The sequence below is a fragment of the Amblyomma americanum genome, chromosome 8 (genome assembly GCF_052857255.1).
Source record: "Amblyomma americanum isolate KBUSLIRL-KWMA chromosome 8, ASM5285725v1, whole genome shotgun sequence".
Taxonomy (NCBI): Eukaryota; Metazoa; Arthropoda; class Arachnida; order Ixodida; family Ixodidae; genus Amblyomma; species Amblyomma americanum.
The window spans coordinates 17,386,174-17,458,262 of NC_135504.1; the positions used below are offsets into that span (position 1 = coordinate 17,386,174).

Sequence of the window (72,089 nt, forward strand, 5' to 3'; positions counted from 1 at the left end):
GACTCCGAATAAGGATTTATAAATACTGGTGTCTAATAAGAATATAATCATCATAAGACCACAACTCTTCCTCATATACATAAATTGTATATTCTTTTGTTCCTCATGCAGAGGACGCAGTTATATATGCCGATGATACCAATGTGTTTCTACGGGACCAGACCTTGAAGCTCTGCAGCATACGGCAAACTTCTGCCTGAAAGAACTCTTTCGGTGGCTTAACTGAAATGAGTTAGCTCTAAATGTGAGCAAAACTAAGTACGTAATATTCAGGGCCAGAACCGAAAGCACTGATAAAAACTTCCGTGTGATTTTTGAATAGAGAAAGAATAAGCTTTTTTTTTCAAGTTTTAAACCTTCCCAGGTAGGCGCTTATTCGAAGAGCTCCATGGTCTTCTTCCCCAGCCATGCCCTGTCGATGAGCTTAAGATGCATGTCTTGTTCCGGAAAGTTCTATGAAATTTCCGGGCATAATTTTTGAAGAGCACCTCTTTGGGACCCTACATAGAGGTTATGTTTGCACAAAAGTTTCTCATTCCACAGCCGTAAAATTACAGTTAAAAGTTAAGTTGTGGTTAGAAAACAACTTTACTTCTTCCTTGTGAAATTAAATTTACATTAATGCCTTTTGATGTGAGAGATCACCGCAGTTACTAACTATAATAAACTGTACACGCTACAGGAAAGAGCCATCGGAGCTGTAGGAAGCGGACTGTTCACCGATATGCGCGTGAACTTTTATAAACTAGAATCTATTAGCAACCGAACAAATATAAACTAAAAGAAGTTGGTAGTATACTAATTAGTCTCTATAATTAGAGGAAACATGATATTGAGGAAAAATATTTGATAACTAAAGCAGTTTGTAACCTCTACTACCAGAATTATGAAATTTACAAACCTCGTACAAACAGCGGCTTTCGGAAAAGATAGTAAGAAATAATGCTAACATTACATATTTATCCTGAGTTGCACTAATATTGCCAATTCATAGCAAAAATCATTTAATAACATGACTCATGACTCGATGGAGAGAATATCCTCTCCTACTGTTCGCTGTTTGTAATATATTACTTCTTCGTGCCTTTTTTCTACGCTCTAATCAGGACCGGCTTGAAGAGCTTGAAGCTCAGTGCTGCTGGGTAATTCCCAATTGCTGAAAGACTAATATTTACCAAATGTAGCCCTGTCATCGTGCGCTTAGTTTCAAAACGTTGGAACCCGCCATAAGTCGGATGCAAAGTTAATTACTCTCTAATGATCCATACAGGGTCCCCTCCACACTAATAAACACCTGACGTGGATGGGCGTGAACCGAGAGAACAAACAATCAAATTAAAGCAGGCGCACCGAGCATCCGACGACTCGGGGCGCCTCGCGAATGAAGGGTTGAATGAACTTTGAATGTACCGACGGTCCCTCCCCACCATAATTTGCCGCTTGTTCGTTGCGAAAACTCATTCAAGGTGTCCGTCAAGTAGGGTTTCTCTGGATTTAATCACATGGATAGAACGACGCAACAGACGTGACGTCGCGCTTTGAAGAATGGCGTGCGGTACGCCAGAAGAGCTTGGTCGGTCGGTGACGTCAGGGCGGTGGGTTAAGGAGGAGTCGTAGTATAGGTGGGATGAGGACGTAAGGCCCGAACATCTAACTCACTTTAATGAGATTAGTGCGCCGAAACCTCATTTTCCTCTCACTCTGGGGTGCTCAGTCCCTCTGTGTGCATCGCTCTGAATGCAGCCCCTCCACTTCTAATCCATCCACTCAGCCCATGCTGCCTTCGCCGAAATTTGGCGAGCAATTGTGCGTTGGTGATTATATCCTCAAACGTAAGAACGAAACAAGGAGATACTAATGAGGGAATTCAAAATAATCGTCCATCATCCCACGTTTCTTTTGCGTTGGCACATTTTTTTTTTCCTTTTTCAGGTAGTGTCTGCGTCATTTTACGGATTTAATACATTCGTGTCTTTGTTAGTTGCCTTCCAGAATAATGAAATAAAAACAGAGTAATTGACATACTAATGTTATAGGGACTAAGAAAGACTCAAAGGCTGCAGCGGATTTCTTAGCGTCTTGGGGCACTTGGGTTTCAGCGTAAAGTTACGTTTCAATCGCCCAAGCAGTCCGGACCCCGTAGAGTATCTGTTACGGGTCCAATTGGACTTATTTTTGGAAATGTGGGGGAGAGTTTGAAGGATTCTTCACTCCCGCCACCGGTTGGCCCAGTATTGCACTGCCTCCGGAATCGGCCTTGTCTTTAGCGCGTCTTAACTATCCTGTCTTTCTATCCCATCTTTCAACTCTCCTACTATCTTCACGTGGTAGCGAGTGTGGCAGGCCTGCGCAGATTCATTTTCTTTCTTCCTGGCAACAACTTCTCGCTCTCTTACGTTTCAATCCCGACTTGTGTAAAAAAATGCATTTTTCACGCCGACTGGTACTTTTATGAATTTATGAACTTCAACTATCCTAAGCACAGGTGAAGGTGTGCCAATAACCCTTTTCGAATAATCCGTCATAAACGCGAGCTTGACTGCCTGCTCTCTTCGAGCTCGTAGTCTTGTTTGCATGCAAATGTATCTAATGCCGCAGCTAACACGAGTAAAGTTACGATAAGGCCTGGTTGGTATCCTATAATTGCTGTAAACTGCGCCTAAAAGGTACAGAGGACGAATCTAGACTTTAAAACAGCAACATGACGTTAGCATACCAATTGAATTCTTTGCAGTGCTACCTTCGCTGTAAAAGTTTTCCGGCATACGCGTAGTGTTTGTCGCCAAAAAGCGTCCGCGATCACATGACCGTAACACATTTTTGCAATGGACAGCGCTAACTTTGACATTAAAGCTTTGGGCACAGACACAACGAACAAAAACAGCGCTTACTTTCAACTATTGAAAGTTAGTTCTCATTCTCTTCGTTGTCTCTCTGTTCCAAGTCGTTCAGTCAAAGCGCTGTTCATAACAAAAAAGCTCTCCCAATTAGCCCTAATTATCGGTTTATTGTTATTTAACTCACGCTCAGTTCGGAGCGCCTCGCGCTAACTTCGTTGTCGTCAGGTCGGACACGTAGTCGCAACAAGGCAACACCAGATGTCGTGAAACCACAATGCAGACGACATCCTTCGATGACTGCATGAAGCGGCTTCCGGCGCACCTGCGCAGAAGCGACCTCAGCAGTTACGATGAAGTCGCCAGGGACGGTGTGGCACATCACTGGCAATGCGGGAGGGCTGTGGATGCAACGGAGCGGGAACGTCGTACTCTGAACTCTGCGAGCATGTGAGAGCCATGAGCCACAATTGTACGGCGGGCAGAACTGTAAGAGAATGCTTTTGAGACCCTGACCGCCAATGCGTTGAATGACAAGTCCGTTCTAATACTGGTTGTGATGAACAACCAACTAGCTCATAATGTGTTCTTCAGGAACATGAGACACCGTGTATATATTTGTGTATTACCTATAACACAGTGTCGTTGTTTTGTAGCGATAGCTACATTACGGTAGCATTTCGAGCCTTCAGCGTGGCGGTGGCACGTGACGGTGGCGGCGCAGCCATGGCGTGGCGGCGCCGCCACCGCCATGTGGTCACGTGGTTGGTCGCGTGACCGGCCACGTGGTGCGGAGCAGCTGCTGCTGCCGCGGTGCGGCGCGCCGGCGAAACCGAGCTGCAACTGCTGCGCTCATGCGCCGTGCCAAGTGGGACGAAGATGTAGTAGGAACGACCAGCGAGACGGAGGGCGAAACACCTTGAAAGAAGAAAAAGCATACATGACGACGAAACAAGTATGAAAAAGGACGACCAACACTTATGCGACGCTAAATAGGCACAGGAGGAAAGAAGCAACACACATTGTCACCAACATAGCGCGTCACAGGCAGCGCCAACCGACGGTTGAAATTACTCAGTGGAGGCAAGCAAAGGAGAATCTTGAGGCAGTGCGTTCCATTCAGTAATCGTGTTAGGAAAAAAATGATTACTTCTAGGCATTCGTGCGGGCAAAAATGGGTTCAGTGTAGTGTTTATGCTTATTACAAGATTTGTTAGATGACGGTTTAGTTATGTAATCCGGGGGTCTATGCCCACTTTTGAAAAATACAAACGACCAAGAAATTTAATTCGAGCCATTTTTCTTCGTTCTCTTAAGCATTCAAGCTTTGCTTCATGAAACATAGCAGAAGGAGAGTCCCGGCGTTTGTAACGGTTGTATATAAAACGCGCGGCTAGCCGCTAAATTTTTTCAATTTTTTCTGTATCTACCGTTGTGTGAAGGTCCCACACAATACTAGCGTGCTCCAACGAAGGTCTTACTAGCGCGTTGTACGCCTTGCTTCTCAGTTCACTTGACCATCTTCCTAATTTGTGTTTTCAGAAGCCTAATTTTTTACGAGCTGAAGAGCATATGTTATCAATGTGTGCCGTCCATTTAAGCCTGTTTGTAATTTTGACTTCTAAATACTTATATTTCACTACTGGTTAATCATATTGCCGCCCAGGTTAAATGAAAATGAAAATTAGTAACACACATATGCACAGTTTTTTTCAATGTTAATCATCATATCCCATTTATCACACCATTCTGCTAGTAATTTTAGATTGGCGTTCAGCTCGAGTTAATTCGTAACAGAATTTATGGTTTTAAAAATAACATAATCATCTGCAAATAGTTTAACTGATGCAGATGACCTGACAGAGTCAAGAAGTGTATAGACTGTCTATAGAGCATTTTTATAAGGGAATCAATGAATGAATGCTACTATCTAAACATGACTCTCCTGGCAGATCTTAATGCGGTTTAAAACTTTTTGTCGTATTTCTAGAATCAAATATTTCTTCTACAGCGCAAACTAGCACACCTCTAAAAGCCTAAGCTCACTCCCTTGACTCTTACCTCTCGCTTTGTGTAGGGCGCTCAGCCATTTGTTCGAGGCTGCGTGTTTACACAATTTCTGTGCGCCGCTCGGTCAGTGCACTGTGCAGGAGACCACCCCCCATGCAATCGCTGCTTTCCCTCCGACAGCGCAAACGCGTGTCAGACGGGGGTGCTTCTAGCACCGGAAGAATCTCCGCTCCATCTTGAGAATTCGAACCGAACGCCTAGAGGCGCCACTAAATGGCGCGAGAGGCAATTTCGCGCCATAAATCACGCGCGTTTTCCTTTGCTCCTGCTCAGCCGATACTCTCGCGTTTCCGCCCGGTCAGTTTCACGTCGCCGCCACTGAATTATCTGCGGAGTTCTTGGTTTAATTTCTTCTCACCGTTAACGTACTATTGGCGTCAAACGAAATGCGAACAGTGGGGCGTGTAATAATAATAATAATAATAATAATAATAATAATAATTGGTTTTGGGGGAAAGAAAATGACACAGTATCTGTCTCATATACCTTTGGACACCTGAACCGCGCCGTAAGGGAAGGGATAAAGGAGGAAGTGAAAGGAAGAAAGGGGTGCCGTAGTGGAGGGCTCCGGAATAATTTAGACCACCTGCTGATCTTTAACGTGCACTGACATCGCACCCAAAGCTTCATTTTACGCCGTCTGCCTGTCGCCAACAGAGCTCATCCGCTCTCATTCGGTTTGCGATAGTCTTGCTTTCCCGCTTTGCCACTGGAGCGTCACATTCACTATTTCAACCGGTCTGAACTTGCGCATCGCGGTTTCGTTGGCGGAACCGGCTGTGGCTCGCGTGTGTGAAGCGAGCGTTCGTAGCTCCCTGGCCTACAGCACTTTGATTTTGCTTGCGTCATCGTCCTGTAATCAGCGTATGGTTGCGAAGCGAACAGTTGCGGTCGGTGTCCGACGCAAAAGTTCCTGAGTCGCTTGTTTCTGATAGCTTTATCGCCACCAGATAAGCTCACATACAGTGGATAGGAATATTCATGCATAAGCGTACGGGCCTAAACGCGAGCGCGAATCGTTTCTCTTTACTTTCACGGCGTGCAGGAACTCATGAAAACTGGTCGCCCAGGGTATGCAATTGCCAGAATTTTCCATGCAATCTGTGGTGCGGGACGGCTTGGAAACATGCCTCGTGGTCACAGACAGCGGGTTACCAACAGCTGGCCGCTGGTGCAGGCACACCAAACATTACGGCTAGTGTGGTAAACGACACTTTTCAACTGTGCCAGCACGTCAATCAGTAGACATCGTCTGCATAGGGATGTTCTGCGAAGCTGTTATACTGTCGCAGAAGCCAGCGGCCTGCGAAGCAAATAGAAAAGCATGGCTTGTGTTGGCACAAGACAGCCGTCATGGATTACGGCGGATTTCCGCTCCGCGATGTTCTCTAACAAGTCAGCGCTTTCAACTCATTGGGACTGGCGTCAGGGATTTGGAGAGTCGACAACATCAGGTGTGCCTTTCCTACCATATGTGCATGCCAACGCCACGTAGTTCAGGTAGGATTGCTTTAATGCAATGGCCATCATATTGCGACGCGACAAAAGGCCTTCGTTCTTTTCCTTAATTGCGCAACCCGTCGGCCTGTACTTGTTCTCAGCGCAACCAGACGCTGATAACACTATCGCTTATCTTGCCGAGGGAGCAAGTAGCTTCTTGTGCTGTGCATATCAGTTGGTGCTAATGTACCGCATGTCATATAGCAGAATTTTGTCGCATGTTCAGAAACTACAGGCGGTTGAACCCGACCGCTGCGGCTGCGTGTTTATGGAGGCAAAACGCTAAGGCGCCCGTGTGCTGTGCGATGTCAGTGCACGTTAAAGATCCCCAGGTGGTCGAAATTATTCCGGAGCCCTCCACTACGGCACCTCTTTCTTCCTTTCTTCTTTCACTCCCTCTTTTATCCCTTCCCTTACGGCGCGGTTCAGGTGTCCAACGATATATGAGACAGATACTGTGCCATTTCCTTTCCCCCCAAAACCAATTATTCAAATTTTAAGTTGGAGCCTTCGAATACGTTGTGCCTCGTAGTTTACTGTGTTACCTTGGTACGCAAAAATGAGTCAGTCAATCAATCAGTCAGTAAATTCATCAATCCATCAATCTTTATTAAAGGCGGAACGAGTTCCGCGTCGAGCACAGCTCCGGAAAGCTTAATTAGGCAACAAATTTATGAACAAAGTGGCTTGCACAAACCATGCAGTAAAGCACATAAACAGCCATATTTTCTGCCAGCAAGCTATAGAAGAACTCGATGCGGTTGATGTGCCTATAAAGAAATGCTTGAGTTACAGCGAGAGAATGACAAATCGGCACGCAAAGAAAGACGACGCAACACCAGGAGGACTCCAGATGCGTGTGCTGAACAAAAAGTGCCCTTGAAGGCACCCTCGAAGATAGCGCGAAGTTCATCAACCGCTTCTGGTAAAGATGATACAATGCGTCCAGTATTCACGCCCGGGCCTGCGGGAGAGACCTTCGCATTTTTTCTGAACACTTTCGCAACGCGAGTACCTTCTCTTTGTATACGGTCGAGCATACAGCCCCAGACTGTCTGTGCGCTGTACCTTACTAAACAGGGCATTGACGCTTGTCTAACTAGACCACGCACACCGGAGAGTGATTAACAGAGTTCTTCACACGGTTGAACACCTCACGATATACTCCACGTCTTTGCCCTTATCATTAGCGATTTGCGAACAATAGTATAAAGGCGACGCCTCTGGAAGTTGCTAACCTTACTTGAATCAGAATAGCGCATCTTGAATGAAACGCCCACAACCAGACTCCAGCTTCAAATTTCGAAACACTGCAGAATTCTTGCTTCATATCGTGTGTATGTAGAACAGTAGCTTTTGTAACAATGCGCTTGTGCAGACCGGTCGCTATGCATGTTAGTATCGATCTGGCGAGTCTGGAGAAGCACTAAAGTTTCGTGACCGAAATTCCCCATACTCGCCTTATCTCTCTTTTTGCCTGGCTCAATTTTTTATCGCGTCTGCGGTTCTGCTGCGTAATGTCCCAGGTCTGTTGTCAGCGTGGTGAAGTCAGTGTTTTGTGCTGTGCTTTTGGTTGTGGTTGCGTTTTCTGTTATTTCTCCTCACTTTTAACTCTTTCCGATAAGTTTATTCGACCGTGTGCATGCAATGGGGCGCTCATTAGCAAACATTGATCACAATAGGAATGTACCAGGCGTTAAGGATACGAGAACAGCGTCAGTAAATCGGCAGAACCTTGTTTTCATCTCAGAAGCTCCGCTTTAGAGGACATACTACGTTTTCAATAATTTTGGAGAAGATGTCAATCGACTGATTTCGATGGTTTGTTCCTTCATCACTTCGAAGTTTGCCGTGCCTGATAGTCGGAAAAAATAACGCTGCTATGAGATAATTTCTGAAGCTAACACAATAAAGCTTGAATCAATGCAACGCGATGGGCGCTGCTTTGAAGCGAACTTTATTCGCAGAAGAGCAGACGGAAAAAAAGGTTGGGTCACATCGCTGGGAAGTTAATTAAATGAGTCGGGAATCCATGTGGCGCTAGAATTTGCATATCTGGAGTGTTTTCTGCCGTGTGCGGTGGATAAACAGAGTTGGATCCAGGTCAAAGAGCCAGAATAGTTTGTCCGCTGTTACCCGCCTAGAATACGAATGACTCTGGAAAAAAATAATTTGAGATGTTGTCCTTGGAGTGCGAAAAACTGTACACAGTCACACACCGACGGAAGCATATATTTTATATATTTTTATTTGTCATCTTGAATAGACCCCACTCGAACGGTGATTTATTCCGTAACAATATCAACGCTTCAAAAGAACGGGTGTAATATCTACCAGACGTTTACTGCGATAGTGACAATCAGAGTGTGTTATCTTGCCTCCTCCTTAGTCAGCCGTCTTTCGAGCTTTTACAATAGGACAAATTCCAGCCAATTCGCCCAAATTTTGGTCCTTCAGAATCAGAATTTTGCGGCCGCCGTAGGATGTGCCTAATTTTGGTTTAGCCCTAGAAATGAAATCACGGGGATAAGTGCCGAGGTGACGCGTTCTGAATAGATGCTTAATATAAAATATATTTTTCGCTTAAAAGTGGAATGAAGGGGTCAACACGTTTTCATATGAGACGCAAGGTTTTTAGACGATTTAGTGTTCGCACTCGGAAATGCATATGCGGGCAAGCGTATGTCCAAGTTTAGATCCTCTTATTGTTTCCAATGATGGCAAAAAACAATGGCGGAGATACGTACTACAAGGCGTGAATCCCGACGCAGTGCAAGTTATGATTGTAACCGCAGCCGTGGCCTAGTGGTTCAGCATTCGCCTGGCATGCGGGAGGTGCGGGGTTCGATCCCCAGTGCCGCCGGGCACCCACCGGTGATACAATGGCTAGAAGCTTTCCCCTGGTCTGGTGCTCGGCTTATTTAGGGTGAAATGCTTGGGAAATGAGTCTGTGACCCCATCTTGAGAAGTCGAAAATATCTTGTGCCATGGCGCAACTTTGTCCATGGATGCTTTTGCGCCAGAAAAATCTATAATCATCATCATCAAATTATGATTGTATGTTTTTCTTATAGCCAGTGGCCACTCAAAGAATTTTGGCAAAAGTCCGTCGGAAGTGGAAAGATTTATCCCGGTACTCAGACTCTAATATAGCACCAGGTGGTAGGAACCTCAAGGTGGAAATTGATGATTGGCCATAAGATCGAAATAGATAAATTTCAGGGCTGCACACAGCGCGATTGAACGTGACCCCATACCATGTTTTCTAAAGTTATAAGGTACAACTGCAAAATTACATTGATGCAAGCTCACAGCTGTTTTGTTATTCCGCTTTTTCTCCTACTTTGGCGAATTAAAACAGTTCTGAAAATGAAAGATTTACATTTAAAGTTCCACCTCAAGTTCGTGACGTTAAACTTGAGACCGAGTTCCAGACGGAAGAAACAACTTTACCTTATAATCACTGAATATTATAGCCCAGTTTCGTTAAGTGGAGTCAGCTTCCACAGAATTACAGAGACGTGACGAATGGCGTGTCTAAAACGTGCTTTTTTTTTAACTGGGTCAACGTGCGGAATTTTACCCCTACTTACACCTCTTCCCGCTCACGTGCTTTCCAGTACGGTTCGGAAAAGAATGCAGCATCGTAGAAACTGCAGTTTCTGTCATCCAGTCAACATAGTGTTGTGTTCCTGTTGCATCTAATCCATCATTCTCGTTTGCTGTGAGCAGGTTTCCTAGAATCAAGTGGGTGCCATCGGAAAGCTCGTGTTGCAGCAGCAATAAACTTTGGTAGTTGGTGCGTAGAAGAATAAGCCGCCCCGTTTAATTCAGGCACTTTTCATGGTAGCGAACTATTGACTCTCTTAGCCTAGCCTGAACATTTCGCAGTGCTGTCTACTTTTACTGGGCGGGTTCATATGCCCAGGAAGCAAAGTTCCGAAGAAGGCCACGCAATGACCGGCGTTGCCGCGGATAGCCTTGGTCGTAAAACGGCTCTGTTATGGCCCATAGGGAGGCCCGAACAAGAACCAACAACCGAAACGATGACCATCTCCCGACCATCACGTTTGGTTCGGTAACGGGGTTACGTTCCAAACGCCCTCGCTAGGCGACCGCATATGACTGCGCTGTGTGTAGAGCGAAGCGCACATCGAACGCCATTCTACGTATCTTTCAGAGGAAATCTCTCTGCTTTCTACCATTCATAAAAGCAGTGCCCCTGAAGCGGCGAGCTACAGCAGGAGGTTGCTTTCGGACATTTGCAACGGTCCAAATGGCCTTTGATTTATATCCAGATAACCACATAATGCCAGTTTTGGCCACCCGGTCCACCCATATTTCTTTTCGTCATTTCGCCCTGAGTCTGTTTGCCTGTCTTTCAGTTATGCTTCCCATCCCATCCTTCGGTACCAGCTCCACTGCGCTAACAAAGCACTGGTCATCTCAACGTTTCTCCAAGTATCACGTCTTGGTAATGTCAATTTCCTGCTCGAAAACTTAACCTCATCTCTATTCTCGACTTCTATTCTTTGCTTCAGGGAGTCTCAATGTAAAGCTTAAAGGGGTAATGTGTATAGCCTTCGCCATGGAAAGCAAGGAAATTTCTTTACAGGGGTAAATCGAGATCGAAGCTCCCGCTCCCTACAAAATAGGACTCTACGCCCTTAGAGAAGTGCACAAATATTGGTGTATTCTTGTATATATTTCCGTATGACAATAACGGGGAGAAAACTTGCGGTTTTTACAGGTGTTTATGCTTTAATCTGGCGAAGCAAGCAAGAGCACAGCCGGCGCTGGGAGCCCATTGAATTCAAACTTCGGGGCTCCAGTGGGATTCCGGAACCCTCCACTACGGCAACTCTTTCTTCCTTTCTTCTTTCACTTCCTCCTCATATTTGCATTTGTCTATGAGCGTATCAGGTGAGTAGTAGTCGCGTCCCTGATGCCAGGGTTCGCAAACGCTGACTGCAACGGGAAAGAGACATTATAATGTAAAAAAAATGTATTTTTAAACGGTTCTGTCGTGCTCATCAGCCGCACAGCCTGGTGAAACTTTATTATGACACGGTGCTTTCGACTGCTGGAAAGACACCAGGTTTTAAAAAGTTAATAGATTTGCCATTTACGAAAAGCGTTCTCTTTTATACCAGCACTTGTGTACAATACGTTCTCAGCAATGGAAGGCGTCAGCATGGCCGTTGTGTTGTGTTGTAAGAGAAAACTGAGGCCTTCAATTACTCGCCAAAGAAAATGTCATCGGACCTTTCGGCGAAATAGATGGCAATTCCTTACTGGTTCTTCACTTATTCAAGGGGTCCATATGGGCCTTCTCTATGTGAGCCTTTACATGGAAGGAATACCCTGGCAACCAGCGCCTGCCTTGAAGAAAAAAACGCGAATTTTAATAAATTTTATCTTTTCCACACCCTCAAGAAATCCAGCATGGTCGAGGGAAGGCGGGTACATAATATATTCGGTATACACTAACCGTCAAAAAGTTTTTAAACGCGATTTTTTTAAACGAGAATTTTTTTAACGCGAATTTATTTTCTTGCAGAGCCCTCTGAAGTTTAATTTCGCCCTGCTCACTTAACACACGCGATTATGCTACGTATGCTGATTTTCGGTTTACAATGACTATGGTTATGCATTTATTTTTTCATTAATCCTGTATGTATAAGCTTATTAAGACAGAAACATTAGGCTAGTTGGATATCGTTTGAATCGCTAGAAAACTGTTTGAAGCGCTAGAAAATATGAGCGTATAAGCTTTTCATCAACAGTGTACATTATATCCGGGTTTCGTCTGATAGTGGTTGCACAGAAAGTGCACAGCTCTACCCTCTGCTATAGTGACCTTGCAAGCCTTACAAGTTGGGTAGCTTCTCCGAAAACCCGACTTGCCCCATCCCATCCGATGTCGAAGAAGATTAGTACGGCAGTGCTTGAAAGCGCTTCGGCGAAAGCGTCAGAGTTGCCAGCGCGGCTTTTGCCCGAGGTCAAGGTCATTTGCTCCCCAATTTGACGAAAAGCCACGATCACTGCGTCTGCCATCCGTCATATGAGCGTTTGCGAAAAGGCCCAATCAACTCTTACAGGAGACAGAAAAGACTTGCGTAACTTCTCGGAGCTATATATATATATATATATATATATATATATATATATATATATATATATATATATATATATATATATATATATATATAAACAGAAACGCGCATCGCAGGATATCGACACCGTGTTAGCGTGTAGACTCGGAACTTTTCCGAGACATTATTGCCTGATTGGGACCTCTTCTTTCGCCTTAGGAAAAAAGAAATAAGAAAAACGAAGCAGACAGAAAGAGAGAGGGAGAGAGACAGAAAACACTGCGAACAGCTCAGAGCTCTCTGTCTGGCAGCTGAAGGGATTCTTCCACTCTCAGCCGTCAAACACTGCGAGCAACCAGAGAAGCCCGACAGCAGGCCCTTTATAAAGATAATCGAGGATGGAAGCCAGGCAAATATAAAAGAAAAAAAAGAAAATACCGGCTCCCGGCTGACCTCTTCGTCTACTCGTGCCGGCGGACCTTGCGAAAGTGGTTATATGAACACAAAACTATGGCCAAGTCAAACATTGACGACGCTACAAAGCACTGACTGGGGGGAGCAATATACTCTTTTGATTCATGGGTACAATCTTCAACCAACGTCAGTCAGTTAGTTGATGGATAAATGAATCCAACAACCTTTCGGCCCACCCACGGCAGTAAAGATCCGTGGAATAAAACTCAGTAATATAACAAATTACAGTGATGAGTAATTAAGACATTTAAACACATTTTAACGATGTCAACTGTGCCAATTCAATTCAATTGAACTGAAATGGGTGTTGGGGAAAGGAAATGGCGCAGTATCTGTCTCACATATCGGCGGACACCTGAACCGCGCTATAAGGAAAGGGTTAGAAGAAGGACTGGGAGAAGAAAGGAAGAAGGAGGTGCCGTAGTGGAGGGCTCCGGAATTATTTTGACCACCTGGGGATCTTTAACGTGCACTGATATCGCACAGCACGCGGGCGCCCTTGCATTTCGCCTCCATTGAAACACAGCTGCCGCGGTCGGGTTCGAACTCGGGTCAACTATGTGAGGCATTTAAAGACTTCAGAAACACCTTTGAATTGGAAAAATGTGCATTTCCTTCGTCATGGAAATGGAACGCGTTTCTTAGCATTTATTTTATTCTTTATTTTGCTCATGTTGCATCCGAAAAAAGGTATGAACCATGCTGATGGATACCGAAACGGATATTAATTGTTGTCTTTTTTCAAGCCTTTTGGTTGAAAAATTTATTTCTGTGCTGTCCTGCTAGTCAATCAGCTGTATTAGTTAGTGGTTTTTATTAAAATAATAATAAAAAGGAAGGAAATCATTTTTGCTAGCCCCGGCATCTGCCATCGATACAGAAGCACCGGAGCTGGGACAGTCGAAATAAAGGATAGCAGGCGGAATGGAGAAATGAAATGAAAGAGGTGAGGGGACAGGAAGAGAGGATAGGGGGAGAAGTAATATGTACAAACTATTTACACAATAAGAAATGTGTCCAGGTTGTGCGCGTGATTAGTTCATGATGGAGCAATAAAAACACACGCGCACAGCACAATGTTGACTCCAGCTGGAGTGGAGCGTCCAGTTATTAATCGTTCAAGGTAGAACTCGCGGAGCGTTCGGTCACCGCGTGTAACTACCTGGCGGAGAACAGACGGGACGTCAAGCCCGTCTGTTAGTCAGTTAGCTTCCATACTACCAGATGATAGAGCACGCATGTGTATTGTGCTTCAGTGCTTTTCACTGACGGTTGCTTGATCTCGAAGAAATAAATTTTCTTGCCCGAACTCGTATCCCACAAAATTTTGTCCATGACTGAGAATGAAATCATCGCTGTCGCTGAAGGCCGTTAAAATCAGTGTACAATTAGAGAGGCGCTTATGGCGTCGCTCTCTCAGCAATTTTTAGCTTAAGCTTGCCAGGAATGACGTGGGGAATCCTGCCTCTGTCAACCGCTCCATCTACGCCAGGAATCTGGTTGGAACACAACAGCCACACGTTCTTTATAGTGCGCTGTGTGACAAGACCACAGCATTGACTTAGTTGTTCACCCATCCGCCTCGCATGCAGGGAGTGCGGGGTTCGATCCCCAGTGCCACAAGGTACCCAACGGTGATACGATGGGTACAAACTCTTCCTTGTCTGGTGCTCGGCTTCTCTTGGGTGAAATTCTTGGGAAATGGGTCTTCCGCGCCACCTTGAGCAGAAGAAACAGTCTTGTACATTGACGCTGTTTGGCCACAGGTAACTTTGGCCATTGGCTCAGTGGTTATGGCGCTCGGCTGCTGACCCGGAAGACGCGGGTTCAATACCGGCCGCGATGGTCGAATTTCGACGGAGGCGAAATTCTAGAGGCCCGTGTACTGTGCGGTGTCAGTGCACGTTAAAAAACCCTAGGTGCCCGAAATTTCCGGAGCCCTGCTCTACGGCGTTCCTCATAGCCTGAGTCGCTTAGGGACGTTAAACTTCCATAAACCATAAACCAAACTTATTCGGTGCTTCTGATAAGGAAAGGGTCTTCATTTGCGAGCAGTGACATTAATTTCTGCAAATAGACTCCTCGCAACTACTCCCAGGTGTCTCGTTTGGAGATGATCAAACGTAGCGGGGAAGTTTTCACTGAAATGGGCTTGAATGAATGAAGACGATGTTGGGCTGGTCGGTTCATATATATTCACGAATTACAAAACTGCGCGATGAAGACAGAGTGCACTTTGTGTGAGCGTCCATTTGTTTCTTATCGTTCTGTCTTCATCGCGCAGTTTTGTAATTAGTTAATCTACTTGAATGAATGATAATGATGAAAACCTTAGTTTCACAGCACACGCGTGGGTCAAAAAAGTTAGATGGATAATAAATTCATCTGATTTGACACCCAGTAGCTTTATCGAACGTATGAATGAACAAAAAATGAACTTTTTGCCTAAGGTGGCAATGCTATTTGGTATTTTTTCAAAATGCAGCAAAAACACATGGAAACATGCAGACAACACGACAAAGTACCGCTAGCGCTGAATATAAACAGTCTGCGTGAGTAGCCACAAACATATTACATTTCTGTCTAGAGAAAAACGAAAGAACTGGTGGTGGTGGTGGTAGTGGTTTTTTGTAAAAACAATAGTAAAAAATGACAGTAAAAAGAAAGAAATGGAATGAAAAAAGCAGAAGAGCTAAATTTAACAGCGTGCGGAAATACGCGTACAATTCATCAAGCCAGAAAAAGAAAGGAAATTTTGCATTTTCATCACCTGAAACAAGCTTTCTTCTTTTCCAATGAGAGCAGGGAAGGGGATGTCAGCACATCTGTTCTGCACGAATATTTCACCTGCCTCCATAATATTGTGGTGCCCTGACCTCTGGTTTGTGCCCTTGTAAAAACTGCAACACATGTTCCTTATTTTGTTATGGCCAGCATCAAAATTATTCGAATGCAAACAACAATGAATTAAGCTATTCATGGCTGCTCATGACGCTTTCGCGTAAGACAAACTCTCCTTAGCCTTTTTGTTTTCACAGGCGTCACATGACCATAAGGCGTGCTCATTCTGAAAAGAACGGCAGATGCAAACGGACGAGTCATGGCGCTTGACTGACTTCTTTAGCCTCAGCACTAATTGCGAAACTCATTATATGCCTTCGCTCAATTTTCGCGCCGCACCAGAGCGAACGTGTTTTTCATACTCTGTCTACTCAATCTGTATTTCTTTTTACTCACTCTTTATTTCTATTCTGTGTTATGCGAGAGGAAACCAGGACTTCTAATTAAAGACGGAAACTTAGAACTTCACGTGAAAAAGAAACTTTTTTTTAAAATTGAGTCCGGAAGCTGAGTGTAACGGATTCGCAATAGAAGACAATAAAGCAGCAAGTTACCATTTCGAGGCGTTCGCGTGGAGCTTTATAATTACAAGAGACTGAAGTAATTAGGCAACCTTCATTCAGTCAGTGGTTGGGCAGGATTGACATCTGAGCTAGTTGGTTTTCCATCTTTCAAAAATTATATAAAGCGCACTTAGGACAACAGACAAGGGAGACCAAACAACACAAGCGCTTGTGTTGTTTGGTCTCCCTTGTCTGTTGTTCTAAGTGCGCTTTATATAATTTTTGAAAGTGGTTACGTACTCTAAACACGAAAGGAATAAAACGGAGGTAAGCAGTCCTCTTTTGCGATGCCTTTAAGGGGCCGGGTATAGGCTGCCCAAGCCTTCGGATAGGTTTTGGTCACTATAAATGCGAAATGGTTACGGTTACCAACGGAAACAAATTTCCCATTTCGAAACGTGTGAAGTTCGGGCATTTGCGAAGATTTAAACTGAGGTTTCATTCTCCTCTGTTTGCTAACTTTAGGACAACCAGTGCCGTGTGTAACAGCCTCCTTCCACTGTCGACTGCATCAAGCTTCTAAGCTTTGCAATGAAAATGTACCTGCGATGCAAAAGATAAGCACTCCGTATAAATTTAGTGATTGAAATCTACTCAGGAACTTGGGCAGCACACCTTGCCCCTAAGAGGAAGTGCGCTATAGGACCGCTTGTTCACTTTTAACTACCATATAGATGTATCCGTGTTTACAGTGTGCAGCGAACTGCATTGCCGCGAATCTATGCGCACCTTAGTGCAAAGAGTATCAGCGAACAGCACACGATCTCGCAACTGTGCTTTTATTGTATGACTTTAATGAAATGAAGAGATATCAGTTGGCATGTATAAATTGTGGACTTTTGTGAGTAGGATAGGGGAGACAGACTGAAGGAGAGAGGCGCACAAAGTGATAAAACAAAGTAAAAGAAGGGGAAAGAAAGTATAATGACGAGAATTAAACAAAAATTATCCAGAAAACGGCTCAGTGTTCGACTTAAGACGCTAGCTACGGGAGCTTCAAACGTTTACATCGGTGTGCTCAGCAAACGTTGAGAAGGTGAAATCCATACATCCACGGATGTCTTTTTTTTTCAAGAAATATTCCTCCTGAGACACAAGCACAGCCATCTACTTCATTGATTTTGCACTACTATTGAGATTTACAGCCACCTTCGCTATATCCGGTATATTTCCTCGTTATATCAGTTGAGAAATTTTACAAAAGCGTGCTTCACAACACGACGAATCGTTTGACACCATCCTGAAGCCCCCGAGACAAATGGTTCTGCCGTAATAGCCGTCTAAAGGTGCTCGAAATGCACAGTTTAGGGGCGGAAAGGTATGTCGTTGGGATCCCACACATACTTTGCATTTTATCTCAATTAGTAATTTTATCCTATTAGTAATTCTGCGTCAAACATTCTGCGTCAGACGGGTGGCCCCCAAATTTTATTCAAATGGTGGCCCCGGGAGTGGGGGGGGGGAGGAGTCCTACATTGATGGCCTCTATGCTGGCACATATACAACGGATCGACAGTATAGGTATCAATTGAGGCGCCCACTGTTGCTATGTGATTTAGTGTGGTCACGTCGTTGCTGTTTTGGTCAATTTGACCTTCATTGCAGACAGACGCGTCCTTGACAAACGTAAGTAGTAAGAACTAACAGTTTTAAAATTGGCATTGAATTTGGGCTGAGATGATGCTTATTACGCGCTATACTTAACGGAACGAGTACAGAAGGAGGGAAAGACACTGGTAGCGTCCAGTAAAGTGTTGCGCTTAATGAGCCCCATGCACAGCCAATTAGATCCCGTCCTCGCCGTCTTGGGCTGAGGTGCCGCAACGAGTAATTCTAGAATATTATAAACGGTGAAGTGCCATGTCCTACAAGGGGGCTGTTGACTGCATGGAGGGTGCATAATGGTGAGATGTACGGAGCTATTAGAGTTTATCAAGTGAACCAACGTCGCCTAATAGGCTGTGGGAGCTGTGGTCTTCTTTGTAAGCCGACACCTAACCCCGAGCCCATCGACAGCCAACTTGGTCGGGAGGATGTCCCCAGGAGGTGCCTTTACATTGATCACAAAGTGACCGAATTTGAAGGCTCTTGCTGATTTGGGGTGAAATCCCCCCAGAGAGGCCCAGCCCTGAGCCATCTGTTTGCTGAAACTTTGGGGTGCCGGGCATCGTTGCCGTTCACAAATACAGGAAAGTAGTCAAAAATAGCCAGTATTTTATTCTGCAGCAAATTTGTCAACACAGGTAAAAGAGGTATAGAAACATTCGAACTGGGAGAACAGCACGAATGGTGGAGGCTATGCGCGTTTTTTGCCCGCATGAGCCCAATGGCACATGGAAAAACATACAAGAGCCCACGTCTGGCCTCTTCTAAAAAAAAATACGCAGGCAAAAGTTATTCCTGAAGTCCTAAACACAAATTTGTTTGTCTAAAACTCAAAAGCAACAATAGGAAGCTGAGACTTATCGCAGGTGCCGGCATTGACCTGGAGGCGGCTGGCGCATATATTTCGGAGCGCGTCAAATCCGCTTGCCTGATTCGAGATTGAAAGCATTCGAACTTGCGTGCCTTCTTGAACCGAGGTAACCAGAAGTTCTCCTCTTGTTCCCCAACTCGAGAGAAACTTTCCTCCGATCGTACGTATTTTACTGTCGTGGTTGCTGTTATCTAAACAGGAACCGTGTCTAGAAAAAGTGGAAAACACTCGAAGTTTCAGAAAACTAGCGGGCCTCTTTCTTTGTCTTGGTAGATAGCAATGACTTTCTGAAAGAAATGCAATAGATAAAGATTTGCTGAAAGAAAGGAAATACATAGAATTGTAGAAGAGATCGCAGCAAGATTCCGCTCCGCGTAATATGCGTAGAAACAGAACGGAAATGTTGCAGCGAACGAGAAATACTTAGAAAGGAATAGAATGGTCGGAAATTCACATTGTCTCAAGATATATTGAAAGAGCTCTGGCAAATTGCATTGCGGACAAGAGAAAAGTTACTACGAATTTTTTCTAAAGGTGTCATAAGCTGCAGATGTTGATGAAAACGATTGTGCTCAGCCTGCAGTGCTCATCAACCACGCCGCCGGGAGCTGCTGCGCACCACGTGATCAATCACGTGACAGTGTGGCGGCGCAGCCACGGGGTGGCGGCGCCGCCACGCTGAAGGCTCCAAATGCTACCGTAATGTAGCTATCGCTACGAAAAAAAAAAAGAGTGGACAGTAAAAAAGTACGACCTAATAAAAAATACGCATAGTGTATGCAAACTAACCTGAAGGAACGGCTTTTAAGTACATAGGAGATAATGAATGCGCGAATTTTTTTCTTCAAAAAAACTAAACGCTGTCTCATATTTGCCCCAATTTCTTCCGCATTGAACTGCTGAACGCATCGCGCCCCAGAGAGAAGCAAATAATTGAAATGATCTCAGGCGCCGCTGCAATCTCCCTAATGGGGCCTAATACGCTGGTTGCCCCACAATGAAAGACAACTGGTGATTATCAGAAGAAAAGCTTCGAGAAGAGAGGAGGGTTGGGCAGACAGTCAAGAGCCGCGCTAATTTAAACTCACGCGAAGTGCCGTCGGCCGTTCATTAGCAGAGCTTTTTTCGAGTGGAACGCACGCGAGGAGTTCGGTGGAAAATGAATTTTGGGGCACTGCATGCTCTTCTTGCATTTTCTTTTCTGTTCTTCCCTTTTGTCTTTTATTAGCTTATAAACAACTCGCACTAACGAAGCTTTTATTTTTCTACGCGCGATAAGCAAAGAAAGAAATGCTTTTACTGAAGGGCTTCTTGACATGGCGAATGACGTGTCAGCGAGTATTGGCGAATGCGGCGACTAAACCGTTAAGTTGCCAAATAACGCGCAATGGTGGAACCAGCAAAAGCGGCGCAGGATAAGAACAAAGAGGCACACACACAACGCCGCTGGACTTACAGCTGATTTATGGCGAGGAATTCAGCCACATTTATACATACTTCCTGTGCAAACGCACACTTTAGACAAGGTGAGGGAAACTTTACGATGATAAGAATTGAAACCCCTTTTCAGTGATTATGATTGAAGGGTCGCTTACGCATATCTGCTTATTTTTCCTGATTAAAAACGCTTCCAGCACCTCAGGCTGCTGGAAGCGTAGTATAAAAAGAAGTATGTATAGCTGCTGGAAGCGTAGTATAAAAGGAAGTATGTAAAAATGTGGAAGTATGTATAAATTTGTATGTGTAAGTCAGCATAAATGTGGCTGAATTCCTCGCAGAAAATCGGCTGTAAGTTCAGTGGCGTCATGTGTGTGCCTCCTTGTTCCTGTCCTGAGTCTGTTTCGCTGGTTCCACCATTGATCATTATGAACCAACTAGCCCAGCAATTTACTGCATTGAAACCAAATAGCCTATCCTTTTAGGAAGGGAAGTACCGGTACTCATGTTTTTTTTTTCTCTCGAAAGGCTCTGTTTTCGTGTCCTCGTAATTAGTGTTACAAGGATAGCTGAACGCGCAACTTTTTGTGTGCTAGATGGCAGTGCCTTTGCTGGAAGCTACAAAAAGAAATTTAACTGAGGTGATGACAACTGCCCAGAGCCGGTTAAGAGTGCAAACACAAGAACGCACTCTAAGCATAAACCAACCAAATGAAAAAAAAACTGAATCACCTCGTTCATGCTCACACTTACTGTAGCTGAGGACTCAATTTGATCAGTCTTTGAGGGAGTAATGGTTTAGGGACTAGTACTTTTGAAAGTGCACCTACTTTCAAGGCACACAACTTTCGATCTTTTTGTCCATTTTGGCTGAGTGTATTTTGCTAAACGGTAGGACTACACATCCATAAATCACGCCACACTGGCTCAGTGGTTAAGGCGCTTGGCTACTGAGCCGGAGGACCCGAGTTGCATCCCGACCGCGGCGGCCGCGACGCGATGGAGGCGAAACGTAAAAGGCACCCCGGGTTCGAACCCGACCGCGGCGGCTGCGTTTTTATGGAGGAAAAACGCTAAGGCGCCCGTGTGCTGTGCGATGTCAGTGCACGTTAAAGATCCCCAGGTGGTCGAAATTATTCCGCAGCCCTCCACTACGGCACCTCTCTCTTCCTTTCTCCTTTCACTCCCTCCTTTACCCTTCCCTTACGGCGCGGTTCAGGTGTCCAATGATATATGATACAGATACTGTGCCATTTCCTTTCCCCCAAAACCAATTATTACCCGTGTGCTACCCGCAGCGGTGGCTCAGTGGTTAGAGCGCTCGGCTACTGTGTACTAAGGTACGAACCCGACCACGGCGGCCGCGTTTCGATGAAGGGGAAACGCTAAGGCGCTCGTGTGCTGTGCGATATTATTCCTGAGCCCTCCACTACGGCGCCTCTTCCTTCCTTTCTTGTCTTAGTCCCTCTTTTATCCCTTCCCTTACGGCGCGGTTCAGGTGTCCGTCGATACTGGGTGTGAGACCGATACTGGGCAATTTTCTTTACAAAATAACCAATTTTCCTTTTTTACACATGTGTATTGTGTGCATGTCAGGGCACGTTAAAGAACCCTAGATGGTCAGTTAATCCGGGGCCGCCTGCTGCGGGATCCCATTAGTCGATAGGTGACTTCAGGATGCTCAAACCCCACACTTAACATTTTTTACATTCCGATGTCGGGAGAGAAACAGGCACCATTTCCTAGGAAGCTGATATATAGCGAAGGTAATGTGGATGCACCTTCACCAGTCGTTAGAAATTCTTGGAGGATTAGTAGCTTAAAAACAAGGCAGGCATCTGAATATGCAGGTTCCTATCTGGTACAGCGCAGAAATAAATATAGTGCATATATAACAATGTACCCATTGGTTAGGTTTCCTGTGTAAAGTGCTTTAATAATCTAAAGCGGACCAGGGATCGTACTTTAAGCTGCCCATTTTCCGTTGTCCATTTCTCGTCCAGTGATCACTGAGATTATATGCTGGTGGACTTCAAGCGTCTGTGGCAAGCGACCCAGCCATTGGGTGGTAAGCGACTGGACCTCAGCACTGGCTGCACATCGCAGCCAATGGCAGCCAGTGGTCAGGTCTCGTCCCCTGCTGTTGGCAGAGTGCTGCCACGCACGTCACCGTTGGTAGCATTTCACCCAATGCATTTCAGCCAATTTCAGCCAATGATTAGGTCCGGTCGACAATCACTCAATAGCTGGGTCTATCGCCTTAGAAGTTTAAATATCAGGCGGTATATCTGAGTGACCACCGACAGAGAACCTAAACGACACGAAATAGACAACGGCAAATGGACATGATCCGGAGTTGCCGGGTTCGAACCCGACCGCGGCGGCTGCGTTTTTATGGAGGAAAAACGCTAAGGGGCCGGTTTGCTGTACGATGCCAGTGCACATTAAAGATCCCAAGGTGGTCGAAATTACTCCGGAGCCCTCCACTACGGCACCTCTTCTTCCTTTCTTCTGTCACTCCCTCCTTTAACCCCTCCCTTACGGCGCGGTTCAGATGTCCAACGATATATGGGACAGATACTGCGCCATTTCATTTCCCCTCCCAGAAAACAATTATTATTATTATTAAATGGACATTATACCTAACACGTTTTCACTATTCTCTTTACTTTATCTCATCATAATCAGCCTGACTGCACCCACTGCAAGGCAAATGTCTCTCCCATGTCTCTACAAATAAACCTATCCTTTGCCAGCTGCACCCGCCATGTCCTCGCAATCCTCTTGATCTCATCCGCCCACCTAACATTCTGCCGCCCCCTGCTACACTTGCCTTCTCTTGTAATCCGTTCCGTTACCCTTAAGGACCAGCGATTGTCTTGCCTTCCCATTATATGCCCTGTCCAAGCCCATTTCTTCCTCTTGATTTCGACTAGGATGTCATGACCCCGCGTTTGTTCCTTCACCCACTCCGCCCGCTTCCGGAAGGTCTCTTAACGTTGCACCCATCATTTTTCTTATAAACCAACGAAAAGCTCTCAACACTTCTTTAATTGCCGCTAGTACAGTAAGTGCGTCAGTGCTTTTATCTTCGCAAAGTACATGTTTAGTAACATTAAATGTACTTACTTCACACTCTGCTCTGAACACGAAAGGAGTACAATAAAGGTAAGCTGTCACCTTGTTCCCGGGTTCCAGCCCGGCAACTAGGGCACTCGGACTCCCGCGCCGCCCTCAGCCGCCTGCAATCTAACGGCCGCGGTACCCCACTAGTGCGGGAAATTCGCTCGCGCATCGAGCGCCTCGCGCAGAGAGGTTGTGCCGTGCGTGCACAGTGGGTGCCCGGTCACTGCGGCATCGCCGGCAACGAAGAAGCTGACGACCTCGCGACCGCTGCACACCAACTACCTGCCAGCGATCTGCCCCTTGCGCTGGGGGACGTGCGTGCGGCCATCCACGACCATCTCGGAAGGCAGCACCCCGACCCACGCATTGCGGCAGGTGAGCGCATCGACAGTGTCACCGGCTGTCGCGCACTTACACGGTCACAACGTGCAATGATCCTCTGCGCGCGCATTGGCTGCGTGTGGCCCGGGGAACGACGGGTGCGTCACGGAATCGCGACGAGTGATGTGTGTGACGGATGCGGTGCAGTGGAAACACTAGAACACCTGCTCCTTCACTGTGCCGCGTTCGCCGATGCTCGTCGCGATATGCTCGCGGCCTATAGGGCGCAGGGCATACTACCAGACTCCATCAAAACGCTATTGTGGCCGCAGGGCAGTGCGCGCACTCGTGAGCAAACTTTGGTGAGCCTCTGTGCATTCCTCGAACACACGGGCTTGACGTCCCGTCTGTTCTCCGTCAGGTAGTTACACGCAGTGACCGAACGCTCCGCGAGTTCTACCTTGAACGATTAATAACTGGACGCCCCACTCCAGTTGTAGCCAACACAGTGCTGTGCGCGTGTGTTTTTAATTCCTCTAGAATGAACTAATCAGGCGCACAAATATTAATAATAATTGGTTTTTGGGGGGGAAAGGAAAATGGCGCCGTATCTGTCTCATATATCATTGGAAACCTGAACCGCGCCGTAAGGGAAGGGAAAAGGAGGGAGTGAAAGAAGAAAGGAAGAGAGAGGTGCCGTAGTGGAGGGCTCCGGAATAATTTCGACCACCTGGGGATCTTTAACGTGCACTGACATCGCACAGCACACGGGCGCCTTAGCACACAGCACACGGGCGCACAACCTGGACACATTTCATATTGTGTAAATAGTTTGTACATATTACTTCTCCCCTATCCTCTCTTCCTGTCCCCTCACCTCTTTCATTTCACTTCTCCATTCTGCCTGCTGTCCTTTATTTCCGCTGCCCCAGCTCAGGTGCTTCAGTATTGATTGCAGATGCCGGGGCTAGCAAAAATGTTTTCCTTCCTTTTTACTATTATTTTATTTAAAAAAAAAACGGCCGTGGCTTAGCTTGGTTACGCCTTGTGATTGCGAAGCAAAAGTCGTTCTTCTCGTTCTTCTTCCGTCTCCGTAGCTCGCTGATGCTTCCTCTTTGCATTCTGCCGAGCTGCCTTGTTCGTAGGCACCATCGTAACATCTGGCTGTATGACTGCCTTGGCTTCTTCTTCTTCAGTGATTGTTGGGAAGGATGAAAAGGAGGGAGACACGGGCTTGTCTACTGGACGACTAGCCTCCACGCCCACTGCCGGCGTGTCGTAGAAAGAGGAGGGGAGGGGAAAAAAGATTGAAAGGAAAGGGTAGGCGCGCAGCCGCAATGATAATGTCGAATGACATACGCAGTCCCCTGTGGCCTATAGGCGGCCAGAGAGGCCGGAGGCCTCCAGGAAGTTGAGGAGGTGCCGGAGGCCTTTGGCAGGATTGTGACAGCCGGGGAAGAGAAGGTGGTCCGCTGATGTGCAGGGGAGGCCCAGGGAGCGGTAGCCAGCCTCCATGATAGTCCTTGCGGAGACAAGGGCAGGGCATACACACAGGAGGTGTTGGGCAGTCTCTTCCGGGTAAGTGCAGAAGGAGCAACCCGGGGAGTCAGAGAGGCCGATGCGGAAAAGGCGGGAGCCGGTGTTGGCGCAGCCTACCCTGAGTCTCAGTAGGAGGCTGCGCTCTTTGCAGTCCATGCCTCGAGTTGGGAGTGGAGAGGAGCCGAGCTGTTTTATACAGCTGGTGTGACGTCACTCTGACCGTAGCGCCCCTGCTGAGAGGAGCGGGAGTTAGGCCGCCGTTGGTGGCTACCGCCTCGCCTCGCGACGGCGTGAGATGGGGCCCCGTTTTTACACAGCTGGTGTGACGTCACACCGACCGTAGCGCCCCTGGTGAGCGGAGCGGGAGTTAGGCCGCCGTTGGTGGCTATCGCCTCGCCTCGCGACGGCGTGAGATGGGGCCCCGTTTTTACACAGCTGATGTGACGTCACTCTAGGTCACGTGGTGCGACGTCACGCAGCGAGGTCACGCTAAAGGTCAATGGTGCCTACCACCGCCTCGCCCCGGAACGGGCTGAAGTGCGACCTAAAGTAGTATTGCTTCGCAATAAAAAAACCGCTACCACCACCACCACTGAACCGGAGTTCCCGAGTTCGAACCCAACCGCGGCGGCTGCGTTTTTATGGAGGAAAAAACGCTAAGGCGCCTGTGTGCTGTGCAATGTCAGTGCACGTTAAAGATCCCCAGGTGGCCGAAATTACTCCGGAGTCCTCCACTACGGCACCTCTTTCTTCCTTTCTTCTTTCACTCCCTCCTTTAACCCTTCCCTTACAGCGCAGTTCAGGTGTCCAACGATATATGAGACAGATATTGCGCAATTTCCTTTCCCCCAAAACCGATTATTATTATTATTATTATTATTATTATTATTATTATTATTATTAAGCTTTTTGAATTAGCTTTGCACAAAGTACTTTCCTTCCACCTCAAAAATGTAATCATTCATAATCAGCATGGTTTCATAAAAGGTCGTTCTACTACAACTAACCTTGTGACTTTTATGACGTATACATCAGCTGAAGTCCTTCAGAGGAGTCAGGTAGACGCTGTGTACTGTGATTTGAGCAAAGCTTTCGACGTTGTTACTCACTCATTACTTCTTCAAAAGCTTCTGCTGTTTGAGATCGACGTTTCAATTGTAGCCCTCCTACGCAACTATCTTCTTGATCGGTCCTGCTTTGTCAGTGTAAATGGACAGACCTCATTTGTTTACACTCCAACCAGCGGAGTTCCTCAGGGCTCGGTATTAGGCCCGCTTCTGTTCTCTGTTTTTATCAATGACGTTTCCTCCGTGGTCAAAAACTCCTCATTTCTCCTTTATGCGGACGATATAAAAATGTTCAAGGCAATACATACTCTTCACGATTGCTTGTCATTGCAATCTGACATATCCGCCTTCTCTGATTGGTGCTTGAAGAATGGGCTCACTCTCAATTCATCTAAAACCAAGGTTGTCTCATTTACGCGTAAAACGCACAGTCTTCTCTACTCTTATTCTGTGAATGGTAGGCCGCTGCCCAGGGTTGATGAAATTAATGACCTCGGCGTACTTTTCGACCGTAGCCTCAGCTTCTCCTCTCATACAAAACGCATTGCTCTACGGGCTATGCGTACACTCGGCTTCATCTGCAGGCTTTCGAGAGAGTTTCGATCCCCACTTCCTTTCTTAAAGCTCTACGTCTCCATATGCTTGCCGCTTTTGGAATATGCGTCTGTTGTTTGGAACGGCACTTGCCAGTCGAACTGTGAAAAAATCGACAGAGTTCAGCTAAAGTTTTTACGCATATTTCAACATCGGTTTTCTTGCAAAACTTCCAGCTCTCGTCCCAGACGGAGTAACTCACTGCAGCTTCCTTCTCTTAGCTGCCGTCGCGTGAGGTCAGATATAATTTTCTTGTATAAACTTCTTCATGGTCACATTCTATGCCCTCAGCTCCTAGCGCGTATCCTTTTGCGTGTACCGCAAAAGAGCATAAGGGAATTCAGACCATTCCAAGTTTCTGCGCTCCTGCACTCCCTCTCCCCTCTGGACAGAATGCAAAAGTTGTTTAATTCTCTTTGTCCTCACCTAGATATATTCGAAAATTCTCTCCCTTCCTTTATATTGGATGTCCGTGACGTTCCACTTTGAGCACTCTTTTTCTCATACATAACTTCCCCTTTCATGCATTTTGTCTTTACTACACTGGTGCGTTTGCACCGGTATTATATTGTTTTTTCTCTCCTTAATTGTTCATCACGTGTACTTGTTTTCATTAATATTATTTCTTTAATACTGTATACTCACGCCTGATTGTCTGTAACGCGTTCACTAATTACGTTTCTTATTGTGTATGATTGTATTTCTAGCTTGTATTTCAGAGGTTTCATATTCGTTCATATTAGTATTGGCTTTATTCTTGTTTGTATTTTGCTATATGCTGTACTTGGGTGTTATCGGTCGTTCATTCTCATTGTTTATTGTTTCATTAGTTATTTATATGTCTGTTGCCTGTTCTAGCTGTTTTCATTTACCGCTGTTCTCGCTGTTTTCTTGTTTTCGCTTTTTTGCTTTATGCTTGCTGTCACGCCTAGTTTATATGTCTTTTTTTTTTCTATCGCCTTGACTGCTGCATTACCTCCCCTGAGTGTCTTCCTTTGTAGTGAAATAAATTTACATTTTGTGCGTGTGAATGGTGTACCAGCACCAAGACCTTTGGGTTGTTCCTGGGCACCGAAAAATAAAGATTGATTGATTGATTGATTGATTGATTGATTGATTGATTATTATTATTATTATTATTATTATTATTATTATTATTATTATTATTATTATTATTATTATTATACTCTAGCGCACACCCTTTTTACTCCTATATAAACGTAGAGTGTACGTCGTAAAAAAAAAGTCTTGCGAACGAGACAAATCCTTCCGGCCTTGGGAAACTTTCTCATTCTCTTCTATGCTTCAGTAAGTTTCCCGTGATTCGGAGTCGGAAATTCATGCGCACTGTGTTAAACAGGGATCATTTAAACGCAATTTCCGAGATCGAAGCAAGCGGCAGCAGCAGAAAATGAAGCTTTTGAAGTTGTATTTTTTCTTTCTTTGACAAGGACAAATTGTAGCGGCGGCTTTCGCCAAATGCACGAAAATTGAGCTTAAATCATATATTATTTTTCGTTTTTCTGAAATGACCATTATTCGCGCCTAACTGCACTGCTCTCAAATCGATCCTTATAGGTTCCGTCTCATCGGAATGCCATTTTTAAATGATCGCAAGATCGAGAAGGCGATAAAACGGCGCGCGATTGGGGTCATTTTGCAAAGCAATTTCGATAAGTGTAGTCTTCTTTCAACGCAATTAACTTTTTCTTTGATAACAATATGCTCACAAAAGTAATTTTCTTGACAGTTAATTTAACCAGCAGCTCAAGCTCAGTCAATACAGCTCTAATCTCTCTGGAATAAGTTTTGATAATTTAACACGCTGTTCTCATTACACTTATGATGGGAGTCAAATACAACTGTGTATTTATTGATGTACTCTTTTGCGTACCTATCTATGATTTCTAACTCTCCTTTCAATTTGGAATGTTCAGATGAACATTTCAGGAAAACCCATAAAACTCAGAAAACCCTTAAAAAAGCGACTGAAAATTTTTGATGAATCGATTATTGCGGGCAGATTCTCCGAAAAAAAAAACATCTTTATTGCAAGTTCTCGTTTTTTAAAGTTTCAAGTAGCTGATCATATGGTGTAAAAAATTTAAATGTTTTCAAGTTGGCTCACCACTGAACAGAAAATTTTCATCGATGCTGCCATGAAAGGCACCAAGGCGCGCTAAGTCGCCCGTGTGCTGTGCGATGTCAGTGCACGTTAAAGATCCCCAGGAGGTCGAAATTATTCCGGAGCCCTCCACTACGGCACCTCTCTCTTCCTTTCTTCTTTCACTCCCTTCTTTATCCCTTCCCTTACGGCGTGGTTCAGGTGTCAGCCAGGATGCGAGACAGATACTGAGCCATTTCCATTCCCCCAAAAAATCAATTGGCTACGGCTGAGTTTAAACCAAGCTAAGTGATAATTTCAGCTTAGCTGATCATTCTAATCTAGCTTTGTTTCTGAAATGCGGTTCTGAGTAATAAATATATGTGCCACCCGCAATAACATGCCAGGATTCTTCGTAGTGCAGTAGATTCTACTCAGTTGCCAAAGAAACGTAAGTAATGCCATATTTGCTGCGCACAAGTAGGTATGCTCGTCATTAGGCATGGACGCAACTTTGGGTAGAGCAAGATGACTTTATTCCGCGGTCGACGAAGTTAATTTTTGTCAACGGCCGGAAGTTCTTGCTAGTGACCAATAGTTTGCAAAGAAATTCTCCGCAAACAGATATGCGCCATTTCTTAAACGAACATCAGCTACGGGAGCTTCAAGTGTTTACATCGGCAGTCATCAAACATTTCGACCCTACGTGCACAGCGTGTGTCCGCACTGTTGGAAAAATTCTTCGGACATTTATCACAATATGTGGGCATGCTAATAAACCCCGCACATTCCCCTTATCCCCTACCCTAACCGGGAGGACTGGGAAGCGGCCCTGCTCGGCTGCTAAGACCTGGCGAGACAAAGGCCCTGGTCGGTTGCGCCCGAGCAGCAGCTACCGCCAATGAACTCTTGTAATGAGCAGCCCACCTAGCGTTTGCTAGGAACGGCCCCTTAAAGACCGCTCCACTCGCCCCATGCATACATTTTTAACATAAAGTTTTGAAGCACGAAGGTTCACTACGCTAGTCGACACCGCGCTTCGCGCGAGCCGGCGTATGTCGGAGCACGAGTGACGTCACGCACGGCGCAGGTGGCCGCCGCCGACTCCGTCGCCTGACCTTTCGCCGCTGCCGCGCGTGACGTCATGCGCGGCGCAGGTGGACACTGCCACGCGCTATGCCTCAACTTTCTCTCTCTCGCTCCCTAGTCACTATTGCGCGTGCACCACTTGTAGCACCGAGCCACAGGTGTTCCGCCGCTGCATAGCGCCGCGCCTTTATAATAATAATAATAATATAATAATAATAATAATAATAATAATAATAATAATAATATATTAATAATAATAATAATAATAATAATAATAATAATAATAATAATAATAATAATAATAATAATAATAATAATAATAATTGGTTTTTGAGGAAAGGAAATGGCGCAGTATCTGTCTCATATATCGTTGGACACCTGAACCGCGCCGTAGGGGAAGGAATAAGGGACGGAGTGAAAGAATAAAGGAAGAAAGAGGTACCGCAGTGGAGGGCTCCGGAATAATTTCGACCACCTTTTTTTTAAATTGGTTTTTTGGGGGAAAGGAAATGGCGCAGTATCTCTCTCATATATCGTTGGACACCTGAACCGCGCCGTAAGGGAAGGGTAAAGGAGGGAGTGAAAGAAGAAAGGAAGAGAGACGTGCCGTAGTGGAGGGCTCCGGAATAATTTCGACCACCTGATGATCTTTAACGTGCACTGACAACGCACAGCACACGGGCGCCTTAGCGTTTTTTATTCATAAAAACGTAGCCGCTGAGGTCGGGTTCGAACCCGGGAACTCCGGATCAGTAATCGAGCGCCCGCGCCTTTCCTCAAAATCCAAATTTCAATTTTCAGTTTTCTCTTTCCTGTTTCTCTCTCTCCTTTATCCCTTCCTTTACGGCGCGGTTCGGGATTCCACCGAGACATGTGAGACGGTTACTGTGTGATTTCCTTTCCTCAAAAATCAAACAAAACAAATGAGCCGACGGCGTTCATAGAGTTCATTGGCGTTGACAACTTTGCAAAGACCGTTCATTTTCACGAAAGGAAAGGCGCACAACCAGATCTGTGGGTCCGTGGAGACCTGTATCTCGCTTTCGCTTTGTACATCCTGGATTAGCTGGGCTAATCCATATTATTTTTTTTCAGTCAGTCAGTGGTCAGCAAACGTGAAGACCAAACATCCGGGATGTTTTCTCAGATGGCAGTTGAAAGTATTTCAGTACTTTTGATTTCCGAGTTCTTCTGTGGGCGCACCGCCATTTCTAATTTAATCAGCTTTCGAGTAGCCAGGAATTTCACGATCATTCGATTGTTTGCTTGAGGCATATCGAGTGCTGCCTGCTACGCTTTTATCCCGTTCTAAGATCATTACCGACAGCTATTGTTCCTGAGACACTGGCGGCCGAAAGGACAACGATAGCCGTCCGCCTCCCAACGGCGCAGGTCATTAGCATTGCAGATCTCTTCGGGGACAAAGCCTTGGACGTGCGTCTTACTCTATTGTATTAATCATCTTCCTACTCTTCTCTCTCCTTGCTATGTGGTGTAAAAGTGTTAAGCTCTTCTCTGCGATCAATGGGACAAGTACGTTATCGTGCCCTGCTCCTCCCGACTTCCTCAGCAGATCGCGGGGCGTCTCTCGTTGCTAGGGCAGATGCGATCCAGTGTGTATCGACTACCGCAGAGCTCTCGAGAAACAGCCCTTACAAAAATGTTCTACAGACAGTCTATAGACTTCTTATTGAATCTATTGCCCCTTTATATATATATTTCTTTTTGCCTATTCATAGTCTATAGACTGTGGATAGACAAAAGTCTACTAATAGTGTATGGCCATAAATCTACAAATTGTCTACAGACTCTATAGATTTGTATTTCCTGCAGAATGTTCTCTAGGCACTGTCTATAGTCTAAAGACATCATAGACAGAAGTCTATGAACAGTCTATAGACTCTCTAAAAATTTTTAAAGAGAAAAACTACAGTCGTGGTTGGGAGGGGGCCGACGTTGGCTCCTCCTCCCCTCCCTGCACCCACACTTGAAAACGAACGACTAAGCTGAAAACAAGTGACTCGTCTCTACTAATGCAACTGCTTCCGAAAGGAGACACCGTTACAGATCGCCTTATGTCTACAAGAGGTCTCTAGACTTAGCGCTTGAAGGATGACCGTTGTAGTCTTTTTGTACAGGCGCACAAAACGAAAGTGAATCATTTTATCGCGAGTCTACTTTGCAGCTCGTTCTGGTCAGCTTAGTTTCGTGCCCGCTCATGCTTGAATAATTGCGTCGTAGTGTTTGCTTATGTCTTGCGTCATCCCAGTGCACTTTCGCGTTGGACATGTATCATTTCATGCCAATGATGAACATGCTACATTGGAACCGTGACACGCCGCTGACGGCCTCCCAGATAGCTTTGCTTGCGTGCAAGTAACATAGCCAAAGAGGAGCCATCGTTATGCGGCGTAGTTCGCGCCTGCGCCGTTTGAGGCGATGCCTGAGCTTGATTATTATAATGATTAACTACATTTGTATTTTTGCCTCCATTATAGTACTGCCTCAAGTGGCGTCAAATCCTCATTATCGTTGTCCTTCAGCCGGTGGGTATTATTGAGCAGAACCGTTACATCATCTAGGGCGAGATGAAATGGCATTTCGAGGAAAAATACTGCAGAACTGCTGTACCAACAAGGGGCGGGAAACGTGCTGCCTAGAAAGGTAATGTCTCTCCTTTCACAAAATGCGATGTAGCTTCTCCGCACTTCGCGTCAAGAAAACCTGCGGTACGATTAATTTACCAGGTTTTCTCAAGGTGTCACCACTATCTAATGTTTGTGAAAAAATGCAGCCACGCTTTAAACGGCCATTGAACCGCGCCGTAAATGAAGGGATAAAGGATGGAGTGAAAGAAGAAAGAGTTGCCGTAGTGGAGGGCTCCGGAATAATTTCGACCACCGGAATAATTTCGATCTTTAACGCGTGCTGAAATCGCACAGCACAAGGGCGCCTTAGCGTTTCGCCTCCATCGAAACGCGGCCGCCGCGGTCGGGTTCGAACCCGGGAACTCCGGATCAGTAGTCGAGCGCCCCAACCACTGAGCCACCGCGGTGGGTATAACACAACTACAAAAATAAGAATTGGATGCTTTCAAAGAACGGTGCCGTTATATAACTGGATCTTGAAAGAGCAAAGATGCTTTGAAGTGACCAGTTCCGATCTGGTGCCAAGCAGCCTTGAAAGCATGTATTGAAGCGATAAGCTTCACTACGCGGGTCAGAGCCGAGCTTCGCGTGAGCCGAACTAGTGAGTTATGCGCATGCGCGAAAACGAGTGACGTGACGCGCTGCGCAGGTGGTCGCTCCTCGCCGCTGCCGCAGCCCTCGCCGCCGCCGACTCCGTCGCCGGACCTTTCGGCGCGGCCGCGCGCTACTGCACGTGCGTGTCATGTGCATGCACAAGGAGGCTATATAATGCGCTTGCCAGAGAATAGGCGTGCGGACTCGGCATGGAAGGGAAGGAGAGTGCGGCTGCTGCTAGACTACGCAGAAAAGCTGAGAAACTCAATTCGACCGATCCAGAAGTACTCGCTTGGGAGTTGGCTGCACAACAGCGAAAAAATTATAAAGCCAAAGCTAAGTGTGCAGCCGAAACGCCTGAACAACGGAAAATACGCCTTGCTAAACGACGTCGGAAAGAATCCGAAAAGCGTCTCTTGGCCGCATCTAGCCAAACGAGTGAAACATGAGAGTCAGAAGAGGAAAATCCCAAGACTCGCCGTTAGAACGACCACGTGGTACGACTTCTGTGTCTAACTCGTAAACATATGCCATTGAGTAAGCAAGTCTACGCCTATAGATAAACAATGTATACAATACCAGCTAAGCTACGAAGTATAATCATGACGTCAAACCAAAGATAACTGAAGCTTTTCGCTTGTATATCCAGGCTTAACCAGAGCTAAGCCACTGCCTAATTTTATTTACTCTCGATCATCAGACTTTCTGCATCGCTTTCATACCTGATCGCGTGGTGCAGAGTCATGATCCTAACTGGCACAGATTTTACTTGGGTACTGCAGATCGCGGCTGGCTCTCGGGGAAATCGGTCTCTGTCAAAAGCAGGTATCCTATGTTTAAGGTCTTAGCCATGATTTGCAGGGGAATCGGAAGGTGCCGTTGGGAACTTGTAACATCCGACTGGTTAGGACTGGCAGCCTTAATGAGTGTCTCTCATCATAATTTTGGTTATGTTCATGAGCCCACAGATTTAAGGAACAAAAAAAAATTAACGGAAGAAAAAAGGAAAAACATGACCTTCATTAAAGTAATGAAGGTGTCTCGCTTACACCATAAATTAAAAAAAAAAAGCATCTTTGGTGCCGCGTTTAAAAAAACCCTTACTTGCCAACGTCGCGAGAATGAGCAGGAAAACAGAAGGAATATAAATATTTTTATAAAATGGTTCTTTCCAAGGCGGTGTCAAAAATGTAGACTATGACTTGAGGCTGAGTTGAAAATTATCTACACTTTCAATTTTTCTTACAAATTTTGTTTCGTTTTAGTTTCGTATTATGGCGGTTTAACGTCCCAAAGCGACTCAGGCTATGAGGGACGCCGTAGTGAAGGGCTCCGGACATTTACACCACCTGGGGTTCTTTAACGTGCACTGACATCGCACAGTACACGGGCCTCTAGAATTTTGCCTCCATCGAAATTTGACCGTAGCGGCTGGGATCGAACCCGCGTCTTTCGGGCCAGCAGCCGAGCGCTATAACCATCGAGCCACCGCGGCGGCATATAAATTTCATTTGAATGCACGACCAACATGACCGACCAGGCACCGCATGTTTAGAGTTAGTCCTTTGGTACAATGCAGATGTTTCTTTCGGTCAATAACCGCTTTGGCCTTCAGGTCATCACGAGAACTTAAATAGCAAGCGTGAGGTTTCGGAAAAACTCGCCGCAAAGGCGACATCTTTCTCTGCCCTTCAAGATGTCTTTATTCATCTACGGCAAATTGTCTTTGTAAAATTTTCTATTTGAAAAAAAATACGCGAGTTTTAGAGAGATTCCTCGCCTGCCCTCACTGCAGCGAGCGTCTCTAATTTCATCTCACCGCTGCTTGTCTTCCACCGACATTGGCGATATTCTGGCTACTAGACAGGATACTTGCCAGGATTAAGTTTAGGCTCATCCCACACACTCAAAAGGAGCCGGGACGGCAAAAGTGCCTAATCGGTCCTAGGATAAACCGAGACGGTGAGAGAAGAATAGGGATATAGGAAAAAGGGGCGCAGCGAAGTACGGTCGCTCGTTTCAGGAAGGGGAGGAACCTAGAGAGAAGGGGGAACAGCTAGCGCCCTCTCCTGGTGTCGTGTGGAAGGAGGCGGCGCACCACTCTCCGGCGTCGGCGAGCACCAGAACGCTCTTGATGCGACAGCAGCGCCAGCTTCTAGCAATCAATGTTCTGCTCCGGGAGCCCCAAAACCGCGGCTGAGTAGCTCCGCATCTCATGCGTTTGCCCTGGCCGGAACTGTTGACGCCGCTGCTGCAACAGCAGGTCCGCGTGTCGCCACTACAGGAACTAACTTCCGCCGCCTGCAACGGAAGCGACGAAACGCATTGTGTGCCGTGACTTTCTGGATCCTTCGTCTTAGGAGGGAAGTCGAATAGCGAAGAGCAAGGTAGGACGTCAGAGTAACTGTTTTAATGAAGGACGTCTACTGCGTCTCATGTACGCTAGAGTATGTTGAGGGAAGCCAGGAAGTGGAACGCGGTATTGGCTTTGTACGTCACTGATTTTCAACCATTCTTGAAGAACCTCTGAATCCTGCAAGATCCAGTAATGAGAAGCTTTGGACTCGGTTTAATTTTGATCGAGGCGAAGTTCTAGAGGGCCGTGTACAGTGCAATGTCAATGCACGTTAAAGAACCCCAGGTGGTCGAAATTTCCGGAGCCCTTCACTATGATCTCCATCACAGCCTGAGCCGATTTGGAACGGTAAAACCCCATAAACCACAAACCTTCAAGCGTGACACCCGTGAGTCTTTTCGCAGCATGGTGTTTTGGTGTATCTGCTGCAGGAAGAACACTGGGGTGACTTGTCTGTTTGCGTGGCCAGCATCTCCGCATGTAACCCGGAAGCAAAGGTTAAAGGCATCCTCCTCTATAGTGGCATCGACCAATACGTGCACTTGAAGAGTGGAGTACCACAGAGATTGAAGCAAAGTGATCAGCATTTCTTTCGCGTAGTTTTCTTATTTGGAAGATCTGGTGCAGTACGATGCAGAGAAGTTCGAAGACGAAAATTTATCTCAGGCCGGATTCTCCAGTGTTCTAAACCAATTATACTAAGCCCAATATCTGCCTTTTTGGCGCTCGCTGAGATGGGTTTGAGAACTTTGAGTACTTGGTGCCAATGATTGCGAAATTTCGGCATTGGCCTTCTTCGGTTGCATGGACACCGAGACAAGCACTTCTTTTATCTGACCCGGAAACCTGATGGAGCAACACAGTGCTCCAGATAGAAGTGCTGCATCGCCCGAGAAAGTAGATTGTTTTCCATCACCTGGAACTGCACAAACTCAGAAGGTGCACAGTCTCAGAGAGGAGAGAAGAACCATCACTATGTAGAGAAGAGGAACTCCGGTGCTAAGTTTCCAGACAGCAAGAGCATCTTCAGTGGCACAAAGGAGTGGCCGGAGTATACAGGTAGAATCAAGTGGCAGCTGCGCATTTTCTCTTCCTTGCTGATGCCGAGTATTTCCGAAAACAACCAAATCATCCCTGTGGCAGCATCGGCTATCACGAGGAAGTTGATTTGTGGCCATGTTACCTACAATGAACATCTGTACGCGTCGTGGTTGCAGAACGGCTGCGTGGCCATCCACCTGTGCTCGGATCTTCTCGCCATAGATAGGTCTCCAGCGATGCCCGCAAAGAACACAGACCTTCTCGTACCCTTGACTACCGGCCCACATCTGCTGGCAGGGTGCAATTCGCCACGCCGGGAAAACAGCCGCTTTGCAACTGTATTCAAGAAATGGAATTGTGTTCACTCACAGCTCTTTCATCATCATCAGCATCATCAGCTTGACTACGCCCACTGCTGGACAAAGGCCTCTCACATATCTCTCCAATTAACCCTCTTCTGTACCAGCTGCGGCTACTCTGTCTCCGCAAATTTCTTAAAGGAGCAAGACACCGAATTTTGGTGGCATGTTTTCTTCTCTACAACGAAGCGGAAGACACTAATACGCATGAATCACCATGTGATATTCGCCTACGAGCGCTAAATAATTTATAATCGAATTTTTCCTGTCGCAATTTTTTGGTTTCGGTTTCAACAGCCGAGCGATGGCTGTGACGTCAAAGGGTTCTTATGTCTCACGTGAGGCATGGAAAAAATCCATATAATTGCTCCCTCATCGTTTTAATTTACTGCAGTGCTGAAGCCAGCTTTCCTCAAGAGTCGGAAAAACAACGAATATGGAAACAACGATTATATGGACGATTTTTCGTGTCTCACGTGACCTGTAGGTAAACGTTCACCCCAAAGCGCTCATTGGGCTGTTCTAATGAAACCGAAACTTCACAAGAAAAAAATGCGATTATAAATTATTTAGTGGTCGTAGGAGAATGCCAGCTGGTAATACATGTATAAAAATGCATTACACATCATTATAAACCTGAAAACCTACACCCAAAATTTAGGTGACTATACTTCTTTAATCTCGTCCGAAAACTAGCTAATTCTCACCTATTAAATGACAGTACTTGAACCATTCTTGTTCCTCTTCCCTGAATGCTGGGCGCTGCAAGGCCTCTCCTTTCATGTCTTCCTGAGGTGGAGGTTGCCCCTCTACCCCGATTATATCACAATAGACAGGTGAAAATGCCATCTTTGGCGATTATTTTGTGTGCGACTGTTCAGTGGTGCCACGCATTTCATTCGGGCTCCCCTAAATTGCGGGTTTTTACATAAAGCCTGCGCAGCTCTCAAGGACGGCTGGTGGCTGCGGTGTGCCCGCAAAACTTAACAGGGCTCTGAGGCGCTTACCCGCCGCAGTGGCTCAGTGGTTAAGTCACTGTCTACTGAGCCAGAGTACCAGGGTTCGAACCAAACCACGGCGGCTGCGTTTCGATGGAGGCGAAACTCAAAAGGCGTTCATGCGCTGCGCAATGTCAGTGCAAGATAAAGATCCCCAGGTGGTCGAAATTTTTTCAGAGCCCTTTACTGCGGCACCTCCTTCTTCCTTTGTTCTTTCACTCCCTCCTTTATCCCTTCCCTTACGGCACGGTTCGGGTGTCCACCGAGATATGTGAGACTGTTACTGCTCCATTTTCTTTCCCCAAAAGCCAATTTAATTTAATTTTCACTTGCACCGACAAGTGTATCCACTGAGAGGTGCATATATTTCTGAGGTAGTCGTCCGTTTCTGTGAGTTTCTTCTGGAGAGGCCATCGCTTTCCTAGTCTAATCTAAAGCCGTCAATACTATGTACTTGTTCTGTCCATCGTCACACCTGATATTATGCTACCTTGGGCTCACAAAAGGCGCTGTCAGAGCTGTCATTCACTAGCCAAACTGGCGAACGTGTTTGCACTGAATTTGTGATCGGCTGCCAGCCTTTGCGACAGTTTTGCATCGCACCATGTCCTGTCGTGTCTTCGAGTTGTCCTGACGGCCCCTGACAAACTAATAATTCTGTCATTTTCACCCCTTTCCTCAGGCTGTTCTTCCCTTTGTAGAGAAATAGGAGTATTATGTGCAATGAAAGGGGAATTAGCAACAGGAGATTTATAACTGTCAAGCGAGACTCGCCGCCAACGAGAAGAACCAGATCCGGATAGGTATGGACACGGTTAGTAATAATTCTTCTGGTTTATCCCTCTGAACAAAGGGTAACTGCTCCAAAATTCGGAAATCCACACACAGGTCGATAATGGCATCCGAAGATCATTAACTCTGCGAACAGCTGTTTTACAGCGATGGCTGTTGGGCGCCCGGCCTTGTCTTTCTTGTCGCTGTCGGCGTGACCGGTGGATGCGTTAATGACATCCCCACCTAATATTCCAGTCAACCTGGGTCACATAAAGCCTGCGGGTGGCTGTGTCTGGAACAGCCATCTGTCAGTGCATGGGCGCATCACATGACCACTACACCGGTGGTCACGTGACTTAACGTCTAAACAGCTATCTGATTCTGTCGCTACACGTAACCGTCCTATGAGTTTTTTTTTTTAAGTAACCTGCTTTTCTTATGTGTTGCACTTTTGAGCCCAAGTCCCTTTGGGGCGTTGAACACCATAAACCAGCCAACCAAACCTTTTGGTTGATGAAAAGACCCCATATATTGTAAAGTGTTGAGCTCGTAGCCGACATCAATGCTGATGCATAAAGCAAGCTCCAGGGGTCAAGAGTCTTCGGCCAAGTTGCAGAACTTATTTAATAAATTTTGACTACGCATTACGGTGTGGGGTGTTCTCAGTGCTATAGGCTATCGCCATTGTTATTGTCAGCTTATTGTTATAGCGAGGCTCTCGCACATACGCGTCGATCATTGTCACCCTCCCATTTAAAGCTGCAGAACGCAGCGCTGAAGCAGTGTAGGGTGACGCTGGCCAACGCCACCCTGGAAGACCAGGAGGCGCTACAGTCGCCGCCGTCAAAGCGTCAGAGGAAGCTCTGGAGTCCTCGACTGAGGACTCTACCCACAATCCGCCCCGGTCTTCTTTTGTAGCGAAATCTACATTGCCACGAACTCGCAGTTTCGCCGTGCTCGCGTTCCCACCGTGATCGCAACGCACCACGTGACTGGTCACGTGGCCAGCCGCATGACGAACCACGTGACAATAACTAGCCAGACAACCAGACTAACCTCGGACTTGCAATCAAGATTAACCAAGGCTAACCGAGCTATGCCCTAGCTTTCGCCACGTATATCCTGGCATAGCCGAGCTAAGCCACTGCCAATTTTTGCATAGCAAATGTCAATTCTCTCTCTCTCCCTCTCACGCGTCTCGAACACCGTACTGATGCAGAGATGTTCGGCAGAGCAAGCTAGCCTGTTTTATAGAACAAAGCTTTTTTTACTCAGATCACTTGGAAAGGCATACTGGTACGCGAATGAACGTTTCTATCACCCTAACGTCGACAGAACTAAAAAAAAAACTACCGCGCAGAACTTTTGTTCTACCTGTTAAACTGTTTCCCTGACTGTCAGTCGACGTGACAGTAAAATGAAACAGAAAAACGCAACCACTTCCAAGCAAGTGGCTGCCGCTATCTTTTGGACCAGGACATAGAATTCTGTGCAAATATCAAACGACAAAAAAAAATTGCCTGTCTAAAGGTGTTGTGCCAAAATATTCAAACTTAGATCAGTTCAAAAGCAAAAAAAAAACAAAAGTACCTGACCATGTCTTGCTTGGAAACGAACCCCCTTCATTTAATAGCTAATTTTTCAAAAACATGAGTTCTAGACGAGCTATTGTCTTGAGAAACAATACCTGACAACGTCACCAACGAATGCATGAATGAAAAACTTTCTGTTGATTGTAGGTGCTTTGAGATGACCTAAAATTAACTAGAAATATTGCGAGACCAGCAAATCATCTTACACTGGTGTCCAGAAGAGCATGCATTTCGTTGGTGACAGTTAGTAAGCTGTAAGACAGTGAAACATTGAGCGATATAATCGCAGTAAACATGAATAAACACAAGTGCGAAATTAGGCCCAGGTTCAAGATACAAAAGTTCTAAACAAAATCTGCATATTACGAGTAAAATATTTTAATAACCTTCAAGGATTGAAGTTATTAGGCCACTTCAAATAAGCGGTTTGGAAATTTCCTTACCTGCATGATTCAAGAGATGCTCATTGGCAAACAAATAAGACAGAAGGGAGTTGTCTGGGCGACTGTATTCAATTTTCACTGCGCCTGTAAAAAGATGCCGAAGAGGTGCACGGTCAGGGAGGCAGTTGAGATCACTGGAGTGGCCGTTCCAAGTGCAATCCTGCGTGAAAATAATTAAAATCTGACAGTTTCCAGTGTCTCTGATGGATGGTCATGATCTCGTCCTCAGCTACACCGAAAAATGTGGTTTACTGCCGTAAAGAAAGGCTGAAATAACTTAGATACGTCTGAGCCGAGCTGCTATTCACTGAGTGGGTGCTACTTAGGTTAACTATCAAAAGCCAGACTGCCTGCGTGAGGGAGCCCGTACTGTGTAGTTTTCTTGGCCCACCTCCGGGGGCAAATCGTCGGAAGGTCAGCACTACTTTTAGCTAAAAATTCTTGAGGTGGTGTACTGGTGGCCAGCTGCGTTTGAAGTCGCTTTGTTGGATAATTGGTGAACTTCGTTTGACAGTCCCAGAGAATCGCCGATTCGGTCTTAAGAAGGAAATTATTACCACTGTAGTCGTCAGGCTGCGATCAGAGACCGACAATCGAAGTTGTTTACCTCTCTGTGTTCACCTACTGCTTCTTTTAGAGTTTATCTTCTCGTGTGTGTTATTCGGTGTTGTGAAGTTTGGCCTCCTTGTGAAGATTAAAAGGACAAGCAGCGAAGATTATCAATGCAATCTCTCGAGGGAATGCCTCGTTGGTTGGTTCACGGCAAATGCTATGTAAACTATTTGCAAGCAGCAACAGTGTATAATTGATCAGGGCGAAATGCAACAGTGTATATTTGATTTAAGGTTAAATGTTTGGGAAATGGGTCCTTGACCCCACATTGAGAAATCGAAAATATCTTTTGCTATGACGCTCTTTGGCCTCAGATGCCCTTGCGCCATAAATATTCATCATCACACAGTTCTTTGACATGTAGTGAGTGCGAGAGTTGTCTAATTGAAAAGGACGAATTGTTGAACGACGAAATAAATTGTGTGGATGAAGCAAGCGTTAAATGAGAAAGGCCACTTGCGAGTGAATGCTCACTTTTTGAGTGCACTTGTCGGATTGGTGAATAATAAACCAGCGTCGAAAGGTTCAAGATAATCATTCGATTCATGAAATTCAACTCTAGCGAAGCATTTTGCGAACGAAAGGACAAGGGTGCGTAGTAGTAACTGATTTATTAAAGTAATACTAAAAAGGAAGGAAAAGATTTTTGCTAGCCCCGGCATCTGCCATCGATACTGAAGCACCTGAGCTGGGGCAGATAAAATAAAAGATAGCAGGCACAATGGACAAATGAAATGAAAGAGACGAGGGGACAGGAAAAGAGGATAGGGGGGAGAGGTAATATACACAAAAACTATTTACACTGTAACACAAGAGTGAGGGCACTTTCGATGTCAGTGCACTGTTGTCAGTGCTTGAAACGTGGTCCCGAATCACTTCGCCAGAAGGCAACACTTAGCGCAAAACTATCAGAGTGAAATCATGCAGTCTTAACATCCGCATGTATGTCGTAATATAAGCCATGACAGCTTCTTTGCCAATGCGATATTTTGAATTCAGAAGAAAGTTTCCTATTAAGGATCCCCCTTGTTACGAACAGTGTGCTTTACTGAGGACGGCATGCTGATGAAGTAAATACCCAGCGGCTCCATTAAGCGCTGCCCTCCCGTTCTTCTCAGAAACGATCCTAGAAAACCCAAGTTTTAACGAACCTCTTCAAAGTGACTTCACGGAAATTTCCCGTCTTGAGATTTCTTTGAAGACGCCGGCAGAACGCCTTTCAAGAAAGCTTCCTGGCGGGTCATCAGCGTACAGCTTTATTGAGTCTCCCACTAGAAGTCTTGTCTAACCTGAAGTCACTGCTGGCGCATTTGACACTCGTGCAAAAGTGGCCGAAAGCAATGAAGCACTTCATAAAAATGCTTAAGGAGTTCAGAGAGCTCGAATCACTCAATATGTTTAGTCTTGGAATATACTAGTAAGCGACACGACGTGCTTGGTCACCGACTAGACTGCGTGTACACGTTTTGCGGATAACTTTATTAGTAGTCAATCAAGCTGACTTCAGTGTAGCTTACACAGATGGCAAAAACAATAACGCAGAAAAATAACAGAAGCCGTTTCAAAGTGTTCGTGTGTTGTGTAGTTTTGCTGAAGAAATCGCGGATTTGGCCAATAGACTCTAGGAGAACAAACCAAATACCAACCTAAACTTTTTTTTTCTTGACATGATTGGATTGGGCTCGTTTAATGTAGAAAATATGTTTGCTCCTTTTTATCTTCGCGAAGGGTGGATTCGAAAAGTCTGTGGAATAAATCGTTCTCTGCATTCAGAAAACATTTTTTAAGACTCACTCGGTTCCCATGCTCCATCGGTGGGCACTCAACGCAATCTCAAGGAAACAGAGACATGTTCATTCGCTTCAAAAGCAGTGGGTACACATTTGGCAATTAAAATATAAAAAGTAATTGCTAATTAAACGACATCTGTATTACTGATTTATGTACAGATAATTATGAAGAAAAGGAAATGCATTTGAAAAAATTAAATAAATAGCAGGTTTGCTTGGGACTGAAATATAGATTATTAAGAATTGGCCACTTCCATTGATTTGCATTGTGTCTCCTTTAGGAAGAATTAATCACCGGCAACTAAATCAATGAATTCATGTGTTGTATGTGGTTATGAATGGCCTCTTTTAGATTGGTTTTATCGCCGCATGTTAACCTTAAACATGCTAAGTTCTGAGAAACACACCTGTATTATATTGACGTCGAAGTAACAGGTCATTCGAAGTATTTTCTACAAGCTAGATTAAAATTTACACCAGTGTAGTGAACTAGGTTTCTCCTCTATTCGTTTTCATTTTATAGTGGTCAGATTTTATTCACGTAGTAGAAATCTTGATTTCCGGACCTAAAGCTTCTTTAAGGTCTGCGTCCGAACTTAATGGTATCCCGGTAGAAATCAAAAAGTGGAAATGAACATGGGCGGGACGTGTAATGAGAGAACAAGTGGTTCCAATGGTCTCTTAGGGTAGTCGAGTGGATTAGAATGCATTGCTTAGCGGGAGGCGGCCGAGAGTTAGCTGGGCATATGAGATTAAGAGTTTTGCTCGAATAGGGTGTCTACAGCTGGCGCAGAAGAGGATTGATGAGAGGGCCAGGACAATAGATTAGGTGAAACCAGCGGAAATAAGCGGGACATCAGCACTGTTTTTCAGTATCAGTTTTCATTTTCTCCTTAACATTTCGTTTTTTTGGCTTTTTCGACTTTTTGTAAAGGACAATGCTGACCTGTTTTGCCGTCCACTGCTTGAGGGGGCCAGCAAAATCTTCGGTAAAGACATTTAAGATAGAATGGTTCGATGCAGCTCAACGGGCCAACACTAGCAGACGACAGGACTTCGCTACGCACAGCACATACGAAACCTTGCCTTCTTAACTCTTTGTCGCCCCATGGCGCTAGCGTCGCCAATGCTGTGATTTATTGTGATGCATGTTCTCACGTTATAAGCCCAAGTTATACCTTCACTGGGGGTTAAAACCTTCTCCAGGCAGCCGACTTCGCAGTGACCACTATACCGACTTATGCTTCGATCGAACCGGAGCGAGAGCACTAGAAATCGGCCCAATATTGGAACCGATTGGTTTTACGCTGGTAATTTACAGGGCCGGCTCTGCCAATATATTCCCAATATTGTACCGATTATGTGTGCTGCTTGGGTGGCTACTCTACCTGGTGAGGTACCGATGGTGTTCTATGGCAAACACCAGCGCCTCCAAAATGTATCACACTGCTTTTCCAAGGGAGTCCATTAAGTACTGCTTTGTATTACACAAAATTATGACTGAATGATTTTTACTCGTGATGCTTGGTGCAGTTCCCTTCTAAGAGCTGTTTTCGCCGCTACTCTTTCCCGTGGATCATTTCTATCGCACCTCATAGATCGAAAAAGGCATGTGCTGCATCATTTGTCCTTCTCGTCACTCGTTTCTCTCGCGCTGTGCAATCCTACATACGCTACTGACAAGACAAAGAATTGTTTTTTGTGCTTTCAACTAGGAGCTGCTCTGCAAACGCGGCTCTGCATTGAGTTTGCTTAAATGAGCGTCTGGTAGGTAAACGTTGTTCTAAATCGATAATTATCACCCACCATCGATGAGACGACACATCAGCTGTCTGCAATATACTTTTATTAGCTTATTTATTAGCAGCCTCTTATACTTTGACCTCTGCCTTCGCCCTATCGTTTATTTTAAAGAATGCAACGAAATGTGCCCGATAATTATTAATGCGAGAGCATTATATGCTTACGTCGCGTCACCAAAAAGTGTCCGCAAGTTTTTTCCGCAAGATTGTGTCATTTTATGAAGATAAACGTGTAAAAGTTTAATTGTGTTATGTAGTGCGCGAGTAGATATTGAAATGGGAGAAGTTTGGTTAACGAATTATGATTAGTTAATTGATTAAATTGATTTATTTGTATAAAGACTGCTTAATTTAAGCAGGTTTTGTGTGACTGTTTCGAGGAAAAACGATGTAAATGCCTGAGAAGACTTGCTCAGTACAGAAATTAAAATAAAATAAACAAAATGAAGTAAAAATGGAGAATAAAAGCAAAGAAAAATAACAATAAAGATACAAAATACAAATCATTCTTTAATGTGCACTGACATCGCACAGCACACGGGCGCCTTTGCGTATCGCCTCCATCGAAACGCAGCCGCCGCGGTCGGGTTCCAGTTAAACTACAGTTTCCAACTACTTTGAAACTACAGTTTCGAATTTTTGCGCCAGTGACTATTCCGCGCGATTTTTTACCTAATTCGTTATTTTGTCCTTTTACTATTAATTGCTACTACCTATGGCGTCAGGGGAGCTAGCATCCAGCGATGGCATTCGCTGGTCACGCTGTCAAAGCTCGTAATGACCAATGGCCGTTACAAAATTGGTTTAGACAGTCTATAGGCTGTCCATAGACTTTTCCTATATTGTCTATAGACTGGGTACAGAAAAATCCTTGTGAAGAGACTAAGACAATACGAATCCTAAGGACGGTCCATAGAGAATCTATTAAATTTATGATCATCTACTTTTTCTAGACATTTTTCTGTAGACAGTCTATAGACTGTGAATAGACGGAAGGAAATATTTATATGAAGGTAATGGAGTTTATAAGAAGTCTATAAAATGCCTATAGATAACTTCTATAAGGGGGCATAGCTGCAAATCAAAGGAATCGCGAAAATAAACGTTGCAAAATATAACTCACGGGTCTTAATTTTTTTTCAAAGTTAATAAAATTTTCCTCTCTAAAAAATGCGGTTTCCTTCAGTGCTTTAGTATAGGCCGTCCAAAAGAGGAAGCCCTATTTGGAAGGAAAGAACTGCGACACGAGATCGAGCAACAGTCAAATGAGTGTTTCTTCTTATACTGGGTTCGGGTCGTTCGAACTGCGTACTATTCGTGCGTGCTTAACACACGTCGTCGGCACCTGCGTTCCCTTCAGGAGAACTAATTCTAATAGCGAGAAAGATCCTACACGTGCCACTGCTCAAAAAATAACAAGCTTCGTTCCGTGTTGCAAAGACGCTAAGTCTGTATCGTTCACATGGGAGGCAGCCTGTCAAAATGTCAACGTCAGCGCTGCAGACGCACATCAAAAATGAAGAGCTGCAGTCAGTGAAGCATATCAGTAGAGACAGCGACACACAAAGACACGCTCCAAAGAACGTCAGCATTATCAGCTGTCAGAAGGCGGGATGGTCTCTGGGCGTCAGACGTGGCTGCTCAAATACACCTCTTTACATTGTCTTCGCCGTCTGCTTTTGTTAGTCGCAATGTATTTTGAGCACTGCATGAGCTTCACGGTTGACTTTGTTCTAGGAAATCTATTTGAAAGCATGGGATGAGCTTTTTGTGCATAATTGAATGAAGACCATGAAGGAAGTAAAAACAGAAGTTGAGTGTGTGTGCACTCGGGTTGAGAAAATTGAACAAAGATGTTCTAATGACTCTGGCATTTGGATACATGGACAACTACCTTGGCTAATTTGAGGCGGTGATCACAAAGTGCCAGCTATTGGGAACTGCTAACGATATCAGTATTAACAAAGGCAAATTTAGCATTCTTGGGCTGTGGGCTAGAACAACATGCATTTCAAACTTCCGGGCCTAACACAAATCATGCTTGTAACAATAAACACACAACGGCTGAGCTAGGAGAATGGACACTATAAATTAGCGCACTAAAAGGTGTCCCATAACATGCCACCAAGCTAGACATGTCAGCCATCAGCATAGAGTTGACAAGAAGCAGATAACACTGGGAGAGACAAGGAAGTGATCGCAATGCTTTTAGGTGCTTGTACGCGTCCTATAATGCAACGTGATTTGAAGGATGAGACTTCTGTAACAAGAGTTCACCCGTAGAAACAGAGCACTGGCCGTGGAACACTTGTAGTAGTTTCAGGTATCTGATGGCTACCCGCAGGTAGTGACAGTCGAGGCAACTATCTCCAGAAACTGAGGAAGCCAATCTATTTCATGGCCACCATTCAGTACTGCGGGTGTCATTTTTAGGAGCTGGTTAGTAAAATATACAAATAAGTGCAAAACTGACAGAGCCGCACAGAAGTACAGCGTAATTTCTTTTCTATCTCATTGCATTTTGTTGTTAATTGTGTGGCAAACAATCCAGATCGCCACGATTCTTGGTTTGCAGCTTTATTTGTACTATCGGGGACAAAAGTTTGCGGGACGCGAGTTCTTGGAAAAACGTTTAATGTAGCCCCACCCCGTTACCCTGTCGCCTGATGTTGGTACTAGAGGCAGGAGCACATAGGTCCTTAATGATCATCATCATCAGCCTCACTACGACCACTGCAGGGCAAAGGTCTCTCCCGGGACTCTGAAATTAACCCTGTCTTTTATCACCTGCGCCAACCGTTTCCCGGGAAAATTTTTAATCTCACAGCACTGCCAGGCTAGCATCACTGGATATGGTTCTAGCGTTAAACGTTGCCAGGTTCAGATTCCAATGGCGGCCTGTCCGGAGCCAACGATTCTTAATCAGCACCGTCCGCTCCATCACAGGTCTGACCGCCGTCTTGGCCAGTTTCTGCGCAGCCGCTGGGGACTTAGGGCCTTAAAAACCTTCATACAATATCAGGCGACCATGTGGAGAAGTGGAGCTACCATTAAGGTTTTTTAATGAACTCGCGTCCCGCAATCGTTTGTTCCCGATAGTGCCTCGAGGCGACAAATGGCGCTTTCTGTAGTGTATATGTGCATCAACATTATGTTCTTCTTTGAGGAGATCTAAAGGAAGGCATGCTATCGTGTACAACAATATATGAGACAGATACTGCGCCATTTCCTTTCCCGAAAAACTAATTATTATTATTAGACCATGACGACCGTAACAACATGGTGTCTTTTTACTGTTAACGTTTTTGCTATCGTCAAATGCGTTCGCCATTGGTTTTCTAAGGCAGTCTGAACTGAAGGATGCGAGAGATAGAAAAAATACAAAAAAAGATTTTGGTACAGGTGAGAAGAATGACCCACTACCTTCAATATTTTCATAACAGTAATTTATGATTTTTTAATGCTTAAAATTTTTCTCCAAGAATGTTGGACATGCCAACCGGGCAGCCTAAGAGAGGCTCAGTGGTTAGGGCGCTCGACTACTGATCCGGAGTTCCCGGGTTCGAACCCGACCGCGGCGACTGCGTTTTTATGGAGGAAAAACGCTAAGGCGCCCGTGTGCTGTGCGATGTCAGTGCACGTTAAAGATCCCCAGGTGGTCGAAATTATTCCGGAGCCCTCCACTACGGCACCTCTTCTTCCTTTCTTATTTCACTCCCTCCCTTATCGCTTCCCTTACGGCGCGGTTCAGGTGTCCAACGATATATGAGACAGATACTGCGCCATTTCGTTTCCCCCAAAAACCAGTTATTATTAAAAAGCATGAATAGCGGAAGCCATGCTTATTTTCGCTTCCTCACCAGAATGAAAACGACACAATAAAAAAAAGCTGTAAAGAAACGCATGGATCGTGGTTGTCAAAAAAAAAAGAATAAAAGACGCACGTAAAAGTTTTTCTACAGCTCCGAAACGCAAACCTGTTTGTCAAGACCAGAAAGCGAAAGCAACGAGCTGAGTCCGACCGCAGGCGCTGGCACCGACGTGTGCAGCCGGCGCATAAATTTGAGCGAATGTCAGCAACGGTTGCCTGATTCGAGATTGAAAGCGTTCGATTATGCGTGCTTCTCTCTAAACGATGTAGCCACAGGCTCTTCTTTTTTTCTCCAAGCCATCAGAAAGCTCTGCTAGAGTCGTATATATCTTTCGTAGTTGCTGTTATCTAAAACTAAAACCGGGACTGAAGAAACTAGAAGGCATTCGCAGTTTCGCAAAACCAACAGGATGCTTTTCTTCATTTATCATATCCAGGCATTGCCAAGACCAGCGAGGTGCACCGAATTCTTTAGCAGGTGGCCGCGCCATTCCTGTTCGATCAATAATTGGTTTTGTCCCGGCCCCGTAGAGTATCTGTTACGGGTCCAATTGGACTTATTTTTTGAAATGTGGCGGAGAGTTTGAAGGATGCTTCATTGCCGCCACCGGTCGGCCCGGTATTGCACTACCTCCGGGATCGGCCTTGTCTTTAGCGCGTCGTTACTATCCTGTCTTTCTGTCCCATCTTTCAACTCTCCTACTATCTGCACGTGGTAGAGGTTGTGACTCGTCTTGAGCCAATGGGCAGGCCTGTGTACTTTCCTTTTCTTTCTTCCTGGCAACAACGTACAGACAGATTAATAATTTGTATCTCAATTAGAAGGCAGTATTGCAGTGAGGAACAAATATTTACCAAGAAATGGGCGGAATTACGAAGTGTGAATATGCTTAGGCTTTACATAATAACATTTACAAAAACTCCTGTTTATAAGGGAGTTGAACTTAGATTGTAGGATGTGCTCTGCCATTGCCATAGCAATGTGATCCATCAATTCGATTTTGGTGCAGTGCGTAGCCTGCCTTCCCCCATGACACGAAGCCTCCGATGAGGCGATGTCACTACACTGCTTCTTTTAAAGTTTGTCTTCTTAGCGGCATAAAAGTAAAGCATCTCTCAAGTTGAAATCTCTAAACTGTGGCAAAGACAAGACGGGTGTACAGTCTTCGTCAAAAGTCTTAAGGCCACAGCGTTCAGTGGCATCAAAATGAATGTTCTAAGAATGCTCCGTGTAGCGAATTATTCAAAACACAAGTCAAGCAGGAAGCTTCTCTACCGCAAGAAGAAAACTTCTGCTTGCATTTCAAGGCTATACGGTCTTAATAGGTTCGTAATGACTTCCTTATGCGGCTGAATCAAAAAGCCTTTGGTCTTAAGACTCTTGACCAAAACTATTTTCTTGAAGAAGGCAGCAAGGCAAGCTGTTAATTGGGGGTGTAATGAGAATGGTGTTTGAAGGTCGCATTGACGCCGTATTATGATGCTTTTAATGCAGAACGAACCGACATACCGCCGGGCTCAATAAGACTGTTAGTATGATAGAATAAAGAGATCATTCCCGTTTAAACGTATTTCTTTCTTGTGGATCGCATTTAATTACATATCCATATCTCATTATTGCCTGTGCAATTTTCGGGGGTTGGTCTGCCAACGAGCCTGGGGTAAACATGACAAACAAGACAAAGCACGGATCTGCGTTTATCCTGTTTGTTTCCTACGTCATTCTTTTAGTTTATGCGGTTTTAATATGTATTCAAGTCGGAACCGCTTAACATCCCGCCTGTCCTTGTTACATTCTCGGGCGCCACTTTTTTTACGTCGATTTCATTCTGACATGTCCAGAATTTCGGCTGCACACATACGCAAGCTTAGACTACTTATCCTCTTTGTACTCTTCGGCTAGTTAGAAAGGAAACTACTGGCCCAAATGTACTGGTAAAAAATGGACAGCTCAGCGAAGATGCTTACAAGAACTTCTTTATACAGTCTATAGATTGTCCATAGACTTCTATCTCTAAACTCTATAGACTCTCTATAGATAATCCCTAGAAAACAGTCTATAGGCAATACAAATCCTATAGACTGTCCATAGACAATCTGTAGACCTATGGCCATATACTTTTAGTAGACGTTTGTCTATAGACAGTCTATTGTGTATGAATACACAAAAATAAATATTCTATAGGAAGGCAATAGAGTCTATGAGAAGTATAGAGACTGTCTATAGACTGTTTTTGTAAGGGGAGGCATGTGTTCATATTTCGTACACAACGCAAATACCGAAGCAAACATTATCATCAGCTTCGCTATCTTCTACCTCTACATGGATCCTGGCTCTCCGGTTCTGGAGCTCGAGTCTCCCGTACTTACATATGTTGTGCACTGCAAGAGAGGGGAACGAGTTATGCCCACCCTTGTGCTGTGATCTCGGAGCTTTTATGGAAGACGCTTTTTCCTTGGCCCTTCCTGGCATTAAACTTTCATATGTGCGCACAGCGGCCGCGAGGGACTCAATTTAGAAAACCGGCTTTCAGAACAACGTCCCTCTTTGCTTTTCCTTTTTATATATTTATTATGTGTTGTTTATTGGGTTAGAACTTTGGTGGCGTTCTAGGAAGTCCGTCGGCAAAATAAACTGCTTGCTCTGGCGGTTTCCTTTCAAGATGTCGGGGTGAAGCTCTTGGCAAAACTCGGACGTATGAAAGCCATCATATCTAAAGCGGCGTAGTGCCAACCGTGCAGTAAAAACGGTGTAGCGCTAGGGTAGGACACGATGCCGTATTTGTTGGTGTTGCGCCGCTTTCAGCCCTTATGAAAATGGTCTTTAGGCTGTCTGTACACTTTTTATAGACTCTATACCCGCCCTTTAGACTTTGCTTTTTTTCTATAGACAGTCTATGGAGAATCTATAGACTAAAGTCTATAACCACCCTAATTTTCTTCTGTCTATAGATGGTCCATAGACTATGTATTGACTCAAGTCTATAACCGCGTCAATTTCCTTCTGTCTATAGATGGACCATAGACTATCTATAGACTAAAGTCTATAACAGGCATAATTTAAAGCAGCGCTGTGGATGGCACTGTTTATTTGACCCTACCATGAACCGAGTACTGCATCCTTGAGGAGGAAACAAAAACGGCTGATCTTGTAGCCACGCTACTGTACATAGTCACCAACGCTTAAACAATGCACGATTTTCGCAAAAAAAAGCGTGCACCGTCATTTAATAAAAAAATGGCACCCATGCATTAACTTTTTCAATATAACTGCTTTGAAACAGCATCTACAATTAGCTCAGATTCACCTTCCGTTTTCAAACAACTTAAACGGTTTATTTTACCCAAGGACTGATAAATTACTCTGTGCATTTCTTTCGGCTTCCCTGCTACAGTTCAGTGCACTGCACTTTTATATAGTTTATTTGATTCTTAATTTTTTGTCTTCTTGTAAGGCCTTATTTACGGACCTGCTTGTTTACTTCCTACCCCTCTCGTTTCTTCTTTGGAACCTTTTGCTGAATACTTCTTTAAAAGTTTTCTGTGGTATGTACCGCCTACACTTGACTATAGCCCACGCTTCTAGTGGTTTTGATGAAGGGTAGTCCTGGGACGAAAGCGAACATTTTCATTCAGTTCTCAATCCATATTCCAGGGAGACCACCTTATCTTTCATTCCAGCAGGACCAATTATCTGGCGTCCAGTTTCAGTGTTCTTAATGTTCATCATCGCTATTGCTAGCACTTCTTCTCGTTTCCCGCTGTTCGCCATCTATGCAAATGAGGTAATATTCTATTGTTGCTTGATATCTTGCCCTTTCTTTCTTTGAGCATGTCCACTGAGCTCTAAGCATGTTAACCTGACTCCACGTATAGAAAGCCGTCGGGTACCTAAACAGCAAATATATGCAATGAAACGAAACATTCGATTCTATCAATTCCCTTCGAAATTCCTGCAATTCTCAAACGTTCAGTAATAAAAGGTTCAAAAACCCCACATTGCGAACTCAAAAGATACGAGCACAGTGCTATTAGGGTGGTAGGTCGTTGCCATCCACTCCTAGTACACGGGTATGAACTCAGCTTTAAATGACATGTATCTACATGGATGCACATAATACTGCACCGTTTTATTCAGACGGGCCGTCATAAACTCTTGCCAGCTTGCAGAATTACGCACGAGATGTCATAAGAAAGCCTCGCGCCGTCGTGAAGAAGCGGCAACACAAGGGACAACCTTTTTCCGGCGGTTTCCTTCGAGAGACGTGGTTTTTCCACTATGGGCGTTTCATTTCTTTAGGTATTCTAGAAAATTGCAGATCCACGGGTTCTATTTCTGTGCATTTCAAGTGTTGCGAAACGTCTCGCAGTACCCGCGCGGCTCAACATTTCTTTCTCTTTTAAGCGAAAAGCTGGCCGTAAATTTCTACGAATTTCATCCATTCTTTTCTCACAAGGATTTCTTGTTTTTCGGCTTATCCTTTTCTTTTGAAAGAATAAAGAAATGCATGGCGCACGCACTTTGCGAGCGAGCATGGTATGGAAATGCAGGGTCAGTCGGCGAGAACACGACTTGTCTGCGAAGGCTCTCCTAAGCCTGAAACATTTCGAGCCCGAGTGTGGTGGTGGTGTGTAGCTTCCTTACCAAGCACGACATGAGAATGTGTGGATATTCAGTATGCCTCGATGTTTTTTTTCTCTTTAACTTTAACTTTCACAGTTCCTCTTCTAACCCTTTAAAAGTTCGCTCTGAACCTTGAGCTCCAATTTTCTCAGAAGCCAGATATACTGCTCAGAGTTAGCCACGAAGAGGCCAGTAGAACTTGTTTGCACATAACGTCCAAAAATTAAAAGAATTTTTTAAGTGACCACTTCAACTTGGTAAAGTGACACTCTGGTACTCGCAACTCACGTTCTATGTGTTATTAGGATATTCCCTGAGGTATATAGCAGGCAAGAAAAATCTCTACCAGCATGTTTCGATAAGTGGAGGACGAATGTTAGACACGGGAAAATTCGTGGACCCTATCCCTACAGAGATGCTAACTGAATATCGCTTATTTTAAAGTGCAGTGTGCAAGAACACCCTAACAATGATGTTGATTGTGAATTTTTATGCCGCAAGGGAATCTGGGGCCAAAGAACGCCATGGAGCAAGGTGTTTTTCGTATTCTCAAGGTGAGGTCAACGACCCGTTTCCTAATATAATAATAATAATAATAATAATAATAATAATAATAATAATAATAATAATAATAATAATAATAATAATAATAATAATAATAATAATATTAATAATAATAATAATAATATTGTAAGCACAATGCGCGACATTCGTCTTTATCTGTACATGTTCATCATTATCGTGTGACCTCCACCTTCATCTGTACATATTCATTACCACGGCTCATCTTGGTCTTCGGAGAAGTGGCCGCCATACTTGCGAAAGGGAACAAAAAGTTCGCCCCGTCTGCCTTACATTAATAATAATTGAACTTTATTCACAATGAAAACGTTTTACAATGATGTGGCCGGACAAAGCCTCTTGTATTTTCAGGTTGCAGTCAGCGGGAAGTAAGTTAGGTGACTTTTGTACGGCTACATGTTATAGACGCGCGGTGCGCTCATCGTCGTAATTCTTCTGGGACCTCGAGTGCGCGGGATTCGCGTGGCGGCAAAACTGAAGTGACTCTCCAGCGTAAGCTGTCGCGTTTCTAGCTTTCCGGCGTCCGCCGTCAACGCCCTGCACTTGTCACCATTCAGACGCCCTGAACGAGTTTTCGCGTCTTCCAAGGCGCTCTTTTAGGCAGCTAAGGCCGATTGGGCAGGAACAACCAAAGGAAGCGGACAGCTCGAGCGCGATTGAATTTCGTGCGAGGGCGAGTAGCGCTGACGGCAAGCCGCGACAGGAAATTCGTCTTCATCGTCTGCCTTGCATTGGGTCGTCGGACGGCGCCAACGACGGGAAACCAAAGTCAAGCTGAGAAAGGCTAACGCTGAAAAAGTCGGCGTAAATCCGATGCGTCCTCTGGACGCATTGTAAAACATTGTACATTGTAAAACATACATAGGAAGCATGTGAATCTTTTGACGGCTTCACTGCGTTGTGTGATTACTATACGATCTTGGGTTCAGTCACTTAACCGGTCAGTACAAGTTAAAAGGCTCTTATTTATGTTTAACGGTGAGACGTTGATGGGCCACCTAAAATATCTTGGGGTGCCATGAGGTACATATTTTGCTAAAAGTCTTAAGATGCAGTCAAAAATTCTTCTGGACCTCCTAAGGAGGTTTCACTACAGCCAACAATGAACAGTTTGACAGGGCGAGAAGTTCGCCATAAATCTCATCGGTGCTCAAGCCACACTGGAACCACACATACTCAGCAATTCTGGATAAAAGCATTGCACACGGGTGCCTTAGCATTTTTCCTCCATAAAAACGCAGCCGCCGCGGTCGGGTTCGAACCCGGGAACTCCGGATCAGTAGTCGAGCGCTCTAACCAACTACTGATCCGGAGTTCCCGGGTTCGAACCCGACCGCGGCGGCTGCGTTTTTATGAAGGAAAAACGCTAAGGCGCCCGTGTGCTGTGCGATGTCAGTGCACGTTAAAGATCCCCAGGTGGTCGAAATTATTCCGGAGCCCTCCACTACGGCACCTCTTTCTTCCTTTCTTCTTTCACTCCCTCCTTTATCCCTTCCGTTACGGAGCAGTTCAGGTGTCCAACGATATATGAGACAGATACTGCGCCATTTCCTTTGCCTAAAAACCAATTATTATTATTAGCACTTTTTGAGCGGGAAACCGTTTATGAACGCAATTTTTGTAGCGTATAAGCTGCATTGGCCACGAACTTGTGATTTCGTTGTGGCTATGCTCCGAGGCGGCACAGAGACAGACCTTGAGCCGCTGCCTAGCAACCGCCGCAGCTGGGCAGACGCCACGCGCTCGCCGCGCCATCTGGCATGACGTCACACCGCGCGCCTCGCCACCGCCGCCGTTTGGTATGACGTCACACCGCTTCTCTCTTTGTTGCGCTCGCCTCCGCTGGCTCCGCAAGCTGCGTCGCATGCCTGATAACACGTCGGAGGATTGGAAAGGAGTGCTCACGTGCCCCACAACCACATTTGAGGAACCAGTATGGACGGCGACAAGTCTGCTAAGCAGAAGGAGGCCTGGAATCGACAGTTGAACGAGATGAAGAGGAAACGAATCACCCAGGAAACAGAGGAACAGTGCGCCCAACGACTGGCTAAACGCCGTAAATATGCCGCCGCGAGACGGGCACGTTGTGTGTCGTCTTTAATGAAACAACAACATAAACAAAAATTATTATGGGACGATAAAAAGAAGGAAATCTATAGTGTCCCTGCTCGTACCACTAAGTATAATGGGCTTAACATAGCTAGACAGCCAGACTAACCTGGACTTGCAATCAAGATTCACCAAGGCTAACCAAGCTATGCCTTAGCATTCGCTACGTATATCCTGGCATAGCCGAGCTAAGACACTTCCACTTTTTTCACATAATGTTAGATTTCACTACAACAATCAATATATCTGGAGATCACCCGACGGCAGTCTTGTAGTTTTTTTCTATTGTCAAAAGCATTGCCGATTTGTTTTTATGACAGTCTTAACTGTTCGATGCGATTGCTGGAAACACTTTTAAAAGAAAGGTTTTGCTACATATCAGAATAATGGACCATTATCTTCAATATTTCCATAACAGTGTCTCACAATTTCCCAATTTTCAGAAAATTTACCCTAGAAAGCTGGACTTGGCACCCTCACAGAGCTCTAGTTTACAGTTATGCTCGGCATAATTCTGAGTTCTTCACTAAGTGCCCAGTAATTTATAATTTGATCAGCCTTGAAGAGAGACCAACCCTACTCAGTGCCGTCACGTGACTCCTATTTTATTTCTACGTCGACTAAGAGATAATTTTGTCATCGTTTTTGTGCTTGTTCTGGGAAACCATCCGCGGAGTCCCTTTGTTTTGGGACGCTGGCAGCTGAAATAACGACGAATTCTGTCCGTGTTCCTAAGCAGTGCGGCTCATTGGCAATGCAGATCTCTCCGGCGACACCGACTTCGACATGCGTCTTGCTCGATTCTATTAGTCTTCTTAGTCTTCCCTCTTTTCTTGCTCAGTGGTAGAAGGAAAGAGACCCAGCTCTTCTTTGTGCATTATCCTTTGCCGGTCCTCCTGTTTTCCTTAGCTCATTTCTACACCAGACGAGATCAAATGTTTGTCGACTACCACAGAGCTTTCGTGGAAGAAGGATTAGTAGGATGTGGGGTCAGTCGACGTGTGCCTCCCTATTTCCCTCTTGTTTCTTCCTCCATACTTCAAAAAAACGTCTACATCAACGAAAATTGACTCCCCTCTATTTGAAAAACTGTTTCTGGAAATAAAGCTCATTTAAGTATTGGTTTATATCTAAGAAAAAACTTAATGTTGCTGCTAGAAGCGCAACGTTGTTGCCCTGTCGTTCAAGCTTGCGAAGCGATCTCTCGAAAAGGAGCAATGCCAGAGTCAGAGGGGATATCAAAGAAAGAGCATGAAGCAAAAAATGGTCAGCTTCTGTTTAATACTTAAATGATCCTGAGAATATGCAAGTACACATAAAGTCCAGATTTGTATCCGAAATTAGAAGATAAAGGAATGAGATTGGGGCACCAGACAAAATAGAGAAACGCGAGTAATACTGCCCTATTATTTTTTAATGTTGAATTGTCACACACTTAATTTTACCCGGGCGAGCGCACAGAAAGACATAAAAAGCAAGGACTTGAGAAAACCCATTAGCGTGCTGACCACATGTAAAATTTACAATTACAATTACAATTTACATTTTCAATTACCCTGTTGCTGCTCCTTTAAGATAGCTTTTTCACAGGGTTTTTTAAAATTTTTAATTGTATATTTGTCATTGTAAGGAATTCGAAAACATTTATTTATCGAGACCAAGCCCAGATCGAGGGTTACGAAAAGAAGAAAAACAACAAGCAAATCACTGTGTGCGAACTTGACCGAGAAAATTGAAGGATGTGTTATAAGACCGCGGAAAGCGAGAGATACAGTGTGCAATTTTTCAAAAATGAGAAAGAAATAAACTTGAACAATAAAACCAATGTAATTTCATAGTTAGTGACGGTAGCGCGGGCGATTCGTGTGTACTTCGAATTCAATCCAGCAAAAGACCTCTGCTTAAGTGAACGCTCATATATAAAGTGTAGAGACGAATGCCTGTCACTAATAGATTCAGCAGTGCAGTATTCTTATGGCGTTCTTTTACTTCGCCCTTTGCAAGCCAAGGAAAAACGAGCTAACTTCTTTCTATTCCTAGATCAAAGATGAAAGAAAAAACGATGTTCTAGGTTCAATCTCCCTAAAAAAAAAAAAACGAATCTTCCTCTCTTTTAGCGTGATATTAGAAAAAAAAGCAACAGCATTATATTGCCAGGCGTTATCAAGCACTGACACGACTTTTTCTTTTTCAACTGCAAACTGCTTTGAAAGCGTAAGTTCATAAGAAAAATATGCTGATGGAAAAAATAAAACGCTATATAATTGTTCCGGATAGGTTCTTCTCTCGAGTGGTTTCAGTTTAGCCTTTTTTTGCAGCTGTGAGCAGCCTAACATCATATTAGAGGCCGGAAATTCAAGGCAGACGCGTGAAATCGAGATGGTTTTGAAACTTTATGTAGGTAATATCACTATGTCAACTTTTACTCCTAAGAAAAGCAAACCACAGAGAATTGATTAATCGGTAATGGTACTTTCCGCATTTTTTAAAGCCAAAACTGCTTCAGCAAAAAAACAATGAAGCGAAATTTTCTTTTTCGGCTTTTGGGTTTCAACATAGGTTATCCAATCTGCGCCCGACCCAGAGTACTTCGGTTCCAATGCGCTCCTTCCTTCATGAAAAAAATAAAAAAATAAACGCCCAACTGTTTTTTCTCCTCCGCCCTCTTACTCACTCGCTCTAATACCCTCTCCCGAGGTCTTCAATGCCTGAACTTCACTGGCCCGGCCGACCTTCGATTTCCGATGGACTCACTTTGCTGTTCTCTTGTCAGTAGACTAGCCAACCCCGGATTCCTTCTTTTGCCATCTGCGACTGTTTTATCGTTTTGATTTGCTTCTGTTCACCTCATGCTGTTCTATCTCTCGCGCCATTTTGCTTTCATTCGCTGCTTGAACCTCTTTTGGTTCCCTAAACGCCCCTTTTCTGAGGCAACACCGGTTAAAGAGACGTGCCAGAGACGGACGGCATGCTTTTTATTCCTTATTCTTAATTCAATTCTTTCTTTCGCATTTTATTTTTCGCCTAATTTTGTACCTTTTTGTCCTGCATACCCCATTTTCCTATTTCTTTTCGTGTCCCGACGACTGCTGGTCGTCCCATGCGTCCCTATCTTCTTTTCTGTTATTGTCATCTGCGTCTGTTTTCCCTTTTTTGTCGTCCGTCGTCTGCTTCAGTTCCCAAGTCGTCTGCAATGGCCATAAGTACCCACTGGCTCAATCAATTGATCGTCATTCGTGATTCGTTTTGCCGGTTCTGGTCGGCAATCGTAGAGAATTTTCTCTTTTTGCTTATTGTTATTACTTTTATCTTCCTTTATCAGCGTTCTCTAATGCCTGCGTTAAATCGAAGCCGGCTCTGCATAACAACCTGAGTCTTCATCGGCAATGAACTCGACGTCTCTCTCTCTCTCTTTCTTTTCCCCTTCCGTCTCTCTGCTAGTACCTTTTCCCGACACCGCGTGGCACTGGAAACACTTACTGATATCAGGGACAGCAAGACGCATATTATCTTTTTCCTGTTGTGAATGAGAAGCCGTATATAAAGCGTACCTGTCACTTCGTCTGTCTGCCCATCGTCCTTCCGTCGATACAATCGGCCTTCGTATAGCGCAGCACTGGTCGGAGATATAGTCCTTCTAGTTTTAGTCGCTGGCAAGCGGAAGTAAGAGCTTATCTCTTTGGGGAGAAAGTTTGGCTGTTTCGAAACATTACAACGGTCGTGCGTCTGTGCGAACTGCGTCGGGGAGGTGAGCAAAGAAAGAGAAGACAGAAATCAGGCAGACTCTCAGCAACAGTTTTAAGACCAAGAGACATAAACCTAGATATGCAAACACAAGCACAAAGACGCACAAAGATGAAAACGCTGTCGAGCAAACCCAAGTAAAGAGAATCATAAATTGACCAATCTGTAAGCATTTATGACTGAGACCTCTTGAAAGCAGCTGCTTTAACAAAATATATACTCTGAGACAGATATAAAATAATGAAATAATTGTGCAGCACTAAAGGAATGGAAGCCCAGCCAAACACTGCCGAATCTTCTGTCAGCCAACACGGTACCCGAGCCCTCCCGCCGCTAGTATTCAGCAAAGGCTTGCTAAACAAGTCTGCCAGCCTCGGGGCTTCCCGAAATATGAAGATTTATTGCGCATAATTCAATGTTCTTCGCTCTAAAAAATTCATTTATAATGACCGATGGCAGGTGCGTTGCTCCGCGCGCACTTCGTCGCGAGGTGAGTAGGGAAAATGTGGAGTTGATTTGAATTTCTATTCCGAGTGGAATGCATATATATGTATATTTGTTGCGTTCTTATCTGATTCAGCGGCCGCAAGAACCATATTTCAGAGTTTCAGGGCTACCACTTTACCTGTTTTATTGGGAAGCCAGGACATGCTCTTTTGTGGCATCTGGACGTAATGGAGAGAGAGGCGTACTCGAGAAGCGCACATCGCGAACACAGCGCCCTCTTCGATTTACACGAAAACAGACGCGCCTTGCGCGAGTGGGAAGATTATCGTAGTTTGCAAAAGGGCACGGGCCGGTAACGGGAACAAAAGCTTATCTGAGGAAACAATGAAGAAACACATGAAAGAAATTGAGCACTGCGCCCAAATTAATTCGATTTGTTGAACCAGTTGTGTAGCAAAAGCCAAACGTCGCCAGCGACACCCTCATGCCAGATTACGCACCACCTTTTCTCCACGCATACCCTACCAGAGGCAACCAGAGGAGATAAGTTTGTGATGGAGGGCCCCCTTGATGAAGAGTCTATTGATGTGCACTATTCTTAAATCATCCACTTCAAAGTAGCGCATTTAACAGTCATGACATTTATTCAGAACCGTACTGTGAGAGAGATCTGAGTTGACAGTGATTGGGCAACGCTTGTTCATACGTAAACACAAGTTTGGAGACAGACGACGTGACTTTTTTGTGTTCTCGCCTGCCAAAGAGAAAATGATGGAAGGTGCGTGTGCGTCCATGTTTAAGTGTATAATTTATTATTATAAGCAGCCATGCTGTATTCTGCGAGGCCACGTTCGAAAAAGCACATGATACGCAAGCACTCCGAAGTGTACTTCATGAGATACAACTGAGCCGGCAATCTTCAAATCATAGAGTACTTAGTTTGAGACCCTTGAAAACGGACTAGAAGAACCGTTAAAACATCAGGGAAAAAATTTACCTGCTTTGAGCAAGGTTTACGTGGTATAAAAATGTTCAGCGTAATGATTTTAGTCACTGCTATAAGACACACGCCGTGTAGAGCGGATACATGCACCACACAAGCCATGCCCGAGGTAGCAGTAAAAATGAGTACATTTTTGGCTGTTTATTTCGGATGAACCCTGGTGGAAATTCTTCTGCCAGCAACTGCGCGTGAAGGTCACCACTCTTTCACTGTACTTTTGGGACGATTGGTTTAAAATGAGCCAATAAAATACGAGCGCCAGTCTGCAATTTCTTCCCATTTTAATGAATTTTCTTTTCTTCTAGCTTAAATGGGAAGTGACTCGTTATCGTCATCGTTCGTTATCGCCAACTACAATATTTAGGTGTTCTCTTATATATTGCTATGAAACAGACCGATGTTATGCAAATTGGAAGTGTAACTCCGAATTACATGTAGGTTGTTGGGCTTGTTGTCTAATACTTAAGAGAAAACCAAAGCGTTTACTAAAAACACAAAAGTAAAAAGGAAGACAGGATGGAGTTTGTTCTGCCTTCTGCCTACTTGCGTGTCTTTCGTATGCATCAATGTTTTCTCTTCGAACTGGGAGCGAGTGTAGTTACAAACTTTCATTTGAGGGCTTGCTTCGGACGTTTTCTTCGACTGTAGTCTTGTAATATGAAGTAAAGATCACTTTATTGAGGCTACTTTAGAAGTTATTTTGTGTTGCAGTGGTTGCCAGCTTGTAGGATCGGCTTAAACTGCGTTTTACGAATTCCTGATTTCCTCTTCATTCAAGCCGTATAAGTACACAAGCGCATTTTCGAACAGCTCGCCTCCATAAAGACACGTTACTCTCTGCAAGCACACGCGTTTCCAGAGCGACGGCCTGCCCGCAGTTGCGAAAAAATGGCTGTTGCAACCCTCTCGAAGTCACAATCACACTTCGCTTCCCTTGGATTTGTCATAAAACTGCGCTCATAGGCAGTGAAACTTTTTGACCCGAAAAGTTGAGATTAGAGACCGTAGTTGCATGATAGGCGCGTTTTTATGCATGCTGTTGCAAGAAATCAGAGCTGGCAATAAAAGTGCAAGCACCGAATTAAAGATAGGATGACAAACATGCTCGTAGTACTGAATACGCAAGAACAGGTTCCTGTGCGCGTGTCGATACCTGCATAGAATACATTATAATTAATCTAGAAGAATATGGGACCCAGCAGGCACTTTACGCGGCAGCAACGAATTATGCGTTTCGAGCGTTTCTGGCGGAGGATTAATTGCATGCTCAGAGCACCTTGAATCCTATGGCGCTGCTAGTGGATCAGCAATCGCATAAATGCTGACGTACGATACCGCTATGGTTGATAAGCATTAGTGTGCGCCCGGGAAAAATAAGCACAACAAGGAATCAACAATTAGTGTTGAGTATAAGCTGACTAAGCAAGAATTGAGCCTAATGCGAACCCGTGTTTCGAGCCAGATCTGCTGAGCACAAACGGGTCGTTTTGGCAGCTTAGGATTCTAAGTTGCTAGAACACTAGATTAATATATTTCCCACATTGCCGCCAGCTGCAGGTTGAGGAATTACGGATTACATGCGCCAACTGCGCCGCCGATTCAGCGCAACTCCACAACTAGCGTCACCTTCTGGCCGAAGAGTGTTGTTTGCCATGGCCAGAGACAAAATGTACATGCGAATTTGGGCTTGGGCGCGGTTAGTACTGTGCCATGCGTAGTTGCGTGCAATAGGTGTGCAATGACGGGTGTGCAATTACTGAGGGTGTGTGACGGGTATTGCATAGTTGTCGCTTTCTGCTTTGACAAAATGCGGGAAATCAGAATTTTTCCTCTTTCAAACTCGTCATATTCAGGTTGGCCCCATGAGCAACTCCAGAGTGGGGGCCTGGATTTCCTGGAATGAGGCATGTCAGTAGATCGAAACAAAATCCGTGCTATACTTCTGAGAAATGGTTCCAACCGGAAGGAAGCTGAGCCTTGCCTTCAAGTTCGTCGCTATAATCAGGCTTTGTTCCAGCCTCATGTATAGAGAGTAATGTTCCCCAAATTCTCCATAAACGTCGCGTCGGCCCAAATAAAGTGAAAAAGCTTCGGTATGTTTCTAGAAGGCGGTGACACTGTTATGCTTATTAAGGGGGGATGGTGGCAGTATCATTGATGTGAATCGTGAAATAAACAGAATGAATACCGGTATCATGGTTATTTTTCTTTGAACATTAACCTTCTGGTCTGTGGCCGTAATCGGTGAATCATCACTATTAGCGTTTAGTTCTTTGCAAATGCCTTCATGATTAGACATCGCTAGTCCTTTGAGCACCTTCTCGGGGCGAGGAACGTGCTCGATGCCCAACGTGCGCACCAGAATCCGTCCTAAAGAGCAACCGATGGTCGGAGACTCTGACCTGGCGCCTCGCGACGAACAAGGTAATCTCAAGGTTTGAGAAATTACACACCGAATAGTTCTCTACAAAAGCATTTCTGAAAGGCAAACAGTTTATGAACGCAATTTTTTCATATATTGTAAGATTTCCCGATAACGACCAACATATCCGCAGATGTCCTGTTGGCTGGCTCGCATTTTTTGCTATTAACGTTTTTGCTTTTGTCAGAAGCGTTCCTCATTGGTTTTATATGGCAGTCTTATATGTTCGATGCGAGCATGGGAACAATTTAAAAGAAGGATTTTGCTAGGCATCGGAAGAATGGACTATTAATTTGAATATTTCCATAACAGTACCTTACAGTTTTCCAGTATTCAGAACTTTTGTTACCCGCCGCGGTGGCTCAGTGGTTAGGGCGCTCGGCTACTGATCCGGAGTACACGGGTTCGAACCCGACAGCGGCGGCCGCGTTTCGATGGTGGCGAAACGCTAAGGCGCCCGTGTGTTGTGCGTTGTCAGTGCACGTTAAAGATCCCCAGGTGGCCGAAATTATTCCGGAGCCCTCCACTACGGCACCTCTCTCTTCCTTTCTTCTTTCACTCCCTCCTTTATCCCTTCCCTTGCGGCGCGGTTTGGGTGTTCATTGAGATATGTGAGACAGTTACTGTGCCATTTCCTTTCCTTTTCAATTTTTGCCCAAGAATGTTGGACATGAACTCGGCGCAGGGATGTGTGGTTGCGGATGTAAAGTAACAATTGCTTTTCACATCTTCTAGGGATGCAAAACTTCAGTGCCCTTTCGAAGAATGGAGCTCTGGAAAGAGCGGTGAAATTTGTCCGGCCACAAAAATTCACCATGTTCTTCACTCAGTACAAGCAAGGCATGGCTGGCGAAGTATAGATGTGAGTGCCCGAGCACTTCGCTTTGTTGTAGTCTACAGCCACTAAGTTAGAGCACTCTCACAAAAATATGACCACAAATAACCACAGCGCAGAGTGCGATAAATTCCATCCGCAACAGTGTAATTGGAAGGGCATTTATTGTATTTTGAAAGGCCCAAGCGCCTCGCTTGTGTTGCATATGTTCTTTCGTCCTGTCTTACCACGCTGTTTAACAATGAATTTAAGCAATCCTTTGTTTGCCTCTTCAAACAACATTCGTTTCTAAACGTCTTCAGCACACGAGAGAGGTAATATAGCTGTTCACCTTCAAACAAAATAAGCATGAAAGTTGGGAGCATTTTACTTCACATTTTATAAGCGCAACTCGAAGCGCCTGCTCTGCTGACGTAGAAAGTGCGCTGCTTGTGAATTCCAGCTGTAGGCATGTAAGGAAGCGGAGAATACGAGCTAGAGAGAAAGAGAGAGAGAGAAAAAAACCTTACTCTGAGTCTCGAGATGAGAGAGGTACTGTTCTTGTGTATGTGTGTGTGTTTCTTTTAAACTAATAATAATGTATTTTTTTTATTCACATACCCTAAATGCCCTTTTCAGGCATTACATGGGGGGGGGGGGGTGTACAGTTACATATAAACAATACTCTACACATAGCTCTACAAGCAACACAAATCCAGAACAACAGGCGAAATGGGAAAAAAAGTACAGAAAATTTGAAGTTGAACATATGCAGGAATCGAGCCTTCCTAATCAGATTTATTTGTAAAAAACGCTATAGTTTTTGCACAAAGGCATCATGATTTAAGGTGAAGACAATCTTATTCGGTAACTTGTTCCAGTGGTGAACGGCAAGAAACAATAGTGAATGACTATTGGTGAATTGACCGGATAAGTGTACCGCACAACAGCGCTGCAGTGGGATTCCTTCTTTTTCTGAGCTGTTGCATTACAGGAAACTATCGTGGAACTTACATAGACTGTGCTAAGCGCGCTTAAACTCGCAAGTGCTGCTTTTGCAAGCAGAGTCTTATCTGGTGCAGTGGCATAGCGGTCTTGGAGTCCGCGTACTGGTCGCAAATTCACAAAATTGAGACTCGACCGCCACCGGTGCATTTCGACGGAGATTCATAGTGCTCCAGTACGGTGTCCTTGATTGCCCGAACGTGTCCCCTCTGTACTTTAATCCCGCACCCCCTCCTCTCGCCCCCAGCCACAATGAAAGAGAGAAGTCCCATGACCGCATCGCCTATGCTGCAGCGTGAACGGCCCGCGGGCTCTGCATTCTACAGCCAGATTGCTGGAAAGTTTTAGAAACGTTAATAATCTTAGAAGACGGTTCGCGAATGAATCAGCTTTGCACTTTGTTAGCACAAAACAGTGAAACATGTCAACGATAGTAGACAATGAAAAAGTGAGAGACACTTCGCTTTATTTTTTTAATGCGAAAGCGTTATATCTCCAGCTCTACAGAAAATGCGGCGTCGTCGACGTCGGCATTTTGAGCAAAAAAAAAACAACCGTCGAAGCGGCCTAGTTGGGCCATCTGGGTCACGTCACCTTGTCACGTCATCACCACTGGCCCACCCGACTGAAGAGGCACCGATAATCGGCCCAATATTGGAAATGTATCAGCAAATGATGGTCCTACAACGGACCAGTGTAAAACCAACCATTTCCAATATCGGTCCAATCACCTGTGCTGCTTGGTGAGCTAGCTGACAACCGGGGCAGGTGCAGTTAATGATTGGTCGCGAGAGGTTTCCCGGGAAGAGGAACCTGTATAGCGCAAGCCCTACTGGTGGCAACACATGTCATCGCAAGGCAGTGCCGCATCTCTGATGCACTGCACCACTCCACTAGGAGTTGTATGAGAATGTTCCTTTCCGTATATACGGGCATTGACTCATTAACGCTATCACGTCATAACATGAGGCGGAGCTTAACTTTTCCCTCCAATGCTTTAGGGGAATTATGTTCTTGCTTTAAAAGGCCTATATTATATGACTACCACGTAAAACACTACATTTATTGCAGCAAAATAGATTCATTGCAGCAGTTTATGGCAACATATCATTTATTACAGGCTTAAGTTTTGTCAAAAACCGATGATAGGGGCTGATAACCAAGAAACTCACGAAGAACACGCCTATCTGATATCAAAACATCCATAACTGAGCGTGCCCACCTCCTTCCAATCCAACAAAAACTTTTTCCCGGCTGAAAAATAAAACAGTTGAAATTAAGCTCTGGTTCTGTTTTGCCGTTCTGTCATTTTGTTTCGTGTCTATGTTCTGTCAGTTTGCGCTTCCGTTGCAAAAAAAAAAAATTGCTAAGGTGTATGCTATATTTCTGGTGATTATAATTCTTCCTTGAAAATTTTTCTTACGGTTTGAAGATGTCGATCATGTTTCCACAGTATATTTTCTTCTAAAACACAAACAGGCCCATCTCTCAAAGTAAACGATCAGAGTTTTGACTGCCGCCGGTCGATTAGAGCCCGCCACCCAACCATTTGTCACAGGCGGCGTGTTTACACAATTCTGTCTCCAGTCCTGTGCAGTGATTGGTGCATTCAGGATAAACGCAATCTCTGAGTTCTTTTTTTTTGACGTCACAATAGCGCTGCAGACAGGGGTGCTTCTAGGCCAGCGAGAATAGCCGCGTCGTTTTTAGAAGCTGAACCTAAAGCTGAGAGACGCCACTAAACGGTGCGAGAGGCTATTTCGCGCCATAAATCACGCGCCATTTCTTACGCTCCCTTCGGGCTGCTTTTTTCTCGTTCCCACCCCATTGGCTCACGGGGCTGCTCGTGTATTATCTTTGTACTTGTTCGTTTAATTTCTTAGCACCGGTAACCTGGCTAGCTATCAGAGCGGCCGCTTATTCATGGGCGTTGCCTTTCTGTTTTCGTGTTATATGCCGCACCGGTTTCGAATTTTACTTTGTGCTTTAGTTTATGACCCAAATAATTTTTTCATAGTATGGACCAGCTGTTTCTGTCTCGGCACTAACTCAATCGAATTTATTCCCAACCCTTCAGTCCCGGCGCAAATTTCTTCGATTGAAAATTTTGTATTTGTTATTTAACCCCAAACTTGGAATAAATTCTTCACCATACCTAACACATTCATGAACCGGACAAATCCGATATTCTCAACCCTTTCTCTTGATCCGTGCCTCGCTAAGACCAGTTTATTTCAGCACTCTTTTTTAAAGCGAAAGCTTTAGTACTACTCCCTTCCTTAGCTTTTTCGCTCTGTGCGCCATGTGCGCGAGTTTGACCTTAAACCGAGGAGAACCCGCGTGACAGCTATGACGTCTCGCAGCAACCGCCGCCTCCGAAACCGAGCGCTCGCCTCTATATACCCGACGCGGTGGCTCAGTGGTGAGGGTGCTCGGCTACTGATCTGGAGTAGCCGGGTTCGAACCCGACCGCGGCGGCAGCGTTTCGATGGAGGCGAAACACAAAAGGCGCCCGTGTTTTGTGCGATGTCAGTGCACGTTAAAGATCCCCAGGCGGTCGAAATTATTCCGGAGCCTTCCACTACAGCACCTATTTCTTCCTTTCTTCTTTCATTCCCTCCTTTATCTCTTCCTCAACAGCGCGGTTCAGGTGTCCATCGAGATGAGAGACGTATACTGCGGCATTTCCTTTCTCCGACCATCAACGAACCAACCTCTGTTTCTTTAGGCCGTCGGCGTTCATAGCTTTCATTTGCGTTGGCGTTGGCAACGTTCTAGACTCCGATGATTTTGAGGAGAGGAAGGGCGCCTAACTGGCTCCCTGGGTCAGTGGACGCCTGAATCGCCCTTTGAGGTACGTGGGAGTGGTGAGAGAGAGGTGTGGGCAGACAACGGTGTGGCAGGCACGCGGCATTGCAGCAATAGGCCGCAGTGTTCATTAGGTGACCAACCTATCGCGATCAACCATTAATTTAGCTGCCGCCTGCCAGGGTGGGAGGGTGGGTGCGCTGCATATCCACTGTGCGGAACGCACTCAACGTCACATACGCAAAGCCGCGTCTGCTTGCACGATACACCACAGCTTGCGCTCTCTAACCAGGGTTCAGCAGTAGTGAAACCGGAGGAACTTTTTTTCCCGCAGACAATCGCTGATTGGGACAGTTCGCCGCCTTATTGTGTAAAAATTCACGAGCTTATAAGTGCCCTGTGTGGTTTTATCGTTGTGTTACCAGTCATTACCAGGATGGATGGATGGATGGATGGATGGATGGATGGATGGATGGATGGATGGATGGATGGATGGATGGATGGATGGATGGATGGATGGATGGATGGATGGATGGATGGATGGATGGATGGATGGATGGATGGATGGATGGATGGATGGATGGATGGATGGATGGATGGATGGATGGATGGATGGATGGATGGATGGATGGATGGATGGATGGATGGATGGATGGATGGATGGATGGATGGATGGATGGATGGATGGATGGATGGATGGATGGATGGATGGATGGATGGATGGATGGATGGATGGATGGATGGATGGATGGATGGATGGATGGATGGATGGATGGATGGATGGATGGACGGACGGACGGACGGACGGACGGACGGACGGACGGACGGACGGACGGACGGACGGACGGACGGACGGACGGACGGACGGACGGACGGACGGACGGACGGAAACAACTTTTATTAGAAAAAAAGGAAAGAAAAAATCTTCCAGGGTGGTCTCCTACTGGCCCAGGAGTCCACGGGCTTGTGCCTCACATAAGGCCCGATCCGCCAGCCATTTCTGGGCGGTCGGCTGAGCGGTCCGTAAAGCAGCCTCCCAGGAAGAATGAGTGGGATTGGGGATGGGGGGTACTGCCTGTGGGGAAGGACATTCCCGCAGGTAGTGGAAAAGTGTGGATCTGTGCACGCCACAGGTGTTACAATGAGGAGGAAAGGTGAGGAGAAAGCATGAGAGACGGCAGGGTGAAACAAAGCAGCCCGTCTGTAATTGTCCCCATGTGGCTCTGGATAAGGGCGACAAAGTACTGAGGGGTGGTGGTAATGTCATGCGGCTAACTTTGTAGAATGTGATGATTTGATGATATGTGTAAAGAACCGATGGGGCCTCTTGCACATGGTTGGGTGCCTGATCATCCGGGGTCCGGGAGGAGAGTTCTCGGGCCAGCGCACGAAAGCGCTCCTTACCGGGGATCGAGGCATGCCCAGGGATTCACGACAGAGTAACCGTTCGGTCGAGAGAGGTGGCTGTGGCCAGAATACAGTGTGTGGCCGGCGTCACCACGCCCTTTAGGTAGTGACGGTATGCGGCCTGGGAATCTGTGCAAATTTCGGTTATATTTTGTCAATGGTGGAGTGGGCCAGCGCAAGTGCGATGGCGGCTCCTTCCGCCTCTGCAGGTGAATTAGTTCGGATAGTGGCGGCGGCCCCCACCGTGCCGTCTTCATAGGCTGCGACTGCAGCTTGTATTTTTATTTGCAGTTTAACATTGTAATATTTTGTCTTTGTATCCCACTCCTGCTTGGGGTCCATGGCCTGCATTATGTAGGAAAAAGAGAGATGAAATAAAATATGTTCAACGTTTTAAGAAGATGATGATAATAATAGGCTAACACAATTAAAATAGACACAGAAAAATCGCCCACGATGCATCTTCACTTGCCCAGTGTCCCTGTGCGGAATACACGGCTGACGGTAAGCACAGGCTCATACTTAAGCAGAAGATACCAAGGAACGGTACTTTCATAGCCGATACTTTCATAGCTACTGAGTCATGCTGCCTCCTTTGCCTAAGTAAACAAAAACATATATAAATTTACATTGGCAGGCCCCGAAATTATTTCTTGGTTAGCCGGTATTTGTTGGCATCATTGAGCAGGCTGTGTATCGGCATCTGAAAAGCGTATTTTGAGGATGAAAAAAAAAACCGCGGCGGCTGCGGTTTTATGGAGGAAAAACGCTAAGGCGCCCGTGTGCTGTGCGATGTCAGTGCACGTTAAAGATCCCCAGGAGGTCGAAATTATTCCGGAGCCCTAGACTACGGCACCTCTCTCTTCCTTTCTTCTTTCACACCCTCCTTTATCTCTTCCTTTACGGCGTGGTTCAGGTGTCCAACGATATATGAGACAGATGCTGCGCCATTTTCCTTCCCGCAAAAAAAAAACAATTCTTATTAGGATGAAAAAAAACAACGCGATGGAGGAACTGAACGTCTTCACCTCGAACTTCTACTCCAAGTTTTCGTTTTCAGCGCTAGGGGCTGATTGACATTGAAGAGAGCGAGATGTGCTCTCTTCAGACAGAACAGCTCTCTGAAGAGAGTAGCATCAGCGCGCCTTGTGGACATGCTAAGCTGTACGAAGTTTTTATCACTCTGCTTAAAGAAAAAAGACGGGATTGGCGGGTGGTAGAATTTAGTTATTTGTTTCCGAACGATGTCACTCGGGGCAAAGGCTGGCGCTGTATACACATTAAATAAGAATCGACATTGAGGTCTGTTTTAGGGTTACCTTACTCGCCGGGGAGTTGTCTTCTTTACAAATGCGTAAAAATACCTGAACGGATCTGCAGTGACGTGTGTCATAGATATATCTGTGAGTCTAATCTGTCTGATTTCCTGCAAAAGTCTCGCTTGGAGCATAGGCAATAAGTAGCTTATCGGGCGGAATGTGCTGCGTGTCAGTTAGCTAGTTTAATAGTGTGCAGATATTTTTTGCATGCTGAAAGACCCCAGGCAGCCGAGGAGGAGGAGAAACCTTTTTTGTACTCTGCGGCTTTGGGGCATCTCCAGGGATGTTCTCTCCTTGGCTGTATCCCCAGGAGTGTTCTCTGTCGAGCTCGTCCAATTTTATTCAATTGTCGGGCGCCCTCAGTCCCGGGCTCCGCTGGCCACTGCCGCCCGTTGAGCTCGCTGTACCAGACCTTGTTTGTCGTCACAGCGGTCGCTGGACAGCAGAGTCTCCCTTTGCTCCGCACTCGGGTATTGTATTTTCTGGGCCCCGTTAATGTTTTGAGAGGCCCATGTGTTGTGCCGAAATAATTTTTTGTCCTTCCGCTATACTACGTCCTAAAGCCCACAGTGTTGCTTTCGAATGCAAAAACCAATCAGTCGATCGATCAATCAATCAATCAATCAATCAATCAATCAATCAATCAATCAATCAATCAATCAATCAATCAATCAATGATTGACAATAGGGAAGAAAAACCCGGCTGTACGTTTAGGGCAAGGGATTGCTTTACTGCCGTTTATGGAAGGAGCGAAGAATTAAAGGCAGAATTAGTAGGGCGTCGAGCGAATT

General features: G+C 45.2%; 1 pseudogene; it reads left to right on the forward strand.

Moving 5' to 3' along the window:
• Nucleotides 1-49,517: 49,517 nt before the first annotated feature.
• On the forward strand, nt 49,518-49,666 carry LOC144102832 (U2 spliceosomal RNA; annotated as a pseudogene).
• The last annotated feature ends 22,423 nt before the right edge of the window (nt 49,667-72,089 follow it).